The 72,089-nt window shown below is 43.6% G+C and overlaps 1 protein-coding gene across 1 annotated transcript; it reads left to right on the forward strand.

Annotated features, from left to right (window-relative positions):
- Window positions 1-1,869: 1,869 nt before the first annotated feature.
- Window positions 1,870-57,949, forward strand: LOC309543476 (perlucin-like protein; the record flags this gene model as incomplete). Its single annotated transcript, XM_082275956.1, has 9 exons — window positions 1,870-1,879; window positions 1,955-2,065; window positions 12,615-12,650; window positions 33,446-33,487; window positions 35,734-35,775; window positions 35,950-36,000; window positions 38,744-38,907; window positions 52,053-52,162; window positions 57,548-57,949. 9 exons carry the CDS (start codon window positions 1,870-1,872, stop codon window positions 57,684-57,686), a joined length of 705 nt encoding a protein of 234 aa, XP_082132082.1. The 3' UTR covers window positions 57,687-57,949.
- Between the last annotated feature and the right edge of the window lie 14,140 nt (window positions 57,950-72,089).

The following is a 72,089-nucleotide window of genomic DNA, read 5'->3' on the forward strand; positions in this document are numbered from 1 at the left end:
CCAGGAGCACAGAATAGGGACAAGAGAAGAGGAGGATCTGGGCTGCTCTGTGCAAAACAACTACACAGAGCAGGCATGTTTGTTATTTTTACCTAAAAAAAAAAACAAGACTTTACAATCACTTTAGAAAAACAAAACTAAATGAATTCCGAAATGAATCAACAAAACAAAAATTGGTACCATAACAAATCTATCCAGAACGAAACAAAACACAGTCTTTAATTCCGCACAAGTCTAATGTGATATACAGCATCTCACAAAATTAAATACACCCCTCACATTTTTTGCAAATATTTTATTCTATCTTTTCATGTTACAACACTGAAGAAATGACACTTTGCTACAATATAAAGTAGTGAGTGTACAGCTTGTATAACAGTGTAAATTTACTGTCCCCTCCAAATAACAACACACAGCCATTAATGTCTAAACCGCCGTCAACAAAAGTGAGTACACCCCCTAAGTGAAAATGTCAGAATTGGGGGCCCAATTAGCCATTTTCCCTCCCCGGTGTCATGTGACTCGTTAGTGTTACAAGGTCTCAGGTGTGAAAGGGGAGCAGGTGTGTTATATTTGGTGTTATCGCTCTCACTCTCTCATTCTGGTTACTGGAAGTTCAACATGGCACCTCATGGCAAAGAACTCTCTGAGGATCTGAAAAAAAATAATTTTTGCTCTACTTAAAGTTGGCCTAGACTATAAGAAGATCTCCAAGACCCTGAAACTGAGCTGCAGCACGGTGGCAAAGACTATACAGCGTTTTAACAGGACAGGTTCCCCTCAGAACAGGCCTCGCCATGGTCGACCAAAGGAGTTGAGTGCACGTGCTCAGCATCATTTCCAGAGGTTGTCTTTGGGAAATAGACGTATGAGTGCTGCCAGCATTGCTGCAGAGGTTGGAGGGGTGGGGGGGCAGCCTGTCAGTGCTCAGACCATACGCCGCACAATGCATCAAATTGGTCTGCATGGCTGTCGTCCCAGAAGGAAGCCTCTTCTAAAGAGGATGTACAAGAAAGCCCACAAACAGTTTGCTGAAGACAAGCAGACTAAGGACATGGATTACTGGAACCATGTCCTGTGGTCTGATGAGACCAAAATAAACTTATTTGGTTCAGATGGTGTCAAGTGTGTGTGGAGGCAACCGGGTGAGGAGTACAAAGACAAGTGTGTCTTGCCTACAGTCAAGCATGGTGGTGGGAGTGTCATGGTCTGGGCCTGCATGAGTGCTGCTGGCACTGGGGAGTTACAGTTCATTGAGGGAACCATGAATGCCAACATGTACTGTGACATACTGAAGCAGAGCATGATCCCCTCCCTTCAGAGACTGGGTCGCAGTGCAGTATTCCAACATGATAACGACCCCAAACACCTCCAAGATGACCACTGCCTTGCTAAAGAAGTTGAGGGTAAAGGTGATGGACTGGCCAAGCATGTCTACACACCTAAAACCTATTGAGCCTCTTAGGGGCATCCTCAAGCGGAAGGTAGAGGAGCGCAAGGTCCTCTACCTTGTCATGGATGTTGTCATGGAGAAGTGGAAGAGGACTTTAGTGGCAACCTGTGAAGCTCTGGTGAACTCCATGCCCTAGAGGGTTAAGGCAGTGCTGGAAAATATTGGTGGCCACACAAAATGTTGACACTTTGGGCCCAATTTGGACATTTTCACTTAGGGGTGTACTCACTTTTGTTGCCAGTGGTTTAGACATTAATGGCTGTGTGTTGAGTTATTTTGAGGGGACAGCAAATGTACACTGTTATACAAGCTGTACACTCACTACTTTACATTTCTTCAGTGTTGTCACATGAAAAGATAGAATAAAATATTTACGAAAATGAAAGGGTGTACTCACTTTTGTGAGACACTGTAAAATGTCTTTATGTGAGATAAGACTTCTGGAGGATCATTATACCGGCTGATACACGCAGGATTATTCACTGTGCTCTCTGTTTGTAGTGATTCTGGCTGCCAGGATTACACAGCACCGGGTGATACTGACCCTGGGGGTCCTCCTAATTTTGGCTTTCCTGATTTTGTTCATCCTCACTGGTGTCCTCTTCAATAACTGTGAGTATATCTCTTATAATTATCATTTAAGTTCTTGCATTAAAAATAAAGGACAAGTGTATTACCAGAACATTGGTTTAAACTCTTCAGCAGACAGACAGGGGTATATTTTCTATTATGCCACCTGGGGGGGGGGGGTCAACACCTAGGGCAGAAAGGATAGAAGAAGCAGCCTTGAGTCATGAAATGGCCAAATTGTGATAATTTGTCCTTATTGTGCTTCCCTGGTCTGTTCACCTCTGAACACTAATGACTACATTCAGGAAGACAATTGAAGGGGGAGGGCATTCAGAGGATGTAATGAAAACCGTTAAAGTAAAGGGGAAATGGTGTGGGGGATGTTATGGGAAGGACATGCAGGTAATGTAGGGTTCAGGGAATGCAGCTGATATGGGGGGATTTGGAGCAGGGGTTGTGCAAGGGATATAGGGGGAAGAGGTGCATAGATTGTGTGGATGTAGACAATGGATGCCGAGGATTTAGGCGGAAAGATGAGCCAATGTTTTTAGTAGAAGAGGGTGCTTGTAAATTTCAGGTGCAGGGTATATAGTGGAATGTTAGAAACCATTTGTTAGAAACCGCTAATTGGCTAATACGCATGCGAGAATTAGCCAATGCGCACGTTATGCGTTCTCACGTTTGCATTGACCCAGATGTTTTGGCACCAAAGAAAGCCTATTTAAAGGCAGCTGGTGCATTTGCCCTTTGCTGTCTTGTCTGCAGCTCTTGCCGTTGTTCCTGAACCTGTGACCTGTTTCCTGCTGATTTCCTGTTGTCCCTGACTCCGCTTGTCTGCTGCCCGTCCTGACCCCGGCTTTTTTGACCATTCTCTCAATTCTTCCTTGTCTGTTTATTTGCCTTCGGACCTTGATCGGTTCTCCCTTGTTGGGGCGACCCTGAGGACCGCGACCTGGTATCCACACGCAGCGAAGTCCATCCTCACCACCAGAGGCTCTGGCGAAAACCGGTAGATACTTAGATTCCGCACCTCAGGCTAGCCTGTGTCACTTACCTTGGGGGTTCCCGTCCAAGCTCCGCCCTCTAGCGAACATCGGGGCCTACCTCTGCCGTCAGGTTGCCACCAGCACCCTAACAGGAATGTGCAATAGATATGAATAAAAATATTCAGGGGATATACAGTAAGTGGGTGGAAGGGGATGTAGGATGCAGGGGTTATAGGGGGAAGTTGGAACTGGGTATATACAGTAGAGGAAAGTACAGGGGAGATCCAAAAATCTTCTCCAGACCGCCTGTTACAAAGACTTAGTAGATAGCTTGGCAGCCTTAAGACGATAAGAAACCAAGAGAAGAGACCCAGGCATCTCAACCTTTAAATTAAACATATAGGCAGTTTGGGACTTTAAATGAGGCACAAGCAGGAAATGCTTAGCATCTCCATCACTGCATATGAAAAAACTGAAGAAAAGGGGACTAAAAGAGGTGCATGGAAAACAGCCAGCCCCCAGTTTGGTATACTCACCCACCAGTCTGTCACCAACCGAATAAACCTGTCTAACAATGTAGGTTAAAAACAGGGGTTTAGTTGACACACATTTGCAAACGCATGTGAAAGCTGCAAGGCCCCTTCACGGCACCCTGTGTAACTTGCAGTCCGAAGTGAGTATACCAAACTAGGGGCTGGCTGTTTTCCATGCACCTCTTTTAGTCCCCTTTTCTTCAGTTTTGGCATCTCAACCTTTTGCCTTCAATCTCCAGACCAATAATCTTAGTCTGCTCACATTTAGGTGAAAGATGTCTTTCAAGCACAGGGGGTTCCTTTTGTGCAGCAAAGGAACTGTGGAACAGGTCATCATTTCATACAGCAGTGAAAACCATGATCTTCTGGGCCAGAATGTAGTTATGGCATTTGCCAGAACCCCCTCCCACTGGATCTTCAGTAAGGACCTCAGAATCAGATGTGTAGGGGAATATAGGTACACAAACTATAAGGGCCACAGCGGCCCTGTATATAAGGCTGCTACTTACACAGGAGCCGTATATAGTGTGTGACAATGGAGATTAGGCAGGTAGTTAGTGAATATTGTGTTCAGTCAGTTAAGTGCAGTCAATGTAAAATTTTAAAATGTATGGATATGTTGTAGTCCTGGGTCCCCTGTCGGTGCTCCCCAAGTTTGGTGTCCCTGTCACTTATGGTTTGTGAGCAGTGCCATGCCAAGCTGACCAAGATTTCCCATAGACACGAATGTTAAAGACTGGGAGCAGTGCCATGTCAAGCTGACCAAGATGTCCCATAGATGCCAATGAGCACTGAAAGCTGAAAATTGGTCTAGGCAGGAAGGGGGTGAAAGTGCCCTGTATTTAAGTAGTTAAAGGGAACCCCCATGCCAAAATAGAAAAAAATGGCAAGGAGTCCTCCCCAAAATCCATACCAGACCCTTATCCAGCGCCCCCCCCCTCTCCTAAACCATACCAGGCCGCTTGCCCTCAACATGGGGTGGGTGCTTTGGGGGGCTTGTCTCCATGTTGATGGGAACAAGGGCCTCTTCCCAACAACCCTGGACTGTGGTTGCTGGGGTTTGCGGGAGGGGGGCTAATAGGAATCTGGAAGCCGCCCATGTGATTGGGTATCGGGAACCAATTCACCAAAAAAGTATAAAGAATTAAAAACCACAGCAAACAAATTTTGGCAAGTCCTTAATTAAAAAGAAAAAAGCAAAAAAAAATACTGTTCCTCGATGTAAATCCATCGTCAATCATGACGCCTGCCGGACCCGGAAAATTGAAAAAACTCCTAGGAGGCTACCCTCCGTATGCCTGCTATTGACAACTCTTATATGGGCAAGGGGCAGGGCAACCCAGCTATGCCACCCAGTGGCATCGCCCCTTCTGATGTCACATGATGTCACATAATGTCAGAAGGGGGCGGTACCACCGGGAGACATAGCTGGGTGGCCCTGCCCCTTGCATATATAAGAGCTGTCAAAGCCGAAGAGAAGGCATAAGGTTGGTAACCTATTAGGAGACAGACACGTTTTTTGCAATTTTTCTATTTTATGGGTCAGCGGGAGTCGTCGTGATTGATGATGGGTTTACATCGAGGGACACTTTTAATTTTAATAAAGAACTTGTCAAAAACTGTTTCCTGTGGTTTTTACTTTTTTACACTTTTTTGGTGAATGGGTAAGGGTACAATGTACCCAATACCCATTCCCATGGGGGGGCAGGATCTGATCGATAAGCCCCCCACCCGCAGACCCCCGACAACCACAGCCCAAGGTTGTCGGGAAGAGGCCCTTGTCCCCATCAACATGGGGACAAGGTGCTTTGGGGTGGAGGGGCAGACCCCCCTGCCCCAAAGCAACCACCCTCCCATGTTGAGGGCATGTGGCTGCATGCTCCGATTAGGGTCTGGTATGGATTTTGGGGGGGACCCCACGCTGCTTTTTTTTTACATTTTGACCCAAAGGGCCTGGTATGGACTGGGGTGAGGGGGGGGGATGGGGGCTGACCCTAGGTCGTTTTTTTTTTATCTGCATTGCCGGGAGCCGACAATACATTACAGCCGTGAACAAGTTTAAATTATATTTTTTCCTTTAGAAATGTCAGTATTGCTGCAGCAGGCTACATACAGCATACAGATGTGCCACTTTACAGGCACATTAAGGGGGCCCCTCAAGCATGATATTTAAAGGAATTTTTCATTTTTATTGTTTCCCTTTAAGCAATTAATAAAATCACTGCTCTTTTAAAAAAATATTGTTTTAAAAAATGTTTTTTGCATTGATACATGTCCACCAAGGCAGTACCCAGGTCCCCATACACTTTTTTTGGCAATAACTTGCATAAAGGCCTTTAAATGAGGCCTTTTAATTTTTCATGTTCGTGTCCCATAGACTTTATTAGAGTTCGCAAGTTCGCTAAAACTTTTTTCCTGTTCGAGATGTTCTGGTGTGAACCGAACAGGGGAGGGGGGGGGGGGGGTGTTCAGCACATCCCTAATCCTTAAAGTGACCAAGACCTTCAAAGTCAATGTAACTTGTCTAAAATTTATGAAAAAAGTGTTCTAATAAAAATGTGTGTGCTGCAACCAAAGATATGATGAAAAGTGTATAGATAAAAGAGTCTGGTGCGCTACAAATTAGAACAAGTGTAAACGTATACAACTTATTTATGGTGACAATATGCAAAAATAAAGCCAACTAAATTCTCCGTAAAAACAGGTGCCTATTTGTAATCGTGATGTGATTCACACCAAAAAATCAAAAACAATCCAATGTGTAATGGCGCTTTTCCACTACATGGAACCGAACGGTTAGGATCGCTTTTGTGCTTTTCCACTGCATGGTACCGCATGGTATGGTGTTGAAACGGTTTGGTACGGTACGGTACGGCAGCGCTTTTCCACTACATGGAACAGAATGGTACGGCTCGCTTAAACAGTACCACCTTGGTTGTGGTTCCAAGAGGGCCGTACCGGTACCATATCCCACAATCCTTTGCATGCAGCCTTGACTGTTTGTCACTACTAGCCACTGAATGGTCAGAGAATCGTTGTTATCCCACCCACTTACTACTTTAGTGGAAAAGCAAACCGTACCAAACCGTACCGAACCGTTCCAACACCGTACCATGCGGTACTATGCAATGGAAAACCAAACGGAGCCAAGCAGGGCCGAGTGTAGCCGAGGCAGTACTTGCAGTGGAAAAGTGCCATAAATGAGTCCAATATTCTCAAAATAAATCCAAAAGAATATCATACTGGAGATATCTAGGAAATGAATGGGTGTTGCTGGAGTGATGACAATCGTGATGTGAAGGTTTCCCACCACCTCATGAATTCACTGCTTACCAGATGAAAGTGAATAAGGGCAGATAAACAGAAAGATCAGTCCAAAGGGGAACCTCTATGATGTACCAGAGGGAGTGCTGTGCTGGAATTCACCCACCAGATCCCAATGTTTCCAGGCATTGAATTATGCAGACTCTCTGGAGATCATTCTAAATGAGGGACTCCTAGTGCTCCTGGCTCTTAACTCAATCCCAGGTTCAGTTCACCCTTTTATGCTGCCAGTTCCAGCAATGTCTCCTCTCTACTTCCTCTACTTCCTCCCAACTTTCCTCTCGCCAGGAACTTCCTATTTATAACTGAGACCACTTCCTGTCTGTGAATGCGCACCCAATGAAAACTTTAGGCAAATACCATTATATATGCCTAAATGTGAAGAGGCTATTGGGGAGGAGTTGTCCATATCTCAGTGGCAAATAGTTTGGTCCCAAGCAGCTTCAGTAAAAGCTCCATTTGCACCCTTTACAAGAAGAACACATATGAAGTGCTCTTCTTTGGTATATGACTCTGACCCATCTCCATTGTATGTTTCGGTTTCAGACCGGTGCTGGCACTGTCATAGAGATCGTGGCACTTTGCTTCATATTTACTGCCAATGCCCACCTTTACAACCTAATTGGAGGTCAGTACAGGACCTCCTCCAAAAACTGTTTAATATGGACTTCCCTTTTTGCCCCAAGGACTTTCTCTTGGGGTTACTCCCTAATAGATTGACCAAGCTACCTAAAATGATTGTGCCATATTCTCACAGCTGCTAGATGCCTTATAGCCCTCCAATGGAAGAGGCAAACACTGCCGACCTTCATTGAGCTGTACAGTAGGATAAAGAATGTGGAGATTAAGGAGTCTATGGTTGAGCTGCATAATGCAGTATGGAGCCTTGGCATTTGCGGGGAGACTCCTCGTGAAATTCTAATATTTTTCACTATCTGAGGTGTTGGTATGCTCTCGTCCTCCCAGGAATATTGGACTCAGGAACCTTTCTTATTCTGTATTTTTTTCTTTCTTTTGTTTTCCCTTTTCTTTTTTACTTCTATTCCTTGTTCTGACTGTTATTTTTGGAAGTTCGTTAAGGACTTTGTGTAACATTTTAGGTCCTCTTAGTAGGCCCTGCTAAGCTTTGGCTGGTTCCTCCTGGGATTGGCCTTGACTGATAATATTTCTGAATGCTAGATTGCTCATCTTGTTGGTCAAAAAAGTAATACTGTTCTTGAAGTTGTCTTGCTGCTATGATATTTCTAATCCTTTTGGACTACTGATATTACTGTGTATTGGCCTGTTTTGAACCCTGTAATATGTCCTTTGTTTGTTGGTACCTATCTTTTTCTGCTATATAACAGGAATAAATTTAATAAAAATTGTCAATTAAAAAAAAGAAGTGTAGCACTGCCCCCTTGAGGACTGCTGGATAACACACTCTCGGGTCCCCCTGGGTAATTTTAGCAACACTGGCATTCACAGATTAACACTTTACTTCTTGGCTCAGTCAATGATCAGTCCAGGGGTATGTAGTTGTTTTCGGTGTTTTATTTTAAATATGGATGGGAAAAGGGAAGAGTGGGATACTCCAGATTTAACTATTCACAATGGATGAGGACTCCTGTCTGAAGATGCAGCCCTACTGCACACACAATACTGTTTTTCAAGGGTTTCCAGTGTCTCTACCCCTCCAGTCAGTTCTCCTGGACCTCTGGGTTCAGTTCCTCTCCTCTGGTCCCCAGGCCAACTGCCTGTGACCATGTGGCACTGCTACAGAGGAGGAGGCAGCCGCCATCCTCCCTCCAGGACTCTGCTCACCTGCCAAAGACCCCGCAGCACATGTGCTCCTGGCTTTTATACAGCATCCCATAATGCATCGAAACAGCCAGTCTCTACCAATCACAGGGACTGTATTAAAGCCTGTGTACCCATTGGTCAGGTTTCCTCCCACAGTCCAACATGCCTCCCCATTGGACCAGTTTAAAACACTATCTAGACCCAATGAATCACACACTGAGCACACTGAGCAGACCTACCTCCCAGACCCTGCTCTGGTAGGCAGAAAGCAATAAAGATTTTCCTGCTGCTCCTCTGATAGGCAGACAGAGCCAAAAACTATACTCTTTCACTAGGAGGGTGCTACAAAAGTTTAAAAACACATTGCATCAAAAACACCACACACCCCCACCCCAGGATATTAAAAGTCAGCTTCTCAGTTACCCCCAAGTATGCTGCAGGCCCTCTGTGCCATGCCTTTGTGCCATGACATATGCAGCAGATAGGATGGGCTAACTGTTCAGGCCAAGCATTGGTTCGGCCCTGAACAGTGCCCGTTGAGGTGTTCCCCGAACACCCACATTTTCAGGGCGCTCGGCAGGATATTCGCCCACTGTGTGCCCCACAATGCACTGCATGCTGCACAGTGCATTCTAGGGGCCCTGGTTGGCTGAAGGGCACAGAGCACAGTGAATAGCTGGTTATTAAGGAACAGGTCGGTAAGTCGGCTGTCGCCTTATTTATAGAGATGGGCAAAAAAAACACCTGTTTGTTTCACACCAGAACTCCGGAACTGAGAAAAGTTTGGCCCTGAACGGTGAATCCCATTGAAGTCTACGGGACCCAAACATAAAAAATAAAAAGTCCTCCATTTTAAAGGCTTATATGCAACCTAACGGCCAAAAAAAGTGTATTGGGACCCGGATACTCCCCTGGGGGACACGTATCAATGCAAACAAAAATTTTAAAACAATAATTTTTAACCTGTTGCCGACCACCCGCCGCCTTTTTACTGTGGCAGGGTGGCTCTCCTGCGCGAACCGACGTAGACCTACGTCAGTCTCGCGCCTGCAGCTAGGGGGCGAGCACACACTCCTGCCCCCACTCGGCAGCGGGGAAGCCGATGCATGGGTCAGATGGCTCAGATCGCCGCCTGACACCCGCGATTGTTCCCCGCTGAGAGAGAAGAATGGTCAGCTGTTGTAAACACAGCTGACTGTTCTTCTCCCTGGAATGATCATAGAGCCCCTGTGATCCTTCTATATAGGATCACAGGTCTCTATGATGATTTCACAAGCCACGCCCCCCCCCCCCACAGTTAAAATCACTCCCCTAGGTACACATGTAACCCATTTGATCACCCACAATGTTAATCCCTTCCCTACCAGTGTCATTATTACAGTAACAGTGCATATGTATAGCACTGATTACTGTAATAATATCACTGGTCCCCCCAAAAGTGTCAAAAATGGCAGTTAGGGGTCCGATCTGTCCGCCGCAATGTCACAGTCCCGCTAAAATCGCTGATCGGCGCCATTACTAGTAAAAAAAAACAAAAAAACAATAAAAATGACATAAATCTTTCCCGTAGTTAGTAGACGCAATAACTTTTGCGCAAACCAATCAAAATACGCTTATTGCGATTTTTTTTTTACCAAAAATATGTAGCAGAAAAACAAATTGGCCTAAAATGTTAAAAAATTTTGATTTTTAATTATTTATTTTATTTTTTTTGAGAATGTCATATAGCAGAATGTGAAAAATATTGTATTTTTTTTTCAGAATTGTCGCTCTTTTTTTGTTTATAGCACAAAAAAAAGAAAAAAAAAAAAACGTACATGTGATCAAATAACACCAAAAGAAAACTCTGTTTGTGGGGAAAAAAGGGCATACATTTTAACTGGGTACAGCGTCTCACGACTGCGCAATTGTCCATTAAAATAACGCAGTGCCGAATCGCAAAATATGACCTGGTCATTAAGGGGGCAAATCCTTCCGGTCCAGAAGTGGTTAAAAGGAACAGTGATTTCATGATGCCTAAAGTGAAACAAGAAAAGTGAAAAATTCCTTTAAATATAGTGCCTGGGGGGGGTCCCCTTAGTCTGGCTGAAAAGTATCTGTACCATGTATAGAAACTGCTGCAGCAAAACTGACATTTCTAAAGAAAACAAGATGACATTTAAATTGCGGGCAATACAATACCATTGCCGGCAACACAGAGATGTTAAAAACAAAATGGCGTAGCCCCCCCCCCCTCAATCCATATCAGTGCCACCATACTTTGCTAGGAGGCCATCTATTTGATGTTGATAGGCACAAGGGCCTCTTCCCGACAACACTGGTGTCTGCAGGCAGGGGGCTTATCAGAATCTGGAAGCCCCCGGATTCTGCCCCCCCTATATGAATTAGTAAGGGTACATTGTACCCCTACTCATTCACCAAAAAAAGTGTTAAAGTGATTTTAAAGTCTCTTTTTTTTCTCTATAAAAATAACAAACACAATAATATACCCACCTAAAACAAACCTAAGTGCTGCGCTAAATAAAATCATATAAAACAATCAGAGAAATATATAAATAAATAAATGATAACAACTGTTGGAACCTCAGTTGTGGCTATACTAGAGGTAATGTGAATTATTAATACTTGTGATATAATCAGATGCTTCTTTTAAAAAACATAAAGTCCACAACTATGCAAATTTTATGTAAATATATTGTGATGATCCTCCCCGCCAACGACATCTGTGTTGTACAGGGTGCTCACTCTTCCTTCTCCTTTCATGTAGTTAAATGAACACATCCACGATGAGTGCGTGCCATGAGTGGGTGCCATTCAGAGAACGTTTTGTCAATAAATGCAAAGTGTTCTTTGACTGGACAAGGTGGAGAGGCGGGGAGTTGACATTATGCTCTCCACATCATCCAAAAATGAAAAAAAAAATAAAAACCTGAAAGACAAAGCCATAATGATAATAATAATCGCATACTAGCTCATTATAATATACTTACCTTAAAATGAAGCCCCTGCAGCGCTGCCCACTCATTGCTGACACAGCACCCATCTATACATCTGATTGGCCGGAGCCGTGATGACGTCACTCCCACGCATGTGCGCGGGAACCGCCATTCACAGCACAGGGCCCTGAAGGAATGGCACGGGTGGCCGTTCCTTCAGAGTGCATGCGCCAGTGATGCCACTGGCTACATCCAAAGTAAATATCTTCTAAACTGTGCATGTTTAGTAGATATTTGCAGTACCTATGGGTAAGCCTTATCATAGGCTTACCTATAGGTACAAGTTACAGAGGAAGCTTTATTTCCTCTTTTTTATTTTTATTTATTATAAAAATGTAAAAAATTTAAATTTTAGACAACATATAAATAGAAATAAAAAAATAGTGATGGCGGGTGGGAAAATGGTTGGGTCTGGACCAAATTGCTGCTTTCAACACTATCCAAGGATGAGTTTCCTCCCTATCAATCCAGATTCAGAAACCATTATCCTCTCAATCCTTCATTATGACATATGTACAGGGAGTCTCCAATGAAGCTCCAAGTGTTGATTCCCCCCTTCACTCTGTGGGATCTGAATCTGTTTCTCTCATCAACATTTTACATCTACATCTAATTTTATTTCCTTTTTTGTTTTTTTTTTTTGCTGAAAGGTTTCCCTTTTGTATGACAAGGTGGTAATTGTGGGGTTAATTTTATTTTCAGTGTATATTGTTTCATGTTGATAAAGACTTTAAGAATAAACACATTTTGCAGTCAGGCATTCATTTAAAAAAATGTGTGCTTTGGTTTCATGGCTGGCATTGTAAGCTTTCCATTTCTTTTTTTTTTTTTTTTAGATTTGTATTTTATTTGAAATGCTTAGCGTAAAGATGAAAAGCACCTAGACCATTTCAGTGCAATGTGTTTTCTACTGTATCATTTTAGGTATTTTTTTAAAATGCATTTTATCAGTTTTCTGTTTCCTCCTCAGATAAAAGTATCAGAGAAGAAATGTCTCAGATGAATGGTAAGTGCATAAGGAATCTAAACTACCAGTCAGCAAATGAGCTATCTCTTTAAAAGGCAATTACATTTTAGTGGAAAGTGCAGCAGACATAAATCTGTGGAGGAGGACGTGGTGGAAGGGGATTCTGCATACATAATTCTGTGGAGGAGGAGGTAGTGAAAGGAGACCCTGCACAGATAATTCTTTGGAGGAGGAGGGGTAGTGGAAGGAGATCTTGAATACATAATTCTGTGGAGAAGGAAGTAGTGGAAGAAGATCCTGCATACATAATTCTGTGGAGGAGAAAGTAGTGGAAGGAGATCCTGCATACATAATTCTTTTGAAGAGTAAGGTAATAGAAGGAAACCATGCATTCAACATTCTGTAGAGGAGGAGATAGTGGAAGGAGACCCTGCATACATAATTCTGTGGAGAAGGATGTAATGGGAGGAGATCCTGCATACTTAATTCTGTGCAGGAGGAGGTAGTGGAAGGTGACCCTTCATACATAATTCTGTAGAGGAGGAGAATGTGAAAGGTGATCCTGCATACTTAAGTCTGTGGAGGAGGAGATAGTGGAAGGAGACCCTCCATACATAATTCTGTGGAGGAGGAGGTAGTGGAAAGAAAATCCTGCATACATAAATCTGGGAGGGAGGAGGGTAGTGGAGGGAAACCCTGCATACATAATTCTGTGGAGAAAGAGGTACTAGAAAGAGATCCTGCATACATAATTCTGTAGAGGAGGAGGGTAGTGGAAGGGGATCCTGCATACATAATTCTGAGGAAGAGGAGATAGTGGAAGGAAATTCTGCATACACATTTCTGTGAAGAAGGAGGTAGTGGAAGGAGGCCCTGCATACAGAATTCTTTGGAGGAGGGGGTAGCGGAAGCAGATCTTGAATACATAATTCTGTGGAGAAGGAGGGCAGTGGAAGGAGATCATGCATACATAATTCTGTGGAGGACAACAATAGTGGAAGAAGGTTCTGCATACATAATTTAGTGGGGGAGGAGGTAGTAGAAGGAGACCCTGCATACATAATTCTGTGGAGGAGGGGGTAGTGAAAGGAGATCCTACATACATAATTCTGTGGAGAAGGAGGGTAGTGCAAGGGCACCCTGCATACATAATTCTCTGGAGGAGAAGGTAGTGGAAGGAGATCCCTCATACATAATTCTGTGGAGAAGGAGGTAATGGAAGGAGACCCTGCATACTTAATTTTGTGAGGAGGAGGTAGTGGAAGGAGACCCTCCATATATCATTCTGTGGAGGAGGAGATAGTGGAAGGAGATCCTGCATACTTAAGTCTGTGGAGGAGGAGGTAGTGGAAGAAGATCCTGCATACATAATTCTGTGAGGGTGGAGGGTAGTGGAAGGAAACCCTGCATACATAATTCTTTGGAGAAAGAGGTACTAGAAAGTGGTCCTGCATACATAATTCTGTAGAGGAGGAGGGTAGTGGAAGGAGATCCTGCATACATAATTCTGAGGAAGAGGAGGTAGTAGAAGGGAATTCTGCATACACATTTCTGTGGAGAAGGAGGTAGTGGTAGGAGGCCCTGCATACAATATTCTTTGGAGGAGGGGGTAGCGGAATCAGATCTTGAATACATAATTCTGTGGAGAAGGAGGTAGTGGAAGGAGATCCTGCATACATAATTCTGTTGAGGAGGAGGGTAGTTGAAGGAGACCCTGCATACATAATTCTGCGGAGGAGAGTAGTGGAAGGAGCTCCTGCTTACATAATTCTGTGGAGGAGGAGGTAGTGGAAGAATATCCTGCATAAATAATTATGTGGAAGAGGAGGGTCCAAAGTCTGCAGTAAACATGACCAATATTAAAGACACTTTTTTCCAATTAGATGTCTATATCTTTAGGTTTCTAAGCATTTAAATTAAATTAAAATTAATTGTTGTGATTTGTTTTTTTCTTTTTAGAACTGAAGAGTAATGGTAAGTATTTATTTCCTCTGTCTTTAAATCAATAATGTTGTAAGGGGGGATGGGTGCGCTGATAGTGTGTTGAAGCTGCTCCCGGTATTCAGTGCTTTTGAATATAGATAAATGTATATGTGGTGTGGGGTGCGCTAAACAACAAATAAATAATGAATATATAACATATATCTATGTGTGAACCAAATCAACAAAAGTAAATATATATAACATATATCAATCTGTGAAGCCAATTAATAATGCAAATCAATTGGTGCATAAACATAAAGGTTCATAAGTGTCCATAAATATTTTGCAGGTGAGTAGAATTGTATTCTATCCGAATAATACGTGTATCCACCACCGAGTGAAATTCATCCTTACCAAACGGAAATAAATAAGGTGCAACTATATTTTCTTGTGCTGAAAAAATATCCAATCTCCTTGTGAACAAACACCACGTGTAAATCACCAGGAATTAGCCTCTTACCAGATGGTAATAGGTATGCACTTGTTCAGTGAAACCACCGCCTTGCTTCCTCTTTAAAATCCTGAAGTGGGATGTAGAACCGCTCTACCTTTCTTTCTCCACTAGATGGCAACGAGTACCAGCAAGAAACACAGCCTCATCCTTCTTTACAAGCTCACAAAACCACCGTGTATTAAAGGAAAAAAAGGGCTAATAGTGTATTACCCTTGGGATTTATTCAAAAAACAGTTGATAATGCACTTACAATTAGATGTCTTGTATTCAGCATAAACATAGGCATACGAATTCCTGCAAAGGCTTGCGGCCGGCTGCAGCACGGACCGCAAGTTGTGTGTGACGTGTGCGCCTCCTAATCTGACCGGTTTCTTCCCATAGGACTTCTACTGAGACAGGAGTACTGGCGCATCGTCACTTCCGCTTTATTTATACAGGTGGAAGCAGATTGTCTAACTTCCGGTGTCTGCAGAGCAGGTAGTATAAAACATTGATCCATAGCACATCCTGGTGACACAGGAAGTAAACACTTCACCTCCTGTCTGCACAGGAAGCAAACACTTTACTTCCTGTCTGCAGAGCAAGTGTCTGCAGAGCAGGTATGCCTTGGAACTTCTGGCTGATAGCAATTTAAGGCAAATTACTTAAATATGGGTAACTTTCCTTGTGTTAAAAGGAATGTATAAAAACATACTTTATTATTTGTTAAAAACAAATGTATAAAAACATCGATCTATGGCACATCCTGGTGACACCGGAAGTAAACACTTTCCTTCCTGTCCTACAACACACTGCTTTAGGAGCGTAGTGGGAAAGGGGTGACACCGGAAATATGTGTATAATAAAATGTATTGAACTATATTAAACCATATGCTCCAATACAAATTTAAAATAAATGTTAAAAGATAACTAAAATATAAAACCTGCCAAAATATATGTGGGGATCAACAGTTATTAATGTGTGCGTTTATGTCCCACTCTATGTTGAGTCCCCGGGGTCTGGAGCAGCCGAGCTCATATATCCAGAAGGTTTCCCTCCTGGATATAGACCTCCTCAGATTGCTCCCCCTCCAGTGTGGTGTATATTTCTCAATAACGATGATTTTTAACCTCTTGGGATTTTTTCTGTGACATTGGGCGAAGTGTTGGGATACACTATGCCCAGGAAAAGCTTTGTGTATGTTGGTCAGATGTTCTCCAATACGTATGGCGGCAGTACGTATGGTTCTTCCAACATACTGGTAATTGCACTCACACTGTAAAAGGTATACAACCCCTTTCGTATGGCAGGAAATAAAATTTCTAATGGGGTACTCTTTACCTGTCACAGTTGAATGAAATTTATTAGTCCTGATAGTTTGAGCTTCTTTACACACTCTGCAACTCCTGCAGGGAAAGAAGCTCTTCATATCAGGAAAAAATTTTGGGATGGTAGGAGGATCAATGGGATTGGGGGCTACCAGATCTCGTAAGTTCTGTGCCTTCCTGTAAATGATAGGTGGAACTTCTGGTAGCATGGGTCCTAAAATTTTATCTTTCTGTAGGACTCCCCAGTGTTTCCGGAATACATGATTTAGCCACTTGTAGTTTTGTGAGAATCTCGTAATGAAAGCAAATTCAAACTTGGAACTGGTTTTTCCTGGGTTCTGAACTTTCTTAGGTTGTATCAAACTTCTTTGCTCAACTAACTCCAGGGTCTGAATTTCTTTCTCTAGCACTTCTGGTTTGTAGCCTTTTTCCAGAAATTTTTCTTTCAGGACCATAGCTTGTTTCCGGAATACTTGGCTGTCGGTACAATTCCTTCTGACTCTTCTGAATTGTGATTTGGGTACAGATCTGAGCCAGGCTGGATGGTGACAGCTGTCCAGGGCTATAAAGCCGTTCCTATCAGTCGGCTTATAATAGGTATGGGTGGAAAAACTAGAACCTACCCTGGATATGACTAGGTCCAAGAAGTTCACTGAGGTCTTGCTAAATTCATAAGAAAACCTGATCCCCCAATTATTACAATTCAGATCTCTCATGAACCTTCTCAGTGAATCTTCTTCTCCCTGCCATATTAACAGCGTGTCATCTATGTACCTTCTCCACATAACCAGTTGCCTGGGTCTGTTGGAATAAATGTTTCTATCTTCCCACAGTGCCATAAATAAATTGGCTAAGCTGGGGGCAAACTTGGCCCCCATAGCTACGCCCATTTTCTGTAGGTAGAACTTTTCGCCATAATAGAAATAGTTGTGCTCCATGCCGAAAATTAGTAGATCCAGGATGAACTTCTTCTGGTCCATCGGTATTTCATAATCAGTGTCCAAGAAAGTGCATACCGCTTCATATCCTATCTGGTGGGGTATCACGGTATATAAAGACGTCACGTCTGCCGTGACCAGCAGTACGTCTCCCTCCACCTCTAATTGTGTCACTTCCTGGATACATTGAGCCGTATCTTTAAGATATGAAGGGGTTTCTTGGACCAGGGGTTGCAGAAAGTGGTCCACATACCTTCCAATCCTGGAGGTAACGGAATCGATTCCGCTCACTATGGGCCTCCCAGGTGGTCTAGTGAGGCTTTTATGTACTTTGGGAAGATAATATATGGTCGGAATCCTGGGAGCCAAAGGTACCAAGAATTCCTTCTCTTTTTTGTTTATAATACCTTCCTCGTAACCTTTAGTCACTATTTTCTCCAACTGTTTCTTATATTTGAAGGTGGGGTCTTTTTTCAAAACTTCATAGGTGCCATTATCAGATAACAACCTCTCCATTTCTTCAGTGTATTGTTCCTTATTGAGAAGAACGATACCCCCACCTTTATCCGCCGGTCTTATCACAAGGTTTTTATTCTCGCAAGAGTGGGACATAAACGCACACATTAATAACTGTTGATCCCCACATATATTTTGGCAGGTTTTATATTTTAGTTATCTTTTAACATTTATTTTAAATTTGTATTGGAGCATATGGTTTAATATAGTTCAATACATTTTATTATACACATATTTCCGGTGTCACCCCTTTCCCACTACGCTCCTAAAGCAGTGTGTTGTAGGACAGGAAGGAAAGTGTTTACTTCCGGTGTCACCAGGATGTGCCATAGATCGATGTTTTTATACATTTGTTTTTAACAAATAATAAAGTATGTTTTTATACATTCCTTTTAACACAAGGAAAGTTACCCATATTTAAGTAATTTGCCTTAAATTGCTATCAGCCAGAAGTTCCAAGGCATACCTGCTCTGCAGACACTTGCTCTGCAGACAGGAAGTAAAGTGTTTGCTTCCTGTGCAGACAGGAGGTGAAGTGTTTACTTCCTGTGTCACCAGGATGTGCTATGGATCAATGTTTTATACTACCTGCTCTGCAGACACCGGAAGTTAGACAATCTGCTTCCACCTGTATAAATAAAGCGGAAGTGACGATGCGCCAGTACTCCTGTCTCAGTAGAAGTCCTATGGGAAGAAACCGGTCAGATTAGGAGGCGCACACGTCACACACAACTTGCGGTCCGTGCTGCAGCCGGCCGCAAGCCTTTGCAGGAATTCGTATGCCTATGTTTATGCTGAATACAAGACATCTAATTGTAAGTGCATTATCAACTGTTTTTTGAATAAATCCCAAGGGTAATACACTATTAGCCCTTTTTTTCCTTTAATACACGGTGGTTTTGTGAGCTTGTAAAGAAGGATGAGGCTGTGTTTCTTGCTGGTACTCGTTGCCATCTAGTGGAGAAAGAAAGGTAGAGCGGTTCTACATCCCACTTCAGGATTTTAAAGAGGAAGCAAGGCGGTGGTTTCACTGAACAAGTGCATACCTATTACCATCTGGTAAGAGGCTAATTCCTGGTGATTTACACGTGGTGTTTGTTCACAAGGAGATTGGATATTTTTTCAGCACAAGAAAATATAGTTGCACCTTATTTATTTCCGTTTGGTAAGGATGAATTTCACTCGGTGGTGGATACACGTATTATTCGGATAGAATACAATTCTACTCACCTGCAAAATATTTATGGACACTTATGAACCTTTATGTTTATGCACCAATTGATTTGCATTATTAATTGGCTTCACAGATTGATATATGTTATATATATTTACTTTTGTTGATTTGGTTCACACATAGATTTAAATCAATAAATTGTGTAATTACTGTAGATTTCCTGATTACATAGAAGTGAAGTTTAGTAAGAAATACAGGAGACATAATTTTGTGGAGGATGAGGGTACAAAGTCTTCAGTAAAAATCATCAATATCCAATCTCTTTTGTCCAATGTGCTCACTATACCTTCAGGATTGAAAACATTTGCTCAAGTGAATTCTCATCAGGGAAAAAGTACATATGAATATTTTCTTTTTCACTTAGAAGGAAATGTCACAAATGAAAGGTTATAGTAAATGACTGATGCCCCCGGTTTTGTTATCTATTCAGTTCTGTAATTTGTTCTCCTGAATACACAAAAGTACAGCAACGCCAGAGACATAATTCTATAAAGGAGGGGGTAGTGGAAGAAGATCCTGCATACCTTATTCTGTGGAGGAGGGCGTAGTGGAAGGAGATCCTGCATACATAATTTTGTGAAGGAGGAGGGTAGTGGAAGGAAACCCTGTACACATAATTCTGTGGAGAAAGATGTACTGGAAAGAGATCCTGCATACATAATTCTGTGGAGGAGGAGGTAGTGGAAGGAGATCCTGCATACACAATTCTGTGGAGGAAGGGGTAGTGGAAGGAGATCTTAAATACAAAATTCTGTGGAGGAGAAGGAGGTAGTGGCAAGGGTCCCTGCATACATAATCCTGTGGAGGGGGAGGTAGTAGTGGAAGGAGATCTTAAATACAAAATTCTGTGGAGGAGAAGGAGGTAGTGGCAAGGGTCCCTGCATACATAATCCTGTGGAGGGGGAGGTAGTGGAAGGAGATCCTGCATACATAATTCTGTTGAGGAGGAGGGTAATAGGAAGGAGACCCTGCATGCATAATTCTGTTGAGGAGTAGGGTAGTAGAAGGAGACCATGCATACAACATTCTGTAGAGGAGGAGATAGTGAAAGGAGACTCTGCATTCATAATTCTGTGAAGAAGGAGGTAATGGAAGGACGCCATGCATACACAATTCTGTGGAGCAGGAGGTAATGGAAGCAGACCATACATACATAATTCTGTGGAGGAGGAGATACTGAAAGGAGATCCTGCATACTTAATTCTGTGGAGGAGGAGGTAGAGGAAGGAGACCCTGCATACATAATTCTGTAGAGGAGTAGGCTAGTGGAAGGAAATCCTACATACATCATTCTGTGGAGGAGGAGATAGTGGAAGGAGATCCTGCATACTTAATTCTGTGGAGGAGGAGGTAATGGAAGGAGATCCTGCATTCATATTTCTGTAGGGGAGGAGGGTAGTGGAAGGAAACCCTGCATATATAATTCTGTACAGAAAGCAGTATTGGAAGGATATCCTGCATACATAATTCTGAGGAAGAGGAGGTAGTGGAAGCAGATCCTGCATACACGAGAAAAGGGTCGATCCCTGATACCTAGATAAGTAGGTGTAGCCTCCGTCCCAGAAAAACGTTTTGGAGCAAGTTTGATGCCTCAGGTCAAGGGATTGGGACTTTGCGGGCTTAGTAAAATGCTATATTTATTAAAAATAATAATAATATGCTGATAGCAAAATAATGATACAAACAATATAAACACAGTAAGTGCCAATGGGTTATAGACCCATGTGAGTAGGTGAAGATAGAACGAAAGGTGACAAGGTGGAAATGGTGACTTTAAAGAACTCTGTCTATTTAGGGCTCATAAATGTGAGCTTGAGAGAGAGTATCTTTGTCAAACTTCCGACGCGTTTCGGCATAGGTATATTGCCTTTGTCAAGGAAGTGGGAAGGGGTCACCATATCTGAAAAATATAGTGAGTATATATTAGAGATTTATTGTAGTATAACACTATTTGTAAAAATAGTGAATAATAGAGTATGCACATACATGTGATTCAACGGTCAGGTCCCAGGATTTGGTATTCCCATTGCCCTCCAAGAATGTTCAACAGGATTTCTGGAGGAATGGCTGTCTGTAAAGATATGTGGTAATGGTGAGTGTTGCCAACTGAATATAAGTAAAATTGAGTAGAAATGTGTGAAGCAAACTTACATGTTGTAAGAGTTGCTTGATAATGTGAGGAAGGAGGTAGTCCTTCTCAATGGCCTGAAGAATATATGACATATATGACACCAATTAGATCAAAATATTTATTGTGATTGTATTTAAAGCACTATCGGAGTTAGTGCTGATCACTTACAATTGGTGTTGAAGGTCTTGGTTATGGTAGTCCAAATGCAGTGGAGGCTGTGTTCTCACTTTGCTTTATTTTGAGCCTGCATGATAGGGCAGATTGGGTTTGGTGTGGGCCGGATTTCTTTGCTTGATATGCATACATATTAAAATATTAATGACTTACATTTGCAGGGAGTTCCGGATTCTAAACAGCAGGGGGAGCCCTGGTTAAGGATCCTGGTGTTTCCCTGGTAAAGATAATTAGTGCTGATGAGCCTTGAGGCATTGTGAGCACTAGTAAAAAGTACATCCAACAGTGCAAAAGGTAAAGCATTGTTGGATGATGAACTTACGTTTAGGTAGGGCTGTGTGGTAGAATGGGAGTCCAGAGCTGCGTATCCTGGGGCGTCCGTATCATCCCTCGGCTGGAGGGAAGTGACGGCCTGTTAGAAATCCCCGGCCTTTTATATCCCTCGGAGCATGCGCAGTTGCGCCGCCGTACGTCATGACGTCGATCGGGAGTCCGGGTCGACGTGGGAGATTAATGCGCGCGCCGATGGAGTTGCGCGCGCATATCTCAGGACGATCCGGGCTCAGGCCGGCGTCGGGCCGTGGTGCGCGCGCCGATGGGCTGCGCGCGCACCCTGCCTATTTGACGTGAAGGGTATAATGAAGATGTTCCGAGGCCGCCGACACAGGAATGGGACAAGGATTTGAAGGGGTATGATCCCCATCGTCCTTGTCAGTCCCCAGAGTGTCATGCTCTGGGGTTACCTGTGCCGGGTGAACTCTGGGAGGGCAAAGAGGGGAATATGACAAACCTGGGTGATGGAACCTGTACTAATTGATCACAGTGTAATGGGCATATGTAGCATATATATAAAAAAGAGTTTTTATGGTAAATACAGTAAATAATGGATAATTACAATCATACAATAAAGTGAAGTAACAATATTAACAGCAATATAAATTACAACAGGAGGAGTAGGGGACTATCCAAATAAGGGTGACTCTTGGGCACGGAGGGGTAAAGCCCAATGCCAACAAACATGTCACATACAAGAAGGATTTTATGAATGAAAAAATGAAAGAAAAAATATATAATGGAAATAATAAGAAAAAAAAAAAAAATAAATAAGAAAAAAATATAAAATATAAAAGAGAGAAAAAAATATTAATAAAAAATAATAAAGAAAAATAAAAATAAAGAAAAATAAAAATAAAAAATATAAAATATAAAATAATAATAGAAAATAAATGATGTCAAGGAATATGTATTATCAATGGGTTTTGCCTGAGGCAAAACCTTCTAGGAAAGGGCGATAACTCGCACTTTCGTTTAGTCCAGGGGGTGTGGTTGCGTTAAGTTTTTTTATCCAGCGCAGTTCTTTCTGTAGGAGGGATTTGTTCCAGTCCCCTCCTCTGGCTGGAATGTGGATGCGTTCTAATGCAGTAAAGGAAACTTTAGGCATCTTATATTTGTGGTGTTGGGTTATATGGCGGCCTAACGGAAGATGGAAGTTGCCGATGGTCATGCTTTGGATATGTTTATTGACTCTCAGTCCGAATTCTTGTTTTGTTTTTCCGATGTAGAATGCTCCACATTCGCAATTCATAATATATACAACCCCCTTAGTTTTGCAATTAGCAAAATGACGGGGGATGAAAGTTTCACCATTCGGTAAGATTAGGTGTGTGGATTTGAGTATTACTGCGCATTGGGCGCAGGAGCCACAGGGAAAAGTTCCCACGGTGTTGCATGGGTCTTTTTGGGACTTCATTTCACTCCTTACTAGAGTCTGTTGTACAGATCGTGATTTCCTGTAAGTGATGAGAGGATAAGTAGGTACCAGTCCTTTGATTGTGGGGTCCTCAGTGAGGATAGGCCAATTCTTTTGTATAATATTTCTTATTTTTTTGTGCTCGTTTGAGAAGCGCATGATAATTCTTGTGGGGGGTACATCTGTTGATTTGTCCTTTTTGGTTTGTTTGTACAGAATCTCATGTCTGTCCAATTGGTTGACTCGATTAAACGCTTTTCTCAGGCATGTTTTTGAGTATCCTCTGTCAATTAATCTGTCTCTTAAAGCATTAGCTTCTTTTTGGAATTCCAAGGGTTTAGAGCAGTTTCTCTTAAGTCTGAGGAACTGGCTGTAGGGTATCGAGTTTTTGAGAGGATCTGGGTGGAAGCTCTTGGCGTGGAGTATTGTGTTACCAGCTGTTGGTTTTCTAAAGAGTGTTGTTAGGAGATTACCCGCATCATCTTTATAAATGTAAGTATCCAAAAATGGTACTTTTGTTTGGTTATATGTGATAGTGAAATACATATTGAAGTGGTTCTGATTCATTTGGTTTAGGCATTCCAATAGAAGGGCTTCAGATCCAGTCCATATGAGAAAGATGTCATCGAGAAATCTTTGCCACAGGATAATGTGGCTCGTGTATCTGGTGTGGTATTCGGATGATAGGAAATCCTCTTCCCATTCGCCTAGATATATGTTAGCGTATGTGGGCGCACAGCTTGTGCCCATCGCTACACCGCATATTTGAGCATAATGTGTACCACAAAAAGAGAAGACATTGTGGTTTAGTATAAATCTCAACATCTGTAGAATAAAAGTGCTAAAATTGGCATCATATCTACTTTCTTGTTGGAGTACTTTTTCTATTGTTTTTAGGCCTTTTGAGTGGGGGATGTTATTATAGAGAGTTTCGACATCAATAGTAACGAGAAAGGCATCTATTGGTATAGAGATATTATCAAGTATCTGAAGTAGATGTCCGGTGTCTTTGACATATGATGCCAGTTTGGTGACAAAAGGTTTTAGGTGAGCATCAATCACTTGACTAATATTTTCAGTAATGCATCCGTTACCGGAAACTATGGGTCGTCCGGGCGGGTTTAGTGGGTTTTTGTGCACTTTGGGGAGTGCGTAGAATGTTGGTACTCGCGGGTGTTTTGTGCGTATGAATTCCCAAAGGGTTTTGGTAATGGTTTTATTGTTGTAGGCTCTGTCAACGAGTTTGTAAAATTCCTCATTGAAGCTGTGTATCATTAAGGGAGAGATTGGTTGATAGTATTTTTTGTTTTGCAAGATGTTAAGACACATTTCTTGGTATTTTTCGTTGTCCATTAGGACAACGTTGCCTCCTTTATCCGAAGGTTTGATAGTGATGGAATCATTTTCTTGTAATTCTTTTAATGCTTGTCTTTGATTGCGTGTGAGGTTAGTAGGATATGTTGTTTGACGCAAGTTTTCAAGATCATTTGTGGTTTGGCGTACGAAAAGTGCAATAGCCGGATTTGAGTTGAGGGGGGGAAAGATGTGTGATTTCTTCTTAAATTGTGTCTCTGTGGTGGGTCCTGTGTTGATATCTTCTTCTTCACTGTCTATACATTGTTCCGTATCCTCGAGATCGTCTAATCCTCCTTCCTCTAGCAGTAAATTGAGATCTCTAATTGCCCGATATTCAGCCGCAGTTAGTGGTGTAGTTATAGGTTCCGTCGTGGGTTGTTTGCTATACATGGTTTTTAATAGTAAATTTCGGGCAAATAGGTTGATATCTTTTATAGCCTCAAATTTATCCATGCCCTGGTTAGGGCAGAATGAGAGTCCGAAAGAGAGTACTTCTTTTTGTGCTTCTGTGAGAATGTGTGAAGAGAGGTTAATAATATTTAATCCTTCTTGTACTCCGGTCTCTTCTCCGTGAGGTCTTGGTTTGATGAGTTTTTTGTGCTGGGTTTCCCTAAAAAACCCCCTTAACTTTAGATCTAGTAAATATTTCATGAGGTTTAAGGTTTTTTTGAGATGCTGCGGTGTCGAGTGTCTCAATATCGGTGACATATGTGTCTGCATACACAATTCTGTGGAGAAGGAGGTAGGTGAAGAAGACCCTGAATACATAATGCTTTGAAGGAGAGGGTAGTGTAAGGAGATCTTGAATACATAATTCTGTGGAGAAGGAGGGTAGTGGAAGGAGATCCTGCATATATAATTCTGTAGAGGAGAAGGAGGTAGTCGAAGGAGATCCTGCATACATAATTCTGTGGAGGAGGAGGAGGTAGTGGAATGAGATCCTACATACACAATTCTTTCGGGGAGGAGGTAGTGGAAAGAGATTCTGCATACACAATTCTATTGAGGAGGAGGGTAGTAGAAGGAGACCCAGCATACAACATTCTATAGAGAAGGAGGTAGTGGAAGGATCCCTGCATACATAACACTGGAGAAGAAGGGTAGTGGAAGGAGATCCTGCATATATAATTCTGTAGAGGAGAAGGAGGTAGTCGAAGGAGATCCTGCATACATAATTCTGTGGAGGAGGAGGAGGTAGTGGAAAGAGATCCTGCATACACAATTCTATTGAGGAGGAGGGTAGTAGAAGGAGACCCAGCATACAACATTCTATAGAGAAGGAGGTAGTGGAAGGATCCCTGCATACATAACACTGGAGAAGAAGGGTAGGGGAAGGAGATCCTGCATACATAATTCTGTGGAGAAGGAGGGTACAATGACTGCAGAAAACATTACCAATATTCAAAGTATTTTTTTCCAATTTGCTGAATATATCTTTAGATTTCTAAGCATTTGATTATGAGTCATTAAAAATAAATACAATTAATTGTTGTGAATTGTTTTTTCTTCTCAGAAAAAAATATTGAAAACACAATGTTGCAACTGAAGAGTAATGGTAAGTATTTATTTCCTGTCTTTAAATCAATTAAATTGTGTAATTAGATTTCCTGATTACATAGAAGTAAAGTTTAGTAAGAAATACAGGCAACATAATTCTGTGGAGGGTACAAAGTCTTCAGTAAAAATCATCAATATCCAATCTCTTTTGTCCAATGTGCTCACTATTAGAGTTGAGCGGACACCTGGATGTCCATGTTCGGCAGGTTCGGCCGAACTTGAAAAAAAAGTCCGGGTCCGTGTCCCGGACTTTTTCCGAACTTTACCCGGACACCGAACCCCATTGAAGTCAATAGGGACCCGAACTTTCAGGCACTAAAATGGCTCTAAAACACCAATGGAAAGGGCTAGAGTGCTGCAAATGGCAGCAAAATGTAGTTAAGAGCATGGCAAGTGCTCTGCAAACAAATGTGGATAGGGAAATAACTTAAAACAACAAAAAAAACAGAAAAATAAAACAATTTTCTTCATCTGTGAAGGACGAGGCCCATATGGAGTAGGAGGGAGGTTGAGGTGGCGGTGGATGTGGCGGTGTAGGTGGAAGCAGCGGTGGAGGAGGACGAGGTAGCCAACACTGCTTTTTTTCAGTCATTTTAAACTAGGGTACACCCCAAAAGAGTGAGAAAGATCAAAAATATAACAATGGCTGGGTAAGGTCGGTATCCATCTCTATTCTGCACAAGGTACGGAAAAGTCCGGTGGGATCCATGCCTGGTTCATTTTAATGAACGTGAGCTTGTCCACATTGTCTCTGGACAGGCGGCTGCGCTTGACTGTGATAACGCCCCCAGCCGTGCTAAATACATGTTCAGATAATACACTGGCTGCAGGGCACACCAGCACCTCCAAGGCGTAAAGGGCAAGCTCAGGCCATGTGCCCAATTTGGAGACCCAGAAGTTGAAGGGGGCAGACCTGTCATTCACTACATGTAGGCGTGTGCACACATACTGCTCCACCATGTTGGTGAAATGCTGCCTCCTGCTAAGACGTTCCATATGAGCTGCTGGTGCTGCTGTTTGTTGTGGCGTGCTGACAAAGCTTTTCCACATTTCGGCCATGCTAACCCTGCCTTCTGAGGTGCTGGCGGTGCCCTGATTGCGTTGGTGACCTCTTCCTCCTCCTCCTCTGCCTTGGCCCTGTGCTTCCACTGTGGCCCCGCTGTCAGGTGGGAATGCCAGCAGCATCGCGTCTACCAGCGTGCGCTTGTACTCGTGCATCTTGCGATCACGCTCCAGTGAGTGAATTAAGGACGGTACGTTGTCCTTGTAACGGGGATCCAGCAGCGTGGCCACCCAGTAATCAGCACAAGTTAGAATGTGGGCAACTCGGCGGTCGTTGTGGAGACACTGCAGCATGTAATCGCTCATGCGTGCCAGGCTGCCCAGAGGCAACGAAAGGCTGTCCTCTGTGGGAGGTGTATCATTTGTGTCCTCTGTATCCCCCCAGCCTTGCACCAGTGATCTGGGTGCCACCCTGCTGTGAACATGGTTCCATCTCCTCCTCCATCTCCTCCTCCTCATCCTCCTCATCCTCCAGAACTGTGTCCCTGCTGGACAATTGTGTACCTGGCGTTTGTGTGCAGGAACCCACCCTCGGAGCCACTTGCGAATGACTGCCCTGAAAGCCTTGGAAATGTTACCTCTTCATCCTCCTCCTCCTCATCCTGTGCCACATCCTCTTCCATCATCGCCCGAATCGTTTTTTCAAGGAGGCATAGAAGTGGAATAGTTAAGCTGACAATGGCGTCATCGGCACTGGCCATGTTGGTGGAGTACTCAAAACAGCGCAACAAGGAACACAGGTCTCGCATGGAGGCCCAGTTATTGGTGGTGAAGTGGTGCTGTTCCGCAGAGTGACTCACACGTGTGTGCTGCAGCTGAAACTCCACTATGGTCTGCTGCTGCTCGCACAGTCTTTGCAGCATGTGCAAGGTGGAGTTCCACCTTGTGGGCACGTCACATATGAGGCGGTGAGCGGGAAGGCCGAAGATACGCTGCAGCGCTGACAGGCGAGCAGCAGCAGGGTGAGAACGCTGAAAGTGCGCACAGACGGGCCGCACTTTCTGCAGCAGCTCTGACATATCGGGGTAATTTTTAAGGAACCTCTGCACCACCAAATTCAGCACATGCGTGCGTCAAACCGGCTAGGCCCAGAGCTACTATAAGATTTTGCCCATTATCGCACACCACCAGGCCGGGCTTGAGGCTCGCTGGCAGCAAACACTCATTTGCCTGCTGTTCCATGCTCCTCCACAACTCCTGCGCGGTGTGTGTTTTTTCCCCCAAACAGGCAAGTTTTAAAACTGCCTGCTGTCGTTTACCCCTGGCTGTGCTGAAGTTGGTTTTGAAGGTGTTACGCTGACCGGATGAGGAGGCGGTAGAGGATGAGGAAGCGGAGTTAGGAACAGGAGGCAAACTGAAGCACCCTGCAATCCTCGGCGGTGGAAGATGCGCCCCAAAAATTTGGAAGGTGTATCTCACACGTACCGATACAGACTATGCCACAATTTATTTTTTTTTACCCCAAAGGGTGTAGATTGAATAGCGGAATAGAAAATATGATATAAAAAGGTGTATCTCACACGTACAGACCCAGACTAGGCCCGATTACAATTTTTTGTACCCTAAAGGCAGGATGAGGAGTAGGAGGAGTTCGGAACAGGAGGCAAACTGAAGCACCCTGCAATCCTCGGCGGTGGAAGATGCGCCCCAAAAATTTGGAAGGTGTATCTCACACGTACCTATATAGACTATGCCGCAATTTAATTCTTTTTACCCCAAAGGGTGTAGATTGAATAGCGGAATAGAAAACATTTTATAAAACGGTGTATCTCACATGTACAAACACAGACTAGGCCCCGATTACAATTTTTTATACCCTACAGGCAGGATGAGGAGTAGGAGGAGTTCGGAACAGGAGGCAAACTGAAGCACCCTGCAATCCTCGGCGGTGGAAGATGTGCCCCAAAAATTTGGAAGGTGTATCTCACACGTACCGATACAGACAATGCCGCAATTTAATTTTTTTTACCCCAAATGGTGTAGATTGAATAGCGGAATATAAAATATGATATAAAAAGGTGTATCTCACATGTACAGACCCAGACTAGGCCCCAATTACAATTTTTTGTACCCTAAAGGCAGGATGAGGAGTAGGAGGAGTTTGGAACAGGAGGCAAACTGAAGCACCCTGCAATCCTCGGCGGTGGAAAATGCGCCCCAAAAATTTGGAAGGTGTATCTCACACGTACCGATACAGACTATGCCGCAATTTATTTTTTTTACCCCAAAAGGGTGTAGATTGAATAGCGGAATAGAAAATATGATATAAAATTGTTGATTTTTCAATAGCACATGTGAACACAGCAGTGTCTTATGTTTTATGTCACGGTCAGCTCAGCAGCAGGCTATGAAGGGAAAAAAAAATTCCCCTTTTAACTTTGTATTTTTTAAATAGCAGATTAGTACAGACTATGCCACAATTTATTTTTTTTTTTAACCCAAAAGGGTGTATATTGAATATTGAAATAGAAAAAAGTATATCAAATTAAAATTCACTCAATAGCACATGTGAACACAGCAGTGTCTGATGTCACGGTCAGCTCAGCAGCAAGCAGGCTATGAAGGGGGAAAAAAAAAATTCCCCTTTAACTTTGTAATTTTTAAATAGCAGATTAGTACAGACTATGCCACAATTAAATGTTTTTTATCCCAAAAGGGTGTATATTGAATAGTGAAATAGAAAAAAGTATATAAAATTGAAAATCACTCAATAGCACATGTGAACACAGCAGTGTCTTATGTCACGGTCAGCTTAGCAGCAAGCAGGCTATGAAGGGGGAAAAAAAATTCCCCTTTAACTTTGTAATTTTTAAATAGCAGATTAGAACAGCAATCTGTAGTAAAATATAGCTGAACGCTGCACACAACAGACTGATAAAAATATATTTTTTTCTCCCTCCTCCTCCTCCTCCTCCTCAGTGGGCTCCAGTGAGGGCAAAAAGATTTTTCACTGCACCACCCCCCACACAGCTAAATTGATGTAGATCGCTAACGGACGATTGTTCTGTCCCTGCCTAATCTCTCCAGCCTGTCCCTAAAATTCTCAAATAGGAGACCCTGAATACAAAAATCTGTGAAGAAGGAGGTAATGGAAGGAGACCAGGCATACACAATTGTGTGGAGGAGGAGGTAATGGAAGGAGACCATGCATACATAATTCTGTGGAGGAAAAGGCAGTGGAAGGAGATCCTGCATACATAATTCTTTGGAGGAGGAGGGTACAATATCTGCAGTAAATATGACCAATATTCAAAATACTTTTGTCCAATTAGCCGACTATATCTTTAGATTTCTAAGCATTTGATTATGAGTCATCAAACATCAATAAAATTAATTGTTGTTGTGAATTGTTTTTTCTTCTCAGAAAAAAATATTGAAGACACAATGTTGCACCTGAAGAGTAAAGGTAAGTATTTTTTCCTCTGTCTTTAAATCAATCAAATTGTGCAATTAGATTTCCTGATTACATAGCAGTGAAGTTTTGTAAGAAATACAGGCGACATAATTCTGTGGAGGGTACAAAGTCTTCAGTAGAAATCATCAATATCCAATCTCTTTTGTCCAATGTGCTCACTATACCTTCAGGATTGTAAACATTTGCTCAAGTGAATCCTCATCAGGGAAAAAGTACATATGAATATTTTCTTTTTCATTGTTAGATAAAAAAAATTGAAAAGGAAATGTCCCAAATGAAAGGTTATAGTAAATGACTGATGCCCCCGTTTTTTTTTATCTATTCAGTTCTGTAATTTGTTCTCCTGAATACACAAAAATACAGCAATGCCAGAGAAATAAATCTATGAAGGAGGAGGTAGTGGAAGGAAACCCTGTATACATAATTCTGTGGAGAAAGAGGTACTTGAAAGAGATCCTGCATACATAGTTCTGTAGAGGAGGAGTGTAGTGGAAGGAAATCCTGCATACATAATTCTTTGGAGGAAGGGGTAGTGGAAGGAGATCCTGCATACATAATTCTGAGGAAGAGGAGGTAGTGGAAGGAGATCCTGCATATATAATTCTGAGGAAGAGGAGGTAGTGAAAGGAAATCCTGCATACATAATTCTGTGGAGAAGGATGTAGTGGAAGGAGACCCTGCATACGTAATTCTTTGGAGGAAGGGGTAGTGGAAGGAGATCACGCATACATAATTCTGTAGAGGACAAGGAGGTAGTGGAAAGGGGCCCTGCATAAATTATCCTGTGGAGGAGGAGGTAGTGGAAGTAGAGCCTGCATATATAATTCTCTTGAGGAGGAGGGTAGTAGGAAGGTAACCCTGCATACAACATTCTATAGAGGACGAGGTAGTGGAAGGAGACCCTGCATACATAATTCTGTTGAGGAGTAGGGTAGTAGAAGGGGACCCTGCATACAACGTTCTGTAGAGGAGGAGATAGCGGAAGAAGACCATGCATACATAATTCTGTGGAGGAGGAGGTAATGGAAGGAGACCCTGCATACATAATTCTGTGGAGAAGGAGATAGTGGAAGGAGATCCTGCATACATAATTCTGTAGAGGAGTAGGCTAGTGGAAGGAGATCCTACATACATAATTGTGTGGAGGAGGAGATAGTGGAAGGAGATCCTACATACATAATTGTGTGGAGGAGGAGGTAGTGGAAGGAGATCCTGCATACTTAATTCTGTGGAGGAGGAGGTAGTGGAAGGAGATCCTGCATACATAATTCTGTACAGGAGAAGGAGGTAGTGGAAGGAGATCCTGCATACAAAATTCTGTGGAGAAGGAGGTAGTGGAAGGAGATCCTGCATACATAATTCTGTGGAGGAGGAGGTAGTGGAAGGAGATCCTGCATACATAATTCTGTGAGGGTACAATGTCTGCAGTAAGCATGATCAATATTCAAAATACTTTTGTCCAATTAGCTGACCATATCTTTAGATTTCTAAGCATTTGATTATGAGTCATCAAACATCAATAAAATGAATTGTTGTGATTTTTTTTTTCCTCTCAGAAAAAAATATTGAAGACACAATGTTGCAACTGAAGATTAATGGTAAGTATTTATTTCCTCTGTCTTTAAATCAATCAAATTGTGTACTTAGATTTCCTGATTACATAGAAGTGAAGTTTAGTAAGAAATACAGGCAATATAATTCTTTGGAGGAGGAGGGTACAAAGTCTTCAATAAAGATCATCAATATTCAATCTCTTTTGTCCAATCTGCTCACTATACCTTCAGGATTGTAAACATTTTCTCAAGTCCTCATCAGGGAAAAAAGTACATGTGAATATTTTCTTTTTTATTGTTAGATAAAAAAAAAAATTGAAGAGGAAATGGTATAACTGAAAGGTTATAGTAAATGACTGATGCCCCCAGTTTGTTATCTGTTCAGTTCTGTAATTTGTTCGCCTGAATACACAAAAATACAGCAATGCCAGAAACATAAGTCTGTGGAAGAGGAGGTAGTGGAAGGACATCCTATATAAATTCATTTGTGGAGAAGGAGATAGTGGAAGGAGACCCTGCATACATAATTCTGTGGAGGAGGAGGGTAGTGGAAGGAGATCCTGCATACATGATTCTGTGGAGGAGGAGGTAGTGGAAGGAGACCCTGCATACATAATTCTGTAGAGGAGAAGGTAGTGGAAGCAGACCCCAAAGACATAGCTCTTTGTGAAGGAGGCAATGGGGTGAGACCCCATACATATATATATATAATTTAGTAGTTTAGGAGAATAGTGGGTAATGGGTAGTAGGGTACTTTTTTTTTGTGCACTGATGGATTTCCACACCTGCACATTTTAGGAGGAAGTAAACTCTCTTTTTACTTGTACCTACAGGTAAGCCCATAATAAGGCTTACCTGTAGGTACTGTGAATGTCTCCTAAACTTGCACAGTTTAGAAGATATTCACAGTGCATGCAGACAATGATGTCATCACTGTATGTGCTTTGAAGGTTCGGCTTACTGTGCCGAACCATCAATACACGTGCCGTAAATGGCGGCTCCTGCACGCATCCGCCGGAGTGACATCATTGCAGCTCTGGCCAATCACAGCACCAGAGCCCACGAACCCGGAAGAAACACTGGGGAAGATGTCAGCGGTATGCGTGCGTCTCTGAGACAGCTTCATTATAAATTAGATATTTCATTATGAGCTAGTATGCGATGCATACTAGCTCATAATGCCTTTGTCTTACAGGCTTTGTTTCCCCCCCCCCCAAGTTTTACAATCTCTTTAAGAGTTTACACAATCATTTCATATTTCCATTTACATTAAACATTCAGCCATTTAATAGTATATCTTCCTATATACCACAGCTGTGCCTTGCAAGCATGGAAATATTTGCTCTTGTGAGTCATCAAACATCAAGGAATATTCACTTATTTGAATTATTTTCTATTCTCAGATAAAAATATTGAAGCTGAAATTACACAACTGAAGGCTAATAGTAAGTATTTTATGCTCCCAGATTGTTTTTAATTTGGATTTGCAATTAGTTCTCATCATGAATGCAAAGAAGTAAAGTCTAATGGAAAATGCATACATGATTCTGTGGAGGAGGAGGTAGTAGAAGGAGACCCTGCATACATAATTCTGTGGAGGAGGAGGTAGTGGAAGAAGATCCTACATACATGATTCTATAGAGAAAGAGGTACTGGAATGAGAGATCCTGCATACATAAACTTGTGGAGGAGGAGGGTAGTGGAATGAGATCCTGCATACATAATTCTGTGGAGGAGGAGGGTAGTGGGAGGAGACCCTGAATATATTCTGCATATGTGCCCCTTCCCCCGCAGCACAGCTATTCTGTATATGTGCCCCTCCCTCAAGCACAGCTATACTGTATATGTGCCCCTCCCCCCCAGACACATATATACTGTACATGTGCCCCTCCCCCCAGAAACAGCTATACTATATATGCTCCCCTCCCCCCCTGACACAGCTATACTATATATGTGCCCCTTCCACCCCAGCAGAGCTATTCTGTATATGTGCCCCTCCCCCCAGACACATCTATACTGTATATGTGCCCCCTCCCCCTTGTCCTGTGTGAATTATTTCTTCATTTTCCCATGAATTAGGATGTAAAATGCTTCCTTACTGATGAGAGAACACTGGGCGGGAACCTATGATCAGCTCCTCCCATTCTGTATACGCCCACTGGCTACACAGAAACAGTGCCCCTCCCTGGAATTGATGTCACTAGCTGTCAGTAACCACACCCACTTGCTGCTCTTGGACCCAGCAGGAAGAGGAATTGAAGTCATGTGACAGCACTGAATACTGCAAAATAGAGGGAGAAAAACTGCAATTTTTTCATTGTGACACATAAGGCTGAACTCCGCCCACATTAATGATTGCAGGGGAGAACTCCGCCCACATTAATGATTGCAGGGGAGAACTCCGCCTACAATAATGATTGCAGGAGAGAACTCCACCCACATTAATGATTGCAGGGGAGAACTCCGCCCACATTAATGATTGCAGGGGAGAACCCCGCCCACATTAATGATTGCAGGGGAGAATTCCGCCCACATTAATGATTGCAGGGGAGAATTCCGCCCACAATAATGATTGCAGGGGAGAATTCCACCCACAATAATGATTGCAGGGGAGAATTCCGCCCACATTTATGATTGCAGGGGAGAATTCCGCCCACAATAATGATTGCAGGGGAGAATTCTGCCCACAATAATGATTGCAGGGGAGAACTCCTCCCACATTAATGATTGCAGGGGAGAATTCCGCCCACAATAATGATTGCAGGGGAGAACTCCGCCCACATTAATGATTGCAGGGGAGAATTCCGCCCACAATAATGATTGCAGGGGAGAACTCTGCCCACATTAATGATTGCAGGGGAGAACTCCGCCCACATTAATGATTGCAGGGGAGAATTCCGCCCACAATAATGATTGCAGGGGAGAATTCCACCCACAATAATGATTGCAGGGGAGAACCCCGCCCACATTAATGATTGCAGGGGAGAACTCCGCCCACATTAATGATTGCAGGGGAGAATTCCGCCCACAATAATGATTGCAGGGGAGAACTCCGCCCACAATAATGATTGCAGGGGAGAACCCCGCCCACATTAATGATTGCAGGGGAGAACTCCGCCCACATTAATGATTGCAGGGGAGAATTCCGCCCACATTAATGATTGCAGGGGAGAATTCCGCCCACAATAATGATTGCAGGGGAGAATTCCGCCCACAATAATGATTGCAGGGGAGAATTCCACCCACAATAATGATTGCAGGGGAGAACCCCGCCCACATTAATGATTGCAGGGGAGAACTCCGCCCACAATAATGATTGCAGGGGAGAATTCCGCCCACAATAATGATTGCAGGGGAGAATTCCGCCCACATTAATGATTGCAGGGGAGAATTCCACCCACAATAATGATTACAGGGGAGAACCCCGCCCACATTAATGATTGCAGGGGAGAACTCCGCCCACATTAATGATTGCAGGGGAGAACTCCGCCCACATTAATGATTGCAGGGGAGAAGTTCAGGTATTAGGCTGGACTTCCGCTGTAAAGTGGGTTGTGTTCTGAAGGAACTGTCACTCTGAGCAGTCACATGTCTTCTGCATAGTCTGATCACCCTTCCTGTCTGCGGAGAGTCTTGTCCAATGTTTCTGATTTATATTTACTTATTTATTTTATTATATTTTATCTTTTAGATTCTGGATTGAAAATGAATGTATTTGATCTGCAGAAATCAGGTAATTATGGTAAATCTATTAAAGCGTATGAAAAGCTAAAGCATTTTTTAAGGACCAAAAGCAGAAGGAGTTACACCCTGTATATTTGTCCTGGTGACCGTTGTCACTTAGACAGGAAGTGATGAGAAATGTTGCAATGTTCAGTCTCTTCAGATTTGTGTTTTCTCTTTCCAGTTGCCAACATAACGGAGGATCTAAACAAGATAAAACTGATTAAAAATAAAGGTAAATATTCTGCATCCTTTATGGGGTAGCACAGTGGCTAGGACCTGGTTAGCACTTCCACCTGGCAGCACTAGGGTCATTGATTTGAAACCAAACCACGGCACTACCTGCCTGGAGTTTGCATGCTCTCCCTTTCCCTCTGTGGGTTCCTCCGAGTACTCTGGTTTCCTCCCACACTCCAAAGAATGGTGAAAGGTAATTGGCTTCTGTCTAAATCAGTCCCAGTAAGTAAAAATATGGGGGTTCCACCATCAATCTGTCTCTGGTCCTGCCATGACCATATTTTTATGAAGTGCAACCAAGGACCTTTATTTATGGTCTTCCACCATGAATCGTTACTTATGGGATCCCACAATGGACCTTTTGTTTATGAGGTCCATCAATGGACCTTTATTTATGGAATCCCAACCTGGACCATTATTTAGGGTCCCACCATCAACCTTTATTTCAGAAATCCCTCTATGGACCTTTATTTATGGAGTCCCACCAAGAACCTTTATTTATGGGTCCATTCATGAACCTTTATTGTTGGAATCCCAACCTGGACCATTATTTAGGGTCCCACCATCAACCTTTCTTTCAGACATCCCTCTATGGAGCTTTATTTATGTAGTTTCACCAAGAACCTTTATTCATGGGGTCCATCCATGGACCTTTATTGTTGGAATCCCAACCTAGATCCTTATTTAGGGTCCCACCATCAACCTTTATTTCAGACATCCCTCAATGGACCTTTATTTGTGGGGGTTCCACCATCAACCTTTCTTTGGTCCCACCATGAACCTTAATTTATTGTAGCACACCAAAGACCTTTATTTATGGTTGTTCCACCATTGACCTTTATTTAGGGCCCCACAATGAACCTTTATTTATAAGGGCCCCACCATTAAACTTTATTTATGGGGTCTCACTACAAATCTTTATTTATAGGGTCCCACCATCAACCCTAATTTATGGGGTCCCACCATAGACCTTTATGGGGTCCATCCATATACCTTTATTTTTGGAATACCAACCTGGACCATTATTTAGGGTCCCACCATCAACCCTTGTTTCAGACATCCCTTTATGGTCTCTTATTTATGAGGATTCTGCCATCGACTTTTATTTGGTCCCACCATAAACACACATTTAATCTAGCACACCAAAGACCTTTATTTATGGGAATTCCACCATTGACCATTATTTAGGGTCCCCCCATGAACCTTTATTTATGGGGTCCCACCATGTACCTTTATTTATGGGGTCCCACCATGGACCTTTATTCATCCTTAGTAAAGTCCATAGCACTCAATAAACAAATACTGGAGTTAGAGTTTTTCCTCTGCATGTATTTCACTCCTCTCTGTTGATTGGGGTGGCACTGGTGAAGCTGTAGGGATGGCAAAACTGATCTCATTTGTCCAAACTGTGCCCAAGGGTGCCCATTACAATAGATCAGGTAGGTTCATTCACCTGCTAATGCTTACTGTTACCTGGTAATCAACTTTACATTTACCTGAAACATTTAATGTCTTCACTGCTGTAAGGGAAGGGAGGTCCCCAGATTGAGAACATCAAGTTACTTAACTATCCACAGTTATTCCAAACACATTAGAGTTCCCCATTACACCATAGTCGGTAACCTCACTCTTTACATCAGAGTCCCCTTTGAAACAGGATCTGCAGAGTTCCCCCTTGCACTGTAGACTTTGATTTAAAGAGGATGATGTGGAGGGGGGACCACAGTGACCCCCCTATAGACTCTGTGTGGCCTGTTTGGAGTTGTTATACTGACCTGACCTCCTTCATTGCTCAGATGCAGGGCAGGCTCGGTCAGACAGGCCTTGGCTTTGATCCATCATCCTCTTCTCTTCTCCTCTGGGCACTCCCACTCCCCTTCTTCATATCACCCGCCTGTTCAGTGTAGTTTATCATCTCTAGCACCCTGTTTGGTCAGACTCTGCAAAAGAAGTAACATTTATCCCATATTTGCGGCTTTGGGTGCCATATTGTTGAAGACTAACTCAGATCTATGTATATGAGCGGACTTCAACAAAATGGCGCCAGTAATGAAGAAATTAGCTTGGCAGGGGGTTGAGCTCCTGGTGACAGAGATCTGAGAGGGAGATGTCCCGTCCAGGCTGGTGTCTGGAGTGCGGCTCCGTGGACATTGTCTAAGATTTTCATCTCAGCAGCTGGTGTGTGTGGAGTGCGGCTGTGTGCTGCCCCACCATCCTTCTTTTTACAGATGTCACTGCATGCCCACCTTGGCCCCTGAACACCATTTGGGCCTGTGGCCCTCCATGGTGGTAGAATGCCCGGGCCTGGTCACAATCAGGCCTTTGCGACCCTGGTAGATCTGCCACTGAAATCAATAGATAATATTAACCTGTAAGTTTCCTCCCTCTCCTCAAGTACATCTTAGACCTTTTATTTCATGGCGTCATTGATAGAGGCAACCGGCCACCTTACACATTGACTATGTGTTAATTGTATGACACTATGTTCATTCAAAGTTTCATCAAGTCTCAATCAATGTAGAATGCAGTAACTCATGATTGCACATCATCACAGTGTAAGATAACGCTTTGGGGTCTATGTATAAAAAAATTCACAGATGGAATGTCTTATCTATAATATTCAGAAAGTTACATTCCGATTGTGTTTGGTATAACCGTTATTCAGCTTCACTTTTTTCCCCAGCATTGTTTTGGGTTTGAGATTTCAGAACTGCCTTCATTGTGTTCTTCTCTCTTCCCAGAGAACATCCGGGAGGATTCCTGCACCAGCTGCCCCAATGGATGGCAACTAATTAAATCCAACTGCTACTATTTCCGGCCCAATGAAGAAACCTGGACTAGGAGTAAGGAGGAATGTGAAAAGCAAAATGGCGTCATGCTAATCCTGAAGGACAAAGCTGAGCTGGTATGTGAGCTAGTACGTTTACCTTGGTTTTATCAGACCTCAGGACATGGTTCCAGTAATCCATGTCCTTAGTCTTCTTGTCCTCAGCAAACTGTTTGCAGGCTTTCTTGTGCATCATCTTTAGAAGAGGCTTCCTTCTGGGACGACAGCCATGCTGACCAATTTGATGCAGTGTGCGGCGTATGGTCTGAGCACTGACTGGCTGACCCCCCCACCCCTTCAACCTCTGCAGCAATGCTGGCAGCACTCATATGTCTATTTCCCAAAGACAACCTCTGGATATGATGCTGAGTGCATGCACTCCACTACTTTGGTCGACCATGGCAAGGCCTGTTCTGAGTGGAAACTGTCCTGTTAAGCCGCTGTATGGTCTTGGCCACGTGCTGCAGCTCAGTTTCAGGGCCTTGGCAATCTTCTTATAGCCTAGGCCATCTTTATGTAAAGCAACAATTCTTTTTTTTCAGATCTTCAGAGAGTTCTTTGCCATGAGATGCCAGGTTGAACTTCCAGTGAGAGAGTGAGAGCGATAACACCAAATTTAACACACCTGCTCCCCATTCACACCTGAGACCTTCTAACACTAACGAGCCACATGACACCGGAAAATGGCTAATTTGGCCCAATTAGGACATTTTCACTTAGGGGTGTACTCAATTTTGTTGCCAGCGGTTTAGACATTAATGGCTGTGTGTTGAGTCATTTTGAGGGGACAGCAAATTTACACTGTTATACAAGCTGTACACTCACTACTTTACATTTTAGCAAAGTGTCATTTCTTCAGTGTTCTCACATGAAAAGATAGAATAAAATATTTACAAAAATGTGAGGGTGTACTTACTTTTGTGAGATACTGTATATATACAGGGCCGCTGTTAGAAATAATGGGCCCCCATACAGCCTACCTGACAGGGGCCCCCCTCGACCGCGCCCTCGACCCCACCCTTGACCCCGCCCCTAGCCCTGTCAGTTATTAGGATATTTATTTGGCAGCTACAGAATTCCCTCTGGTTATTGACAGGGAAGTTCTAAAATTAGGCATCTCTACTTGTACTTCTCTAAATGTACATCATGTATAATACACTTATTACATACTTAAAGTGGGTGTAAACCCACTTTAAAGACTTTTACCTATAGGTAAGCCTATATTAAGAGTTACCTATAGGTGCTATAAATATCTCTTAAATAGGGATGATCAAATGGTTCGGGTCGACCATCGGTTCGACCCGAACATTGGGTGTTCGAGGTTCGGCCGAATTTAGAACTTTTTGCTGAAAAAGTTCGGAATTCGGCAACCAGAACCGACCAAAATGCAATCGTTCATGGAAATGGGCTTTAAAAGCCGTGATTGGACCAGAACCATTAGCAAAAGCCAATTGAGGGGGCAGGAGAATGCTAGGAATGTGATTGGAGTGACCAGGGGGTCCATAGTCCAATCATTAGTGAATACGCCCCCCAGTATATAAGATAGCCCCCGCCAAATTCCAAGCATTGTTATACTGGACATGGAAGAGAGTGGAAGCAGTTCTGTTAATTTTACTTTAAAAGTGTCATTTAGCATTTATTAGTGTGATGAAAGGGATATCTAGTGTAGTTAGGGTGCTCTTTTACACTTTAGTTAGATGCAAAAATTTAGTTTCTGTAGGGAAAGTGTGAAGTGTCAGGGTGACCGTAATGTAGTGTAGGGTTAACTGACTGCTATGGCAGGGTGACCAAACCCTTCCATATCAGGGTGACCGTAATGTAGTGTAGGGTGAAGTGACAGTGACTGCTATGGCAGGGTGACCAAACCCTTCCATATCAGGGTGACCGCTATAGAGAAAAGATAGTTTCTCTCAAGTCACTTTCGCTGCAGTAATATGGCTTCGCCCCTGTCAGCTTGCTTTTTGGCTGCAGGCGTCTATATTGATTTTTTGAGCACATGTTTGGAGTCAGGCATGACATCTGAGCATGTGTATAGGGGGTATATATACACTACCATGGATGTATATATACACCTGCACATATATAGGTGTGAAAGGAGCAGAAAACACTACTTGGGCTAATGAAATAATTAACACCAATATAGTTATGCTCCTATCACACCTATATATGTCTAGGTGTATATATACATATAAGTATCGTCCTCTGAAGAACCCAAAAAATGCCCAAAAAAACGCTAGCGCCAAAAAAAAAAAACGCCCAGGTGTGTTGTTGCAGGCATTTTTTGGGGGTTTTTGGAGGCAGGCAAAACATCTGAACTTGTGTATACGGGTATATATACACACATACTTATATGTATATATACACCTAGACATATATAGGTGTGATAGTAGCAGAAATATATGCTTGCGCTAATGAAATCATTTACACTAATATGGCTCCGCTCCTATAACACCTATATATGTCTAAGTGTAAAATACATATAAGTGTGTGTGTATATATACCACTATACACAAGTTCAGATGTTTTGCCTGCCTCCAAAAACCCCCAAAAAAATGCCTGCAACAACACACCTGGGCGTTTTTTTTTGGCGATAGCGTTTTTTTGGGCATTTTTTTGGGTTCTTTGGAGGCAGGCAAAACATCTGAACTTGTGTATAGTGGTATATATACACACATACTTATATGTATTTTACACTTACACATATATAGGTGTGATAGGAGCGGAGCCATATTAGTGTAAATGATTTCATTAGCGCAAGCATATATTTCTGCTACTATCACACCTATATTTGTCTAGGTGTATATATACATACATGGGTGTGTGTATATATACCCCCTATACACATGTTCTGATGTTTTGCCTGCCTCAAAAGACCCCAAAAAATGCCCAAAAAAATGCTTGCTACTAAACCGGCAAGGTGTGAAAAGAGAGAAGCCACTAACCTGTTCTATAAGTGACCTAATACAAACAATCTTTTTTTATGGTTCTGGATATGCTACAGAGCTGAAACTTCACAGGTACACTTTTTAGACCCCCCCAGATACTAAATCCAAAGAATTTTTTTTTTTTTTCAATAATTAGCTCTCTATCAAAAATTAAAATTTTTAAGAACTTTTTTTGTGTGATTAATAGTCCCTGGGGTATGACCCAGAACCCTAGGCACTTTTTAGGGGCATTTATTGGGTTTTAGGGCTTCAAAATTGTGTTTTTTGATTACCGAAGTTCGGGTCCCATTGATTTCAATGGGGTTCTGAAATCCGGGCCGTTCGGATGTTCTGGCCGAACCGAACTTTTGAAAAGTTCGATCATCCCTACTCTTAAACATGCACCGTTTAGGAGATATTTACAGTGCATGCAGATGTCATCGGCGCATGCGCTCTGAAGGAACGGCCACCTGTGCTGTTCCTTCAGAGCCCTGTGCTGTAAATGGCAGCTCCTGCACGTATGTGCGGGAGTGATGTAATCGCGCCTCCGGCCAATCAAATGGCCGGATGATGGGAACCAGGAAGCAGGACGGCTGGACATGTCGGCCGTCCTGTTGCTGAGTGTGCGGCACTGCGGGGGGCTTCGTTTTAAGGTATTTCATAATTACTGTAGCTAGTATGTGATGCATACTAGCTCATTATGCCTTTGTCTTTACAGGGTTTTTTTTTTTTCATTTTTTTTTTTTGGGGGAGTTTACTTCCTCTTTCAAGCAGAGTTCCGGCCACAGAATCATTTTTTTTTTAAATACTACCCAAAACAGTTATCCACCGCCCTTCATACATTCGCTAATCCGGTTTTATACATTTAAATAATAGATTGACAATCATTAAATCTTACTTTATAAAATGTTAGCAGAGCACCGCCTGCTAATATATGCCCTGCTTCCTCTTTCTAGATGGAAGGGGCCGATGAATGCAGCGCGAAATCTCGCGCATGCCCAGTACTATGCGATCGGCATAGTATAGGGACGCCTTTCATCGCGTTATTTCCTGTTTTCAAATAACGCGATGAGAGGAGTGGCCCGCCACCTTCGTCACTGCCCATTGCATCCTGGGAGCTATTACTCATCACTCCCAGGATGCATTGCGGGACAGGAAGTCACGGCACGGGCCGCAGCTGAGGAGGGAGGAAGTTGAAGGAAAGGTGAGTATATTTTCTTCTGTAACAAGGTTAGTTAAAAAAAAAAAACGGGAATATCCAATTCTTTTACAGGTGACAATAAGGAAGCGGATGCCACAAAATCTAAAGTAACAATTTTGTGGCCGGAACTCCGCTTTAATAACCATTACTATAATATTCTAAACTTATACATATTATAAAGCAGGAGAGATGTCTTATTTTAGAAATGTTTGCAACTAATTAGCAGGGATGAGCTCAGGTGTGTTTGGACCCGAGTCTGACCCCGCCTCCGCTATCCTGCCAGGAAGCTGTCACAGTGCCTCGATGAATTACAAAGATGTCTCCCGCGCTATCATGTATTCCAGTATAAAAAAATTAAAGAAATATGAATATATATATATATATATATATATATATATATATATATATATGAAATAAAGCTGCTGCTGTCACTTAGAAGCTTATCCTTAGCCTGTGATGATTTGCAATATGAGGTATAGTGCAGCGCTGCCTCGTACAAAGTGCAATGTGACTAAAATAAATAATAAAAGTGTACCTTGCTATGAGTGGTTTTATCATTATAAATGCAATATTGGTGTATCCGTGTTATAACATTTCATAAAGTGCATAACATAATCATGAATACAAGTATTACATATACATAGTAAAAAATGGTGATGATAAAAAATAATCAATAAGGTGCTCAGTGTCCATACAATTGTGGAGTAATGGTGCTCTAGATTTCAAAAATAATTTTTCCACATATATCCGTGTCACCAATGAAAATCCATATCCATGAAAATAACAATGCATCCAATTGTATAATCCGGCACAGTTATGTGTTTCCTGGTGTGGACGTCACTTCTAGGTACGCTCCGTCTCTGCCCTATGCGACTTCTTCCCAGCCCGGACATATAGCGGCGCCGGATTATACCATTTTAAATGTGAGCCTGTATGTTACTACTTTATTAAATACATTTTAAAATACCATATATACTCGAGTATAAGGCGAGTTTTTCAGCATGTTTTTTCATGCTGAAAAAGCCCCCCTCGGCTTATACTCGAGTCACTGTCCTTTTAAAAATGGCGCTGCCCGGCGCCGACGTGTCACCGCGCATGTGCCGCATGCCCGGGAATAGCCGAACGTGTACAGGCTTTCCCGAGCATCGGCGGCGCATTTGCGGTGATGTATTGGTGCCGGGCGGTGCGATTTTTAAATCGAAGGCGCCTCACCGACAGGTAAGTGAGACTCATGCAGTGCTGCGGGCATGGTACAGGACATTCTTCTGTACCATGCCCGCAGCACTGCATCTCCTGTGCCATGCCTGTACATACTGTGTCATGCCTGTACTTACTGTGCCATGCTTATACCTACTATGCCATGCCTGTACATACTGTTCCATGCCTGTACCTACTGTGCCATGCCTGTACCTACTGTGCCATGCCTGTACATACTGTGCCATGCCTATACCATCACCTGTACTATGCCTATACCATCTCCTGTACCATGACCTGTGCCATGCCTGTACCATGACCTGTGACTTGCCTGTACCATGACCTATGTCATGCCTGCACTTACTGTGCCATCCCTATACCATGACCTGTGACATGCCTGTACCATGACCTATGCCATGCCTATACCATCACCTGTGACATGCCTATACCATCATCTGTGCCATGCCTGTACCATGACCTGTGCCATGCCTGTACCATGACCTGTGCCATGCCTGTACCATGATCTGTGACATGCCTGTACCATGATCTGTGACATGCCTGTACCATGACCTATGCCATGCCTGTACCATGACCTGTGACATGCCTGTACCATGACCTATGCCATGCCTATACCATCATCTGTGCCATGCCTGTACCATGACCTGTGCCATGCCTGTACCATGACCTGTGCCATGCCTGTACCATGATCTGTGACATGCCTGTACCATGATCTGTGACATGCCTGTACCATGACCTATGCCATGCCTGTACCATGACCTGTGACATGCCTGTACCATGACCTATGCCATGCCTATACCATCACCTGTGACATGCCTATACCATCATCTGTGCCATGCCTGTACCATGCCTGTACCATGCCTGTACCATGACCTGTGCCATGCCTGTACCATGACCTGTGCCATGACCTGTGCCATGCCCTTACCATCACCTGTGCCATGCCTATACCATGACCTGCGCCATCTCCTGTACCATGCCCGCAGCCTCTGTTTTGGGTCTCGTGTTGGTCCAGTTGGGTCCAGTAGCTGCTGCATTTCCCACCCTAGGCTTATACTCGAGTCAATAAGTTTTCCCACTTTTTTGTGGTAAAATTAGGGGCCTCGGCTTATATCCGGGTCGACTTATTCTCGAGTATATACGGTACTACACCATGGGAGGATGTCCCTTACCTCTAAGAGCCTAAAAGATGCAACAGAGGGTGTAGTGGAACGAGTGACACCGTATGGGCTATATGCATCCAGAAACCAACCCACTCTAAAAAGGCTGTTAACAAGAAAGTAAGAGACCAGTCACACTGGTTTGGTGGCACTACACTGAAGATCACCATCACTTTCCTCAAGACACCTATAGGTGAAGGGATTCACCATCTACACCCCAATAGGACATTTATATTCCTATTGATCTGTTTGTTTTACACAATTTTAGGCAAATATATATATATATATATAATTCTTTTCACTTACTATATGGATTTTCATTGGTGACACAGATATATGTGGAAAAATTATTTTTGAAATCTAGAGCACCATTACTCCACAATTGTATGGACACTGAGCACCTTATTGATTATTTTTTATCATCACCATGTTTTACTATGTATATGTAATACTTGTATTTATGATTGTGTTATGCATTTTATGAAATTTTATAACACGGATACCCCAATATTGCATTTATAATATTTAACCACTTATAGGAAGGCACACTTTTATTATTTATTTTAGTCACATTGCACTTTGTAAGAGGCAGCGCTGCACTATACCTCATATTGCAAATCGTCACAGTGCCTCGCCACATAAAAGTGTAGCCGAATGGGAGAGATGTCGGTGTTTTGGGACAGATGTCGGTGTTTTGGGACAGATGTCAGGGTTTTGACATCTGTGCCTGTTCAGTTAGTGTCAGCATACTCCCCGCAATGGACAGGGGTGGACTTGTGATGACTCTGATGTCCGTTTACATCAGGCTACCTCTGATCTCTCACATTTAGGTCTGAAAAAAATAGAAAAGGACGCAGTCGTTTTCTATTTTTGTTTTCGGACCGGAATGGACACAGAGGCGGGTGTAAGTCAATTTGCATCCAGACTCCCGTGCACCTACATTGATCTTTCAATCAGGTCCGCATGAAAAACTGACAGGCGGACCTAATTGGAAAGCTTGGGTGAAAGTTTCCTAAAGGGGAATGGTAAAAACACAGCACAATTGCTTGTGTTTGCTGCCCCTGCAAACAGAAATGTAAACTAGCATCTTGCTGTGTGCCTATGATCACCATCACTATGATGACAGCACAGCAGGTGCTGTATGGCTGTCAGTGTGTCACATGGTTGTTGGGTGCTGACTTTGTTATGGCTGTACAGTGTTATGGTCCTTTCACACAGTCCATCCTGTTTTTCTTAGCGGGGGATCGATCCGCCGATCCTCTGCTGAGCAGGCGGATGACAGCACTGTCTCTGTGCTGTGTGCTGAGACAGAGCTGTCAGGCCCCCATTCTTCTGTATGGGGGAATCGGATGAGAACGGACCGTCTGTTCATTCTCATCTGATCCGATCCGCTGCATGGATGGAAAATAGGGTTTCCATCTGTCCGGATTTGATGGATCGGATGTCAGCGGACACGTCTCCACTGACATCCGATGCCTCATAGACATGCATGGGGTGACCGTTCAGATCCGCCAAAAAACCAACAGGCGGATCTGAACGGTCCGCCTGTGTGAAAGGGGCCTTAGTCTCTAACACACAATACAGCCATAAGTTAACAGTCAGCACCCAACAACCATGTGACACACTGTGACAGCCATACAGCACCTGCTGTGCGGTCATCATAGTGATGGTGATCATAGGCACGCAGCAGGGAGTGTGAAGACTGTACCTTACTATAGAGTAGCCTGTGTCAGTGTGAGTGCAGGGGGCTGCTTGCCTGTGTACTTTTTCCACCCACCATCAGTTTCTGCCTCCCATCAGTCTCTACCTCCCATCAGTCTCTGCCTCCCATCAGTCTCTGCCTCCCATCAGTCTCTGCCTTTCATCAGTCTCTGCCTCCCATCAGTCTCTGCCTCCCATCAGTCTCTACCTCCCATCAGTCTCTACCTCCCATCAGTATCTGCCTCCCATCAGTCTCTACCTCCCATCAGTCTCTGCCTCCCATCAGTCTCTTCCTCCCATCAGTCTCTTCCTCCCATCAGTCTCTGCCTCCCATCAGTCTCTGCCTCCCATCAGTCTCTGCCTCCCATCAGTCTCTACCTCCCATCAGTCTCTGCCTCCCATCAGTCTCTGTCTCCCATCAATATCTGCCTCCCATAAGTCTCTGCCTCACATCAGTCTCTACCTCCCATCAGTTTCTGCCTTCCATCAGTCTCTGCCTCCCATCAGTCTCTACCTCCCGTCAGTCTCTGCCTCCCGTCAGTCTCTGCCTCACGTCAGTCTCTACCTCCCATCAGTCTCTTCCTCCCATCAGTCTCTACCTCCCTAAATGAAAAAAAAAAAGTCCCTCCTCTGCTGTCATCTCCTGGGCTCCTCTCCTAACTTCATGGGGCCCAGTAAATTGTAACTTTACACCCCGGTAAGCAAGGGGGTGTTGGGATGTGGTTAAGTCTTGTTTTATTTTGTTTTTTGCTAAAAACTAATTTTACAGCTGGCGGGCCCCCCTATAGTGCTGATGGAGCCTGGGCCCGGTACAACAGGGCTGGATGTACTGCCCTATCAGCGGCCCTGTATATATATATATATATATATATATATATATATATATATATATATATATATATGCACATACATACACACTACATAACCAAAAGTATTGGGATGCCTGCCTTCACACGCAAATTAACTTTAACATATATAAACATAAAAATATTAAATAATTCAATGATTCATAAAGTGCAACAATTCATCCAGTGCACAAATTGCATAACATTTACATTTTTTGCATAAAGTCCAATAATCCATAAAGTGCAGAAATTCTTCCAGTGAACGTATTCCACCACAAAAATTGACAAAAAAAAGTGCTGAACAAATCTTCTTGCTTCAAAAGTACCAGTGCTTACATTTTTCCTTCACCCGTTAATGTGAGCGTAACTCACCAGAAATCAGAGGGCCTCCAGGACCCAGCTCGCCCCTAAAATTTGCAAATAGCCTCCTTAGATGGATGGTATGATTGTGATGGGTGGCCTCCCTGGGCCTCCCTGGGCTCAGAGTAGTCTATTATAAAGTTGTCCCCCAGTCAGGATAATTAAGCCGTTTCCCCCAAAAAATTAAAAACAATTGCAATGCAAATCAATGAACGGTACATTCACATTCTGTACACTCACTCCTGTTTAATTTATTCATAAATGATCTAGAGGAGGGGATATCAGGCACAATCTCAGTATTTGCGGATGATACTAAACTAAGCATGCCAATATCTTCTATGCAGGATGTGGAAACCTTGCAAGCGGATCTGAACAAAATAATGGGGTGGGCAACTACATGGAAGATGAGGTTAAATGTTGAGAAATGTAAAATAATGCACCTGGGCATCAGTAATGCGAAAGCAAGCTACTCACTGGGGGGAAACCTCTGGGTGAGTCTAGGATGGAAAAGGACCTGGGGGTACTGGTAGACAACAAGCTCAGCAGTGGCATGCAATGCCAAGCCGCTGCAAGCAAAGCCAACAGAATACTGGGTTGTATAAAAAAGGGGATTCACTCCAGAAATAAAGAAATTATTCTCCCGCTCTACAAGACTCTGGTCCGGCCACATCTGGAGTATGCTGTCTAGTTCTGGGCACCGGTCCTCAGGAAGGATGTGCTGGAACTGGAAAGAGTCCAGAGAAGGGCAACAAAAATAATTAGGGGAATGGAGGACATCAGCTATGAGGAAAGACTACAAGCACTGAACCTATTCTCTCTGGAGAAGAGACGATTAAGGGGGGGGTATGATATCAATGTACAAATACTGTACTGGCGACCCTAGCATAAGGAACAAACTATTCAGAGCAAGGGAATACAATAAGACACGTGGCCACTCACTAAAACTAGAGGAAAAACGGTTTAAGCTTAAAATACGTAGGGGGTTCTTCACTGTAAGAGCGGTAAGGATGTGGAATTCTCTTCCACAAGCAGTGGTATCAGCAGGGAGCATCGATAGTTTAAAAAAACTATTAGATGGGCACCTTAAAGACCACAACATACAGGGGTATACAATGTACAACATACAGGGGTATACAATGTACAGTTAACAGCAAACACACACACACATCATAGGTTGAACTGGATGGACGGATGTCTTTTTTCAACCTCACAAACTATATAACTATATAATTTAAAAGTGCCCAAATCAGCACATTCAGACAGCAAAACAGCCAGGGTAAATATGCCTGAATGCCTATTGGTTCCAGCGTGCATTTCAAGGTTCCAACAGGGGGTGGAAGTGACGAACCAGAAGTAGTAGCCGGAGCAACCTCAATGCATTTCGCGACACTGCGTCATCAGGAAGTATACTCTGAGCCCAGGGAGACCACAATGATACCATCCATCTAAGGAGGCTATTTGCAAATAATTTTAGGGGTGAGCTGGGTCCTGGAGGCCCTCTGATTTCTGATGAGTTACCCTCACATTAACGGGTGAAGGAAAAATTTAGGCACTGGCACTTTTGAAGCAAGAAGATTTGTTCAGCACTTTTTGTCACTTTTGTGGTGGAATACTTTCACTGGAAGATTTTCTGCACTTTATGGATTAACCTCTTCCCGACCTCCCGCCGCAGACATACTGTGGCAGGCTGGCCCACATGAAGGTATACGTCGGTCGCGCGCCTGCAGCTAGTGGGCGAGCGCGCGCCGCTGGCAGCGGGGACTCCGATGCACGGGGCTGGCGGCTCTGATTGCCTCTGGGCACCCGCGGTTATTCCCCGCTGAGAGAGAAGGACGGTCAGTTGTTGTAAACACAGCCGGCCGTCCTTCTCTCTGGAATGATCACAGAGTACCTGTGATCCTTCTATATAGGATCACAGGTCTCTATGATCATTTCACAAGCCACGCCCCCCCCCACAGTTAGAAAACACTCCAATAGGCTCACACTTAACCCCTTGATCACCCACTGTGTTAACCCCTTCCATGCCAATGTCTTTAGTACAGTGACAGTGCATATTTTTAGCACTGATTACTGTAGTAATGTCACTGGTCTCCCCAAAAGTGTCAAAAATGTCAGTTAGGGGTCCGATCTGTCCGCCGCAATGTCGCAGTCCCGCTAAAAATCGCAGATCGCCGCCGTTATTATTAAAAAAATAAAAATAAATAAATAAAAATGACATAAATTGTTCCCGTAGTTAGCAGATGCGATAACTTTTGCGCAAACCAATCAAAATACGCTTATTGCGATTTTTTTTACCAAAAATATGTAGCAGAAAACAAATTGGCCTAGAATGTTAAAAAGAAAATGTGGTTTGATTTGATTTTGGGAATGTTATATAGCAGAATGTGAAAAATATATATATTTTTTTTTTCAGAATTGTCGCTCTTTTTTTCTTTGCTTATAGTGCAAAAAAATAAAAATCACAGAGGTGATCAAATACCACCAAAAGGAAGCTCTATTTGTGGGAAAAAAAGGACATCAATTTTATTTGGGTACAGCGTCGCACGACTGCGCAATTGTCCGTTAACCACTTAAGCCCCGGAAGATTTTACCCCCTTCCTGACCAGGGGGGTTTTTGCGATTTTTTACTGCCTGACTTTAACGGACAATTGCGTGGTCGTGCGACGCTGTACCTAAACTAATTTCACGTCCTTTTTTTTCCCACAAACAGTGCTTTCTTTTGGTGGTATTTGATCACCTGTGTGATTTTTTGATCATGCGCTATAAACAAAAAAATAGCGTAAATTTTGCAAAAATACCAATATTTTTCACTTTTTTTATATGAAATTCTCCCCCAAAAAATGTAAAAATCAAAATTTTTTAACATTTTCAGCCAATGTATTTTATGCTACCTATGTTTGGTAAAAAAAATCGCAAAAAGCGTATTTTGATTGGTTTGCGCAAAAGTTATCGCGTTTACTAACAAAGGGAAAGATTTTTGGTGTTTTTTTTTTAACGAGTAATGGTGGCGATCTGCGTTTTTTTTTTTGTGGTACTGCGACATTGCGGCGGACAGATCGGACCCTTGACTGACATTTTTGACACTTTTGGGGTTACCAGTGACATTACTGCAGTAATCAGTGCTATACATATGCACTGTTACTGTAAAAATGACACTGGCAGGGAAGGGGTTAACTGTATTGGAGAGGGAGGGGCTAAGTGTGTCCTTGGGGCGTGTTTCTAACTGTGATTGGACATGTCTCCTATTGTAAAAACAGAGATCAACGGTTCTACATAGTAGAACCGTCTGATCTTCATTTTTACACAGGGGAGAATGACAGGCGGCTTGTTTACATAAGCCGCCCGCCTTTCTCCCGCTCTACCGACGATTGTAATGTGACCGGCGGACATCGGGTCCGCCGGTCACACGCCCGGACTCCTCTGTGAAGGAGCTGAGGCTCGCCCGCTATTGGCTCAAAACTCGGTGACAGGCTAGCGACGTAGATCTACGTCACTCTGCCTGGCCAGGGCTGACTGCCGCAGTAAATATACTGTGCGCAGACGGTTAAAGTAATGCAGTGCCGAATCGCAAAAAATGGCCTGTCATTAAGGGGGCAAATCCTTCCGGTCCAGAAGTGGTTAATGGACTTTATGCAAAATTTATATGTTCTGCAATTTGTGCACTGGATGGATTTTTGCACTTTATGAATTATTGAATTATTATGTTTATATATTTTATTATTTATTAATCTGTTTATTCAGCACTAGCACTTTTAGATTTGGCGCCTCAAATTGTTCTTTTTTTCTATATATTTCTGATGACTTTCTTTATTTATTGATCCAGGATTCTCTGCTGCCAACCATAGGAGGTGGGAGATACTGGTTAGGACTGAGGAGGGACAGTGAAAATATCAATCGTTGGCTGTGGGCGGATGGGAGCAGTCTTACATACAGGTGAGGTCTTCCAGGTGTGATGGAAACACTACATAAGTTTAAACTCTGACACCAGCATTTACACCTTCTGCTGGATTATAAACTTCTCCATGCTTGGTTTCAAGAGAGTCACCAGGCCCCTCCTGGAATCCAGCTCCTTCCTCCATCAGAATCTTCATCCCTGGCTCTCATTTCTGGGCAGCTTCCATCTACTTCCAGGCAGGACAGCTTGTGATCCAACCCCAGACCTCCATTAGTAAGACATGTTAGGCCCCAAACATGTTGGGAAGTCACCCTCTAGGAGCACCTCGAGAGAGTTACCAGCCATGATATTCACCAATAACCAGTGGGATCGGATCCTGCCTGCAGGCCTTATGGCAGTGATGGAGAACCTTGGCACCCCAGATGTTTTGGAACTACATTTCCCATGATGCTCATGCCCTCTTCAGTGTAGTATAGCATCATGGGAAATGTAGTTCCAAAACATCTGGAGTGCCAAATTTCGCCATCACTGCCTTAGGGCATACTGGCATACTGTATTCCTGGGCCCCACACACTTACAGAAAGTAGCATCTCCTCTTCATCAGGCGGTGCGGCCTGTTCCTACTTGCCCAACATATGACTATGAACTCATTTTGAGAAAGTTGTGCATAGCACACACTTTTTCCACCATCTTGTACTTGTCTCAACTAATGCCTCGTACACACGCAACGATCATCGGCCGACCGATCGGCCGTCTTTTGTCCAGTGTTGTTGTGTTGGTTGAAATGTGCTCTAGACTGCACACGAATTTTCTCGGCCAACAACAACCAACTTCAGAAGTGATGTCATGTGCTGGTTTACTTTCTGTGTGTTTTTTCTTCTCTGAGCATGCCCAGTCTTGCTCATCTGATTTTTGTCTGCCGAAATCTGTACTGACTGACGGAAAATCGGCCATTCTGTTCACAGCCAACAAAAATTTTATAGCCTGCACACCAGATTTTGTTCAGCCGAAAAGTCGCAGTCGGTTGTCGGAAACATCATACTAACAAGCCGACAATTGGCCGAAAATTCACAGCCAACAATCGTTGCGTGTGTAAAAGGCATTACTGAACCAGGTTGTATTCTGCCCAAAGACACAGAAAACAGCTACATAGTTACATAGTAGTTGAGGTTGAATAAAGACAATAGTCCATCCAGTTCAACTTGTGTAGGTGTGCGTGGATGTACTCACTTCCCATACCCCTGAATGTTTTGATCTTGGAGATGTACGTCCAAGAGTATTTTAAAAGTAGCCATACTCCCCGCAGTTACCACCATTCGTGGAAGTGAGTTCCACAATCTTATTGCCCTTACTGTAAAAAAACCCCTTAGTCTAAGATTAAATCGCTTCTCCTCTAATCGCATTCTATGGCCTCATGTCCTCATGCAATCCTTGCGACTGAATAGTTTTTTTTCTATGCTGAGATCACCATTGAGGTATTCGTAAATTGCTATCATGTCCCCTCCCAGGCGTTTCTTCTCCAGGGAGATTAAATTTAGCGCCTGTAATCTCTCCTCATAATTAAGGTTTTCCAATCCCCTAATTAGCTTAGTTGCTCTTCTCTGGACTCTTTCCAGTTCCAACACATCCTTCCTGAGGATTGGCAACCAGAACTGGACAGAGTACCGTATTTTCCGGCGTATAAAACAACTTTTTAACCCAGGAAAATCTTCTCAAAAGTCGGGGGTCGTCTTATATATAGGGGATCGTCTTATAGGGTGGATGCTGGAGCCGAACTGGAGAATATGTGTGGACTGAGCTCCCTGCACTGCTAGTTCCAGTGCTGGCTGCAGGGGGTGAGTTGGGGGGAGTTTGTGCAAGTGACAAGTGCTGTGGTATCAGTAAATGTGTCTTCTCCTCTTCCGTGTGACTCCTCCTTCCCCCGCCGCCGATTTCATACTTACACAGCAGGTAGCAGATAGAGCACGCAGCATTTCCGAGCAGAAGGCAGGAGCTTTCTAAGTTAAAAAGCCTGTGATTTGTTGTTGCTAGGGGCGGTCCTAGCAACCAATCTGCTTGTGGAAAGTTGAACAGCTCCTGCCTTATGCTCGGACATGCTGCATCCTCTATCTGCTGTGTAATGGTGCTTTTCCACTGCATGGAACCAAACGGTTCGGCTCGCTTTTGTGCTTTTCCACTGCTGGTACTGCATGGTACAGTGCAGGAACGGTTCGGTGCGGTACGGCGGCGCTTTTCCACTACATGGAACCGAACGGTACGTCTCGCTAAAAAAGTACCACATCGATTGTGGTTCCAAGAGGTACCATACCAGTACCATATCCCACAATCTTTTGCATGCAGCTGACTGTTTGTCACTACTAGCCACTGATTGGTCAGAGAATCATTGTTATCCCACCCACTTACTTTAGTACTACTTTAGTGGAAAAGCAAACCATACCAAACCATACTGAACTGTTCCAACACCGTACCATGCGGAACCAAACCGAGCCAAGCAGGGACGAGTAGAGCCGAGCCGGTACTTGCAGTGGAAAAATGCCATAAGGTAAGGGAGGGGGCTGTAAAGGGGACTGTGAAAGGGAGTAATGTGCAAGTAAGGGGGGACAACTGTAGAAGAGACTTGGATACAAGGAGGGGGACTGTGGAGGGGATTGGGATACAAGGAGGGGGACTGTGGAGGGGACTGGGATGCAAGGAGGGGGGTTGTGGAGCATGGCAGCTCCCATGGGGTTATTGTTTTATCCTTCCTTTTAGCTTTAGAGTGAATTTGGAAAAGTTTAATCCACTTGCACTGTTTTATGTTTACATGTATACTCTATATTTTAACTGGAAAAGTTGGGGGGTCGTCTTATACGCCGGAAAATATGGTACTCCAGATGTGGTTGGACCATGGTTTTATAGTTCCTGTACTTTAAATTGCAAAGCCTTGCACATTGTAACTTTCAGGCTTGATTCCTAGGGGTGCTCTGTACCACAGCGGGCTCCAACATGGAGACCCTACTACTAAGTGTGGAACATGAAGTTCCAAACTGTCCCTTCACTACCAGAGGCCCCATCACCAGCCACCGCCAATGCTTCCTCTGTCAGCTGGCTGCTTCTCCTTCTTATGGACACTTCATTCTTTGCAATGACGAGAAACGGAGAGATTGTTCCCACTGTACAGAGCTTTGTGATTGTTCACACAGAGCTCATGGCTGTGACTGGACTATAAGCAGGTCCCGGCCAGAACTTGCTGAAAGGCTTCCGCTGTGTATAATTACAGTGGATGCCGGGTGGAAGGCACGCATGTGTGCTCCCTAAATCGGGAAGTAGGCAGTGTCGTACCAGTATGTTGCTTTGCCTACAGCAGCCCCCCCATCTGCAGTACAATTGGCACTTTTCCACTGCAAGTAACAGCTCGGCTCCACTCGGCCCTGCTTGGCCCTGCTTGGCTCTGTTGGTTTTCCACTGCATGGTACCGCATGGTATGGTGTTGGAACGGTTCGGTACGGTTCGGTACAGTTTGCTTTTCCACTAAAGTAAAGTGGGTGGGATAACAATGATCCTCTGACCAATCAGTGGCTAGTAGTGACAAACAGTCAAGGCTGCATGCAAAGGATTGCGGGATATGGTGCCGGTACGGCCCTGTTGGAACCACAACTGAGGTGGTACTGTTTTAGCGAGCCGTCCCGTTTGGTTCCATGTAGTGGAAAAGCGCCGCCGTACCATACCGTACCAAACCAAACCGTTCCTACACCGTACCATGCGGTACCAGCAGTGGAAAAGCACAAATGTGAATCGAACCATTCGGTTCCATGCAGTGGAAAAGCACCTTATGTGGACGGGCGGGCGGTCGTTAAGTGGTTAAAGTGGAAGTCTATCTAGACTTTTGTTTTGGCTTTGAATAAACATTGTGTTCTGAATCATCCCAGAAGACTTCTGAGATCACTCAACCACCACAAGGAGACCATGATAAAGCTACTGAAGAGGTTTCGGTCAATTCTGCTGCGTTTGCCATAGTCTAAAATAAGCCAATTTTTAGATCAAATGAATGAGTGATTTGGAGACAGATTTGTTAATAAAAAAATATATTCTTAACCAATTGCCGATCAGACACCATCGTTTTACTGAGGCAGGTCAGCTCCGTTACGTGAAACGATGTACCTGTACGTCGCTAGGCATCGTAGGCTTGTGATCCAACCCCAGACCTCCATTAGTAAACACATGTTAGGCCCCAAACATGTTGGAAAGTCACCCTCTAGGAGCACCTCGAGAGAGAGTTACCAGCCATGATATTCACCAATGACTAATGGGGGCTGCTTCTGCCTGCAGGCCTTAGGGCAGTGATGGAGAAGCTTGGCAACCCAGATGTTTTGGAACTACATTTCCCATGATTCTCATGCACTCTGCAGCGTAGTTTAGCATCATGGGAAATGTAGTTCCAAAACATCTGGAGTACCAATGTTCTCCATCACTGCCATAAGGCCTGCAGGCAGAATCAGCCCCCACTGGTCATTGGTGAATATCATGGCTGGTATAACAGATAGTGGGGGTGCATGCATGCACCCTGATTGGCCAGAGGTTGAGCCAATTAGCGGGTCACCTGTGATCGCTCCCCATGAAGACAGAGCGGGGGTGTGCCGATGTAAACAGGGCAGACCGCTGTTCTGTCAGTGATGAACACAGGTCTCTTTGCTCATTCTGTGAGTCCATCCCCCACACAATTAAAAAGCACCCCCTAGGGACACATTTAACCCTTTGATTGCCCCTGGTGTTAACCCCTTCCCTGCCAGTGTCATTAGTACATTGATAGTGCATATTTTTAGCACTGATTACTGTAGTAATGTCACTGGTCCCCCTAAAAGTGTAAAAAATGTCATACAGGGAACCTGGTCGGCAAGTGTCCACCACAAAATCGCAGATCACCGCCATTACTAGTAAAAAAAAATGAAAATGACATAAATCTATCCCATAGTTTGTAGACGCGATAACTTTTGCGCAAACCAATCAATATACACTTATTGTTTTTTTTTTTTACCGAAAATATGGCCTAAAATAATGAAAAAAAAATGATTTTTATATATATATATATATATATATATATATATATATATATATATATATATATATATTTTTTTTTTTTTTTTATCTGGAAAGTTTTATAGCAGAAAGTAAAAAATATAGTTATTTTCTTTCAGAATTGTCGCTCTTTTTTTGTTTATAGCGCAAAAAAGAAAAACCGCAGAGGTGATCAAATACCACCAAAAGAAAGCTCTATTTGTGGGGAAGAAAAAGTACATCAATTTTATTAGGGTACAGCGTCGCACGACTGCGCAATTGTCAGTTAAGGGAACGCAGTGCCGAATCGCAAAAAATGGCCTAGTCATTAAGGGGGTAAAACCTTCCGGTCCTTAAGTAGTTAAAAGGTATTGTTCTTGTTTTTACAGTCCCTGGAATACGGGAGAACCCAATAATGACAAAGGCGGAGAACACTGTGCAGAGATCCTAGGAGGACCACAATCAATGAATGATCGGAACTGTGAGGACAAGATTGGCTACATATGTGAAAAAGCATGGAGCTGCTGAGATATACAGTATACCATCCCATTCCTGTGATAAAGATCAAATTAAATACATATCTCATCCGTTTATTGTCTGCCCATTCCAGTCTGCAGCTTGCCATAATGGTAAGAGGAGGTTAGCTTCTGGGAAGGTTCAGCAATGGAGTCTTGCATGGAGAGCGTGCCTACAGGCCATAGGGGTTGAGTACATTACTTATTGTTTTCTTTGAAACAATTGTACCTGCTCATTCCTGGTCTTTCTGAAGCTCTCCACAAGTGGTCCTTGGCTCTTGGGCAACTCTTCTGCTTGTGAGGAGCACCTGGTTGTGTCCGGTTTATGGTGAAATTATTTTCTTTCCACTTCTGGATTATGGCCCCAACAGTGCTCACTGGAACATTAAGAAGTTTAGAAATCCTTCTGTAACCAATGCCATCAGTATGTTTTGCAACAATAACTCTGCAAAGGTCGTGAGAGAGCTCTTGGCTTTTACCCATCATGAGATGTTTCTTGTGTGACACCTTGGTAATGAGACACCTTTTTATAGGCCATCAGTTGAGACTGAACCAGCTGATATTAATTTGTACCGACAAGGGGCAGGATTGCTTTCTAATTACTGATTGATATCAGCTGGTGTCTTTGATTTCCATGCCTTTTTGCACCTCCCTTTCTTCATACGTTCAATACTTTTTTAATTTTATTAAACATAACTTCATTTCTGAATGTATTTGTTTTGATTTCTGTGTATGTATGGATTGCATGCGTTGTTACTGTGTTACGATGTATCTGTATATATTTTATTGTATATTAACATAAACCGACCAGCCGCCGCCTATATATGGCGGCAGGTTCCTTGTATGCTAGTTTGCAGGATCGATCCTGGGGGCGCGCCCACTCCTCAACAGGGAAGCCGAGGCACGGAGCCGACACCCGTGATCGCTCCCCATGGAAAGAAAACGGCGGTCTGCTGTTGTAAACATAACAGACCGTTGTTCTCTCAGGAAGCAATACAGAGCTCCCGTGTTCCTCCTATTCAGGAACACAGGTCTCTGTATTGATTTCACAAGCCCTAACCCCATACAGTTAGAAAGCACCCCCTAGGGACACATTTAACCCTTTGATCGCCCCTGGTGTTAACCCCTTCCCTGCCAGTGTCATTAGTACAGTGACAGTGCATATTTTTAGCACCGATTGCTGTAGTAATATCACTGGTCCCTCCAAAAGTGTAAAAAGTGTCAGTAAGGTGTCCGATCTGTCCGCCACAATGTCGCAGTCCCTCTAGAAATCATAGATCGCCGCCATTACTAGTTAAAAATAAATAAATAAAAATGACATAAATCTTTCTCTTAGTTTGTAGATGCGATAACTTTTGTGCAAACCAATCAAAATGCGCTATTGGGATTTTTTTTTTTTACCAAGAATATGTAGCAGAATACAAAATTGGCCTAAAATTATAAAAAGTTAGATTTGTTTTTTATTTTATTTGGAATGTTTTATAGTAAAAAAAGATATATATATTTTCAGAATTGTCGCTCTTTTTTTGTTCATAGCGCAAAAAATAGAAAAATTGCACAGGTGATCAAATACCACCAAAGAAAGCTCTATTTGTGGGAAAAAAAGGACATCCATTTTATTTGGGTACAGTGTCGCACAACTGTGCAATTGTCAGTTAAATTATTGCAGTGCCAAATCGCAAAAAATGGCCTGGTCATTAAGGGGGAAAACCTTCCGGTCAAAAAGTGGTTAAAAAGACCAAAGGGGGCAAATAAGAGAAGTTCATTGGTGGGGTTTACATACCCTTTAATTCCAAACTCCCAACCTAAAGTGTTACTAAACCCAGGAGCCTGCAGTCACTATATCTGTTCTCCCACAGTACTAGACATGTGCGGTTCGTTACGTTTTATATAAATATTCTGACACATTTTTCTATATTCGCCTATTTGGATATGTTCCAATACCCGAATTACAGTATAAACAAAGTTTACTGAATGCTCTGAAAAACCCAACAAAATTTGTCTGAATTTCAGAAATTCAAATTGAATTTTACATCAAATTCCAGTCAAATTTGAACTGTAAACATATTTAAGAAGTTGCCATGGGGGCTAAATTAGGTATAAATATGGCTAATCTGTTCATGGCCAAGTGGTAGGAGGACATCATCTATACCAGTAAGAGACCTGAGTTGGCCTTTTGGGGTAGATACATAGATGACGTCCTCCTCCTTTTGGAAGGGGACATGCCCACATTGGTTGACTTCATAAAACAACTGAATGCAAATTCTTTGGCTATTTTGTTACAATTTGAGGCTAGTGCCTCTGGCATTCATTTTTTGGATCTCAATATCAAGGTTAAGGGGGGCTCTTCGGTCACATCAACGTATTTCAAAAATACTGATCGCAACAGTTTTATTGGCCATGGAAGTTGCCATCATCCCTCTTGGCTTCAATCTGTCCTCAAGAGTCAATCCACCAGATTGAGACGTAATTGTACGTTCAAAGATGACTTCAGAAAACAGGCTGATTTTCTCAAATCCAGGTTTCTGGATCGGGGATATCAAAACCATGACCTTGATAGAGTTATCGGTGAAGTTGAAAATAAGGATAGGGTGGATATCTTGGGGGGTAGGAGGGCCCAGGAATCTACTACCAATAATTTCAATTTCACATTTGTTACCTGTAGACTCTATAACCTTCACAAAGACCAAAAAAATTAAAAATGACTAAATTTGCAAAATTTTAAAGCCAAAACGAATAAAAATGCATTTTTTTTTTTACAAAATGTTTGGTCTTTTTTAATTTATAGCGCAAAAAAAAAAAATTATTAAATACCATCAAAAGAAACCTCTGTTTGTGTGAAAAAAAGGATGAAAATGTCATATGGGTACAGTGTTGCATGACTGAGTAATTGTCATTCAAAATGTGAGAGTACTAAAAGCTGAAAATTGGTCTGGTTAGGAAGAGGGTTTAAGTGCCCAGTGGGTAAGTGGTTAAGGGGGAAAATCCTTCCGGTCCAGAAGTGGTTAAAATCCTGCTGGAAGCAGAACACCTGCACTTTTTTTAAACAATTCTCACCCTTTTATTATCATTCATCTATCAGCCAAGAACCCTGACAGCTGAATGGGCCAGGCGGGGAGGAGTCACTGGTTGTTAGGAGGCTGGCAGCTGCTGGCTTCCTATCAACTAGTGATGACCTGCTGCTAAAAAATCCATACAAATTTGAAATCACATGTACTTGTCATACAGGTGCCAAAAATTGGGCCTTTGCTGTTGGTGGTGCCTGAACACCATAACCAAGGCCTCGCAGTTACTCTTGCTTGGTGTAGGAATGGGACCTGCTAGTAAGAATTCCATACAAATTTGAAATTGCATGTGATATAGAGGTGCCAAAAATCGGGCCTTTGCTGTAGGTAGTGCCTGAACACCGATACCAAGCCCTCGCAGATACTCTTGCTGGGTGCAGGAATGGGACCTGCTGGTAAGAATTACATACAAATGGGAAATTGCATGTGCTATACAGGTGCCAATAATTGGGCCTTTGCTGTAGGTGGTGCTCGAACACCGTAACCAAGCCTTCGCAGATACTCTTGCTGGGTGCAGGAACGAGACCTGCTGGTAAGAATTACATACAAATTTAAAATTGCATGAGCTATACAGGTGCTAAAAATTGGGCCTTTGCTGTAGGTGGTGCCCGAACACCGTAACCAAGCCTTCGCAGATACTCTTGCTGGGTGCAGGAACGAGACCTGCTGGTAAGAATTACATACAAATTTAAAATTGCATGAGCTATACAGGTGCTAAAAATTGGGCCTTTGCTGTTGGAGGTGCCTGAACACCGTAACCAAGCCCTCGCAGTTACTTTTGCTGGGCGCAGGAATGGGACCTGCTGGTAAGAATTCCATACAAATTTGAAATTGCATGTACTACACAGGTGCCAAAAATTGGGCCTTTGGTCTTGGTGGTGCCTGAACACCGTAAAACCTCACAGTTAGCAGGGCACAGGGACAGGGCTTGCTGTTAAAAATGACATACGACATTTAAATTGTATGCACCTGTCATACAAGTGCAGAAAAATCAGGCCTTGGGGGTTGGTAGTGACCTAAACCAAAAACATTGTTGGAAGCTAGCAGAATAAAGGTAGAGGAATAGGATAGGCACCATATGCAGTCTTCAAGGGATGGCAGACCCCCAGCAAATTCAATCAGTTACATCAACATCCGGGGCCTGATAGCTCTTGTTGATCCAGGACTGGTTCATTTTGATAAAAGTCAGCTGGTCAACAGAGTCTGTGGATAGATGCACTCTTTTGCCAGTCACAAAACCTCCAGCAGCACTGAATGTCTGTTCGGAAAGCACGCTGGAAGCAGGACAGGCTAGTAGCTCCATTGCATATTTAGCAAGTTCTGGCCAGTGGTCCATCCTCAAGACCCAGTAAGCCAGTGGATGCACAGCTGGAAAGGTCTCCAAGTCTGCTCTTGTGCCTAGATAATCATGCACCATATGATGGAGACGCTGGCGATGGTTGCTTAAACCTAACAGCTCTGGGTGCTGCTGAGGACAAAAAAACTGTTTAAAGGCATCGGTCAGCCGGCCGCCTTCTCCACCGCTCCTCCTTTGGCTGAACGATGCCTCAGAAACACGTCCGGAGAATGTTGACCTCCCAGTGTCTGGAAAGGCGGTACACAATTTTTTTTCAAGGCCTCCTCAAGATGTTTCATCCTCTGCTCCCTCTGCGAAGGCAGGATGAGCTCTGCAACTTTACTCTTTTAACGTGGATAAAGAAGGGTTGCCAATCAGTAATTATCCCTCTCTTTGATAGCACGAATCCTCGGGTCTTTTCGCAGGATTTGCAGAATCAGGGAGCCCATGCAACGCAAGTTGGAGGAGGCATGAGCTTCTGAGTCCTCTGGGTCACTAAGGATGACATTGTCAGCAGGAGCAACCTCTCCCCAACCACGTACAACTCCTGTGGTGTCTGGGGAATCAAAAGCATCCCTTGAAGACTGCTGTATGCTATCCTTTTCCTCTACATCCATGCTGCTGATATCCTCTTCCTCTTCCTTCTGTGTGTTTTGTGGCCCTGCAGAGATATGTAGGCGCTTGGGGGTTTAGGTGTTCATATAGAAACATAAATGAATAAAAACAAGTAGCAAAAGGTACAGTACTGTATGCACGGAGAGGGAAAAGCACAGGGGGATTTTTAGTCCATGTGCATATAATGGTAGTCTTTGGAGGAGGTCGTGGGTCAAGACCTGTACCTGGGGTGGGTGTCCGAAGCTCAGGGCCAGCTCATTCAGCAAGAGAGAAGTCAGCTCTAAATCGAATAAGAAAGAGGGAAGAGCGCCTCTGAATGCAAAGTAGTGGTTTATTATACAAAGATTACATAGTCACTTACATCTTAGTAAGGATAAAAGCATCTGTCCAGTTCCGGTGGTTCCGAGGTGGAGTTGGAGGGTCCGCAAAGTCCCGGGAGGCCTATGATCCAGACAGCCAGGCCAGCTGACCGTGTGAGTCCGGGCGGGCGGAGGACTGCGGCCGTGTTGCGGGAACCGGAGGGCGTCTGACATCAGCAATGGAGATAGCAAGATGGCGGAGTAGGCTTAACGACGCGTTTCGGAGTCTGCGCCAAAAACCCGGGCGGGGCATGCACCCTCCTTTTTCAGGTGAACAGGCCATCTCTAAAAGGAAGTCTTATGTAAGCAGCTGCTGGGGGCGTGTATCGGAACATTTAAAGGAGCAATGAAGATCTAAAAGCGGCAATACTAATGGGACAACTCTAAAACAATGACAAGCAACTGAGATAATCATAATATTACGATGTAAACATAGTAATGGGGGCAAAAACTATCTGTGCAGAGAAATACTGGGGAATATAACAACAATTACATAGATAATCATGATAAAATGTACATTTATGTGTTAAAGTTAATACAGTAAATGCAGAAGAAAAGAACAATAGCAATACCAATAACTGCTGTAGCTAAAGGCAATGAAATGGCAAGTTATTTAGGGGGATATATACTATACTGTACTTTGATAGTATACTATGATTGGCTGGGGGTGAAAGAATGTGTTAAAAAGATGTCCAGGCCTATCATACAACGTATGGAAGGGGGGTGGGTGGGTGGGGGGGGGAACCATACTTACTATGTGTAGTCTTGAGGGAGAGAAAATTGTGAGAGGGTATGTATGACTGAAGATAAAAAAAGGAACAAAACCTGAAATAGTAAAATGTGACATTAGAGGTGGAAACAACAGAAGATAACTAAGGTCATTATATGATAGTATTTATGTCTAGTTCCTCGTTCAACCCGTTAGGACTGAGTGAATCTAGGGTATAAATCCAATAGGTTTCTCGTTCACATAATAATGCGAAGCGTTCAGCTTCAGGTAGGTTTTTGGGTATGGATTCTATCACCCAGACCCATAGGCCTGAGGTGGATCGTTAGTGAATTTCTAAAAAGTGTCGGGGCACACTATGCTTGTCACAGCCTGTCTCTATGAAGCGTCTGTGTTGACAAAACCGTTGTCTTAAAGGGCATATGGTACGCCCAACGTACAAGAGCTGGCATGGGCAAGTGAAACAGTATACCACGTGGTCTGTGGAACAGTTGTGGAAATTAACAAACTGATAGGTCTTTCCTTTGTGTGTAAAGGACTTTTGACCATGCTGGACAAATTCACATGTTTTGCAATGGGTTTTTTTTGCACTGGAACATGCCTTTAAGGGGTATGAGGCAGAAGGGGTTGGATTTTTGAGGCTTGAGCTGGCTGGGTGCAATTTTATTTTTAAGGGACGGAGCTCTACGGTACGTGATACAGGGTTTTTCACGGATACTGGAGGAGAGAACAGGGTCTTGTTTAAGAATGTTCCAGTGATTGGAAAATATATTTTCCATACTTCTGTATTGACCATGGAATCAGGTTATAAAACGGATGGTGGAGTTGGAGGTGTCCTTTTCTTTCTTTGAGGGTTTTCCAGGAAGATAGGTATTGTAGGCCTGTTCAATAAGTGGCTTGGGGTATCCCTTTTCTAAACATTTTGTTTTGAGGTGGTTGCTTTGGGAGATGTAATCGCAGTCTCTCGTACAGTTCTGTCTGAGGCGACAGAACTGGCCTTTAGGTATGTTTTTAACCCATAAGGGATGGTGACAGCTGTTGTAGTGGAGGTATGAGTTCCCTGCTGTGGGTTTACTGTAATTCCCGGAGAATATGGTGGGACCCTCATGGTCTAGCTCTAGGTCTAGGAAAGCCAGATGTTCATGATGCCAGACGTGGATGAAGGAAAAGCCCAAGGAGTTATTGTTGCAATATGAGACAAAATCATCAATGGTGGTGGATGGGCCATCCCAGATGATGATTATATCATCAATTTAACGGCCATAAAAGATGAGATGCTGTATGTATGGATTGTTTTGCCATATATGGGATGTTTCCCAAAAGCCCATGGTTAGGTTGGCATAGGATGGTGCAAAGTTGGCTCCCATTGCGGTGCCGGTGATTTGGAGGTAGTAATTTTCTTGAAACAGAAAGTAGTTGTGAGTTAAGCAAAAGGAGGTGGCGTCTAGAATAAATGTGGCTTGGTCAGTATTATTCATATTGTCCAGGGCTAGGAAATGTTGTAGTGCTCATAATCCGACTTGGTGTGGTATGGATGTGTACAATGAGTTAACATCTAAAGACAACCAGAGGTAGTTGTCATCCCAGGAATATGGAGATAAGAGTTCCAAGAGGTGGGTGGAATCCCGTATGTATGATGTGAGAGATTTCTCTAGAGGTTGTAAAAATACATCAACGTATTGAGAGAAACCACTCGTGACACTGTCCATGTGTAACGCTCCTGCGTTTTTGTAACAAGATGGATTTGCAGCTGCAGAAATCTCCACTCAGCAGTCATGTAGAGATGTGTTGAAATACCAATTCCAACTCCCAAGACTCATCACTGTGGCCTGCCTGATTCAGCATACAAATATACACACTCAATAAGATGTTCCTGGAGTGATAGATGTATATAGCAGTATAGTGGTGATGTGCTGAAGGGACAGGTATGAACAGTGACAGTAGATGGCAAGCACTCGAGAGAAATGTTCTGGAGAGTATAGATGGTAACAGGTAGGATGCAGATAGGTTAGCAATCATGTATGGTAGTAGGTGGTAGAATAGCAGATGACATACAGGAGAGACTAACCCAGTGCAAGGATAGATGTTAGTAGGCTCAAGAGCTAGCAATCTAAATAACAGTGCAGATGATAGGTTTAGTATTGCATAGAGAGTGACAGTCTTTAGTGAGCAATAGATATAGTGTAAGTAGGTTTTATGGAGGTTTCCCCTGCGGGGTACTTATCACTAGAGAGTAGGCTAGTAGCGGGGTCCGGTAATGAGGAGTGATCCGGTAGCGAGATACAGGGATCAGGAGCGAGGTTCCGGTCTGTTCAAGGCAAAGGAAAGCAACTGGAGGTTCCAACAGCGAGACACACTAGCAAGCATGTGGACAGCCAAGCAGGTTGAACGAACGATGTGAGTGAGACCGCCGGCGGTTGAAATAGCCGCTCTGCGGCGCTCAGCAGTGACCTCATCGCTCTTAAAGGTATATGCGTACCACCTAAAGGGAAAGGTGGGACGCATTGAAAAGAAAGTAGTAAATAAGGGTACTAGAGGTACCAGAATCTTACACCATGGACGCCACTATGGGTCTACCGGGGGGGATGCTGGAGGTTTTTGTGGACTTTGGGCAGGTGGTAAAAGTATGGAGTCTTGTAATAATCTTTTTTCAAAAAGGATACTTCTTTCGGTTGGATAACTTGAAGTTGGGGAGCTGTGGTAATAAGCTGTTCTGCTTCTTCTTTGAACAAAGGAAGTGGATCTTTTGTTAGTTTTTGGTACTTATTGGTGTCTGAAAGGAGTCTGACAGCTTCAGCAACGCAATCGGCTTTGTTCTGAAGAACAATGCCTCCTCCCTTGTCCACGGGTTTGATGATTATTTCCGGGGTTATTGGTGAATTTATTAAGGGCCAGTCGTTCCCCATGGCTCAAGTTTTGGGAGGTGCGCTTGTGGGAGGACTGGTCACATAATTTTTGCAGGTCTGAAAAGACCACTCTGTAGAAGGCTTCAATATAGGGGGCCTTTAGAGCGGGTCAGGTAGAAAGTGGATTTGGGGTGTAAGCTAGTATGTTGGACCGAGGGAGAAGTGGAGGGGTGTTGGGTGTACAGATATAGTTCAGGGTCTATATCACTGGATATGTGGCCCTGCAGGAATTATATCTGCATAAAGGGGGCCATGTGAGGAAAGGAAGTCCTCCTATTCCTGCTGCTGTTCTGCCTCAAGTGCCCTGTCCATGATTCCACGTAGCATGTGCTACAGCAGGTAGACTAGCGGGATAGTGTCACTGATGCATGCATCGTCCTGGCTCACCATCCTTGTAGCCTCCTCAAATGGTGACAGGACGATGCATGCATCCTTAAACAAAAGCCATTGGCGTGGCGAAAAAAAGTCAAGCTCCCCTGACCCTGTCCTTGTGCCATACTCACACAGGTACTGATTGATGGCCCTCTGCTGCGTGTGCAACCGCTGCAGCACCACCTGATGGGCATGTCACAAATGAGGCGGTTGGTGGGCAGATTGAATTCCCCTTGAATGTCAGATAAGCGATCACTGGCATTAAAAGAATGGCGGAAATGGCCACAGACTTTTCTGGCCTGCCTCAGGAGATCTTGGAAGCCCGGGTATCTGCTCAAGAAACGCTGCACCACCAGATTCATAACATGTGCCAAGCATGGAACATGTGCCATTATCGCACACAACCATTCCTGGCTCAAGCTGTCATGGCGTCAACCATCACTGAGCATGCCCCTGCAGAGCTGACAGAATCTTTGCACCAGTGTGACTCCTATCCCCTAGACAGACCAACTGAAGCACAGCATGGAATCTTTTAGCCTGACTGCTTGCGTAGCCTGTTGAATGCTTAGGGAGCACTGCTGCTACAGAGGACAATTGAGCAGAAGAGGACATGGAGGAGGAGGTGGTGGAGTAGCCAGATGTGGCAGAACCAGCACCAACTTTTTGGAAGCATGGTGGCAAAACAAGCATTAACACTAAACCCTGTCCTGCATCCTTCCCAGCTGCTAGCACAGTTACCCAGTGCGCTCTGACAGAAATATAACATCCCTGTCCATGCCTGCTGGACCAAGAGTCAGCAGTAATGTGCACCTTCCTGCTGACCACTTTCTCCAATCAGGCCAAAAAATCTACCTTCCACATGACTGTAGAGAGCCTGAATGGCATTACGTGAAAAGAAATGCCTTTTTGGGACCTGCCACTGTGGTGCAGCACATTCAAAAAATTTGCAAAAGGGAGCCGAGTCTACTAGATGAAAAGGCAGCAACTGTAATGCTAGCAATTTGGCCAAGCTAGCATAGCTGGGACAGTATTTCTTTCTATGGTTCGAATACTGGAGTAGTGAAATTTGCCTACTGCTCAAATCAAGCGGTGGTGTACTGCTAGCAGATTGGTGCAAGTCTCTGTGCCACTCATTGCTATACCATCATCCCTCTCAATGCTGGTATTTGAGAAGGCATGAGGTATTGTAGGGTTACAGATCGCAGATGAGGAGCAAGGTGATGTATGCTTGTTTTGATCTGGTGCCTTTTTCAGGTGCTATTGCCAACGGACTGCATGGCAGGTCATCATATGCCTTGTCAAGGCATTTATGGATAGTGTAGGACCCACTGACAATAGGGTACTTTGACGTAGTGGTGGGCTTGAGCACGAGATGGCCATATGGTGGAACTAAATCACCATTTTTATTTATTGATTGCCTTAATATTTGATAATCATTTATTTTGCATTTGTGTGCTATTCTCTGTAAATATGCATGTTGCTTGGTCTTCATAGCTGCACCAGCTTTAGAAATGCATGTTCAGGGTGTGCCCCCCCAGCTTTGTTTGTTTGTTATGTATTCAGTCTGACCAGACTTCTGAGGTTGAGCACCCCACCCTCCCACACCTGTACTTTGTTATCACTGTCCTGTCCACTACTAAGCAGATATAGGAGGAGTCCCTTATAGTGCAGTTGCACATCTCTGCCAGTAAGGAGTAAGTATCTCCAATGGTTAAGAGAGGCTGGATTCATCCTTCATTTTATGGATAGTGTAGGACCCACTGACGAAGGGGAACTTTGACGTAGTGGTGGGCTTGAGCACGATATGGCCACATGGTGGGACTAAATCCCCATTTTTATTTATCGATTGCCTTTATTTTTGATAGTCATTTCTTTTGCATGTGTGCACTATTCTATGTAAACAAACATGTGGTGCCCAAGCGGCTGGTGTTCTGGCCACGCCTGATCCTCTTTAGACAGATGTTGTAAACAGCAACGCTGCGGTCTAATGCACAGATGCTGAAAAAAGCCCACATTAATGAACTTTTTTGGAGTCCGCTTGGATTTTGCAGCACCCTGCACCTGTGGAACTCTGTGCTGTGACGCAATAGGTTGGCTACTGCTATGGCGGCCCCTGGAGCACATCCTGCCTCATTGGAGTTGTGCATCCTCCTCATCCTCCCCCTCATCCTCCTCTTCCTCCTCTATCCTGTCAGGCACCCAAGTACAGTCAGTGACCTCATCATCCCCTCCCTCCTCGTCACTGGAGCAAACTTGGCAATATGCTTCAGCTATGGCAACATGACTGCTGGTTTCTTGTCCATCGTGGTCACCCCCTCTCTCTAGGCTCACATTATTCCCTTCATCAACCTGGGAACCAACATCACAGCTTTTAAATTGCTGCGCATCCTCCAGCAGCATGTCAATGACACTATGATTGAATAGTTCAGGAGACTCCTCTGTGCATGATGGTGGGGCAACTGAAGGAGTAGATGTGGAGAAGGAGCCTGTGGAACGGGCCGCTTTGGCAGCTGCGGTGGAAGAAAAACTACTGGGAGCGTGGGTGTCGGAGGACGAGGAAGATGAGGATAGCTTATTGATCCACTCCACCAACTCTTCCACATGTTGTGGATGAATAGCACGGGCAGCACCTGAAATAAAGGACAGTCATGCCACGCCTGCAGAGGATGCATTATGTCGTCTTTGACCACCACTTTTCACAATGGGCACAGAGGCTGCTTGCCCTGTTTTCATGGCCTGTGAGCGTCGGCCTCTCCTTGTCGGCCTTTCGGACATGATGTTGATACAGATCAATATAGGGTATACGCAACTGACCAATAGATACTCAATGACCTGATATGATGTAATCAATAGCCCTATAGATGAGATGTGCTGCTTATAGGATGTACGCAAGTGACTGATTAACATATCTCACTGATATCTGATGTAATTTATAATCCTATAGATGGATGATCTGTGATGCTTATAGAATATTCCACAACTGACCAATGAATACTCTGACTGATATCTGAACTGATCTATAATCAAATAGGTCTGTGAATATTATAGAATGTTCCACGACTGACCAATGAATACTCGGAATGATATCTGAACTAATCTATAATCAAATAGGTCTGTGAATATTATAGAATGTTACACGACTGACCGATGAATACTGTGATTGATATCTGAACTGATCTATAATTAGAGATGGCCTTGTGGTTTCGTCCAGTGGTCGGTTCGTGGCAAACTTTGCTCATTCACTGTTCGCTGAACATTCGAACATATGGCGATATTCGCAACCGCCATATTCATTTACATTGTGAAGAACTTTGACCCATGACACATCCATCAGGTGGTACAGGACAGCCAATTTAGACATGGACATACCCCCTACCTTATAAATAGACCTGAGCTGGCTGCCATTTTACATTCTGTCTTTTGTGTAGGGAGAGGTTTGCTGTGTGGAGTAAGGACAGACTGTTAGTGACACAAATCGCTAGCTAATAGGTCCACAAAAGTCCTTTTAAGGACTGGTGTAGGTGTACTATTGTCTGGTGTGCAGTATATAGGGGTGTAATACACTTATAATATGTTTTTTAATATAGAAAGCATATTATAGTGGATTTGTATTGTGCAGCATTGTGACTGGTGAGCGGTGTGTGACAAACACAATTAGAAAAAAGTATAACTGGTGTGATAGACCAGTGGCCCCCCAAAATGACAGATTGAAGCGGGGTGTTATATATACTTCCATAATAGTGTATTTGGGTACTGCAGAAATGTTGCCTGTTTTGCTGCTTTCCCTCTGCTACACACAGTGACAAACATTATTGGGAAAAAAATGATTATAACTGGTGTGATATACCAGTGGCCCCCCTAAAACGACAGATTGAAGCAGGGTGTTATATAACAATATACTTTCATAATAGTGTATTTGGGTACTGCAGAAATTTTGCCTCTTTCGCTGTGTTACCTCTGCTACACACAGTGACAAAAGTTACTGGAAATTTTTTTTTATAACTGGTGTGATAGACCAGTGGCCCCCCAAAAGGACAGATTGAAGCGAGGTGTTATATAACTTCTTCCACATATACTGCGCTTCTCTAGAGACTTTTGTCACAGGGTCATTTAAAAAATGACAGGCATAGGAAGAGGCAGGCCCTTCCGCAGGGGAGGTAGGGGTAGGGCAGGAGCACCAGGCCGGAGCCAAAGTGGAAAGTTGCAGAAGGTGCGTTTGATTATGACAAAGGACGCACCACACTTGGTTGAGTGGCTCACTCGGCCTTCCTCTCCTGACCCTCCTCATCCTCTCTATCTGCACCCTCTTCACTCTCTGCTGTGTGCACCCCCAAAGACACCACCACCAACACCACCACCACCATATACCCTCCGCTTGAGTCACTGAATTATTTTCCGATCCATCACAAGACATTTCCGATGCACAGCTATTCTTGGCATCAGATCAGGAAGAGGAGGTAGCAACAGCCGCCACTCAGCAGTCTGACGACAGTACCCAGATCAGCCCAAGGAGGTTGGTCCCCGCTGTTGCTGCCTACTCCGAGATGTCGAATGTTAGTGGTGGGGAAGGTGACGTTGATGAGGACATGTCTATGGACGTAACGTGGGTGCCCACAAGAGAGGAAGAGGAGGGGAGTTCAGAGGGAGAGATGGACCAGCAGATAGGGAGGAGAAGAAGGCCGAACTTACATTGCACAGGAGGGACAAACCAGACTGCTAATGTATCAGGAGCGAGACATCAACCATGTATGGTCACATCTGGAGCTCCCAGAACGCCGGCACATGGCTCCACAGTCTGGGCTTTTTTTAACATGTCTGCTGCTAACAATAGTGTTGCCACCTGCAGCCTTTGCAGTCAACTCATAAGCCCAACACTCACCTAGGGACAACCGCCATAAGAAGGCACCTGGACTCCCATCACCGAGCCCATTGTGAGCAACGCCGTCAGAACCCACAAAGCCACACTCCAGGCTCTCACCGTCCAGCCTATTCTCCTTCTTCTCTCTCCTTACAATTAACCTCCACTCCACCTTCCA

This window comes from Pelophylax lessonae, assembly GCF_965119305.1.
Source record: "Pelophylax lessonae genome assembly, contig: HAP1_SCAFFOLD_57, whole genome shotgun sequence".
In the NCBI taxonomy this organism is placed as follows: Eukaryota; Metazoa; Chordata; class Amphibia; order Anura; family Ranidae; genus Pelophylax; species Pelophylax lessonae.